The sequence below is a fragment of the Fundulus heteroclitus genome, chromosome 22, assembly GCF_011125445.2.
Source record: "Fundulus heteroclitus isolate FHET01 chromosome 22, MU-UCD_Fhet_4.1, whole genome shotgun sequence".
Taxonomy (NCBI): Eukaryota; Metazoa; Chordata; class Actinopteri; order Cyprinodontiformes; family Fundulidae; genus Fundulus; species Fundulus heteroclitus.
This window is the reverse complement of record NC_046382.1, coordinates 4714261-4785426: the sequence shown is the minus strand read 5'-3', so window position 1 is coordinate 4785426 and position 71166 is coordinate 4714261. Positions and strand designations below refer to the sequence as shown.

General features: G+C 45.3%; 2 protein-coding genes and 2 long non-coding RNA genes across 12 annotated transcripts; 1 reads left to right on the top strand and 3 right to left on the bottom strand.

Annotated features, from left to right (window-relative positions):
- Nucleotides 1–25847: 25847 nt before the first annotated feature.
- LOC105922570 (TBC1 domain family member 12) lies at nucleotides 25848–42806 on the bottom strand. 7 transcript variants are annotated; one of them, XR_004927731.1, is made up of 14 exons: nucleotides 41431–42806; nucleotides 37462–37597; nucleotides 32113–32231; nucleotides 31927–32009; nucleotides 31679–31796; nucleotides 31468–31574; nucleotides 31292–31375; nucleotides 31118–31212; nucleotides 30967–31038; nucleotides 28867–28995; nucleotides 28681–28790; nucleotides 26722–26980; nucleotides 26151–26651; nucleotides 25848–25894 (listed from the first exon to the last, which is right to left on the bottom strand). XR_004927731.1 is itself a non-coding variant. In XM_036126836.1 (13 exons), the coding sequence occupies exons 1-13, from the start codon at nucleotides 42480–42482 to the stop codon at nucleotides 26577–26579; spliced, it is 2439 nt and encodes an 812-aa protein (XP_035982729.1). In that variant the 5' UTR covers nucleotides 42483–42806; the 3' UTR covers nucleotides 25848–26576. The 7 variants fall into 7 exon arrangements, 2 of the variants coding, with proteins under 2 accessions (XP_035982729.1, XP_035982730.1); XR_004927729.1 differs by having other exon boundaries at nucleotides 25848–26182; nucleotides 26215–26651; XR_004927730.1 differs by having other exon boundaries at nucleotides 25848–26182; nucleotides 26231–26651.
- LOC118557240 lies at nucleotides 29002–30635 on the top strand. Of its 2 annotated transcripts, none has more exons than XR_004927735.1 (3): nucleotides 29002–29447; nucleotides 29613–29785; nucleotides 29859–30635. It is a non-coding gene; the product is annotated as an uncharacterized LOC118557240 (long non-coding RNA). The 2 variants fall into 2 exon arrangements; XR_004927736.1 differs by having other exon boundaries at nucleotides 29613–30299; nucleotides 30365–30635.
- A 946-nt stretch (nucleotides 42807–43752) lies between the features above and the next one.
- On the bottom strand, nucleotides 43753–44806 carry LOC105922569. The gene has a single exon (XM_012858463.3). It carries the CDS (start codon nucleotides 44760–44762, stop codon nucleotides 44133–44135), a length of 630 nt encoding a protein of 209 aa, XP_012713917.2. The 5' UTR covers nucleotides 44763–44806; the 3' UTR covers nucleotides 43753–44132.
- A 19103-nt stretch (nucleotides 44807–63909) lies between these two features.
- On the bottom strand, nucleotides 63910–65110 carry LOC118557205. 2 transcript variants are annotated; one of them, XR_004927697.1, is made up of 3 exons: nucleotides 64668–65110; nucleotides 64092–64164; nucleotides 63910–63988 (listed from the first exon to the last, which is right to left on the bottom strand). It is a non-coding gene; the product is annotated as an uncharacterized LOC118557205 (long non-coding RNA). The 2 variants fall into 2 exon arrangements; XR_004927698.1 differs by having other exon boundaries at nucleotides 63914–63988; nucleotides 64080–64164.
- Nucleotides 65111–71166: the final 6056 nt, after the last annotated feature.

Below are 71166 nucleotides of genomic sequence, written 5' to 3'. Positions count from 1 at the left end.
AGTGTGAGGTCTTAGAGAGCAGCGAGGCTCTGAGTTTCATTAATGAACGCATGAAGTGTGTGAGAGGTCAAAGGTCATGCTGCGCTGCTGGAGAAGCAGAACCAGGCAGACTGTCGTTTGCGTCTCAGACCTCCTTCCTGCTCCTCTGGTCCGCACCAGTAGGCCTGGCTGGGATCCGCTGCTGGCTGTGTGTTCAGGGAAGGTTCACCTTCAAGCTTTATCTGGCAGAACTTATTAACAAGAAAAACACTGGGAGCTTTTTTTTCTGCAGATCCATCCTTCTTTCAGCGGGAATCAGCCTTTGCTCTGGTGTTAGGAGATAAAGTTTAATGATATGAAGGTTCTGCAGAAGCTGTTTGAACGTCAGAGCTAAATTCACTCCCTGCTTCCAATCTAACTTAATCCCAATTATATGTTTTAGCTCCAGTGTGTTTGATATTTGGGGAAAAATGTAAAAAGCACTTTTTATGTCAATTTCCCAACTAACAAGGCAGGAAAGCAACATCTGAAGGAAGGTGACATCTGAAGCCCACGTCTTCATCTTCTTCTTCACTGGAGGAAGCAGAGCTAAACTCTTCAGTTCCTGCTGACTTTCTGCTGGAAAGTGTAAATAAAATCTAATTAAAACGGACTGATTGTATTTGATATATTCCTGTTTCCACGACAAAACTAACTCAAAAACTGCTGGGAGAACATGGGTCTGGTTTAAGGAAAGGATGAAGCAAACATTTGTTTTAAATTTCAACGATTCCAACAAAGATTTCTAAAAGCTGCAGGAACAAATGAAGCTGTTTTGTGTCTTTGCTGCCTGTGGAAGCAGCGCTTCTCCAGGATGGTGTCTCCTCTCCTGCTGCTCTGCTCCGTCTGCAGGAACCCGTCTGCTCCTCCGTCTGCTCCTCCGTCTGCTCCTCCGTCTGCTCCTCCGCCTGCTCCTCCGCCTGCTCCTCCGTCTGCTCCTCCGTCTGCTCCTCCGTCTGCTCCTCCGTCTGCTCCTCCGTCTGCTCCTCTGTCTGCTCCTCCGTCTGCTCCTCCGTCTCGACCCGATGACAGCGACGAGGTGTTTGGTGCGTCTGCAGCCAGCGAGAGGAAGGCTCGGTGATGAGCTACAGCTTGTTTCCACAACAGCTCATCAGTGATCATCAGCAGCGTTTCACTTCCTGCTTTGACATCCAACAACTCAACGAGCTCAAGTGTCTCAGGCTCCAATCAGGGACGCGCTGAGTTAACAAGGATCACAACAGCAACAAACAGCAGCAGCTGCAGGAAGTCTCCGTGTCTGCAGTCAGACGTGAACCTTCTGGCAGGAAAGCCTCATCCTCAGCTTCTCAGGAGAAACTAGAACTTTCTCCTGCTGATACATCTGCAGATTAATCGCACAAATACTGCAAGAATTCATCTTTAAGGCGAGGTTAATAGTACCTTCTACTCGTTTACTGCTGCATTTCACTTTGTGTAATCTCTTTGTCTTCCACTATGAAACATAAAGTCTGTTTGTCTCTTTCCTGTAAACGGTCACTGATGGATCCAGCTGCCATGACCTTTCTGTACTGGTTATTCCAGTAGAAAGGACTCCTGGCCCAGGCATCCTTTCTGATTACCACTGAATCACCAGAGTCTCTTTCCTGTCATTAGTGGATCTCTCTGCTCATACTTCTAGATATTATGCTCATAATACTGTTTATTGTAACTAGGCTTTTTAAAATCCTGCTTTGTGAGCAACTTGAAACATATGAAAGGCAATATATTAATAAACTTTCTATTACTGTCCTGTTTTTTCTGCCCTTATGAACTATCTCTCACTCAGTCCTTCTCTTTAGTGAAGCCTTTTTCCAAAGCGGGGAACTTTGATGCTCATATGTATAGTTTATTTTCCTGTAGAGGGTAGACCTGGCTCAGTGCTTCTGTGTTTAGCTGTTTCTTTCCTGGATTTAGTCCTTAATTGGGATATTGCTAATTTTAATGTTGTGCACTGTCTTTAGTTTACTCAGTTCAATAGAAAGTACCCTGACTTAGTGTTTCTCTCTTTAGCAGTGCCTTTTTCTATTAAACATCCAGTGATGGATTCTTTAACTTCCACTGACTTTATTTATCGGATTTGTTTCGTTTACCCATTGAATGTTCTCCTCACCCAGTGCTTTTGTGTTTAGCGTTGTTTTTTTCTTGAATGGAGGCGTAAATAAAGGTCCTGCAAACCTCTAGCTTGTATATTCGATCATGTTAAAGTATCACTGCTTTTCTGTTTAACTGCATTGTTTTCCTGAAGGGGTCACTGATAGATGTCATAGAAAGTACTCCTGGCCTAGTGATCTGTGTTTAGCTGTGTTTGTTGCATCTGTGGACTGATCATTGATCAAGATATTACTTTCACTAACTTTTCATACTCTTTTCTCATAGAAGGTGCGCCTGGCTCAGTGTTTAGACTAACTTTCATTTACTGGCATATTGAGATGAACTAAATTTGACTGAATCATATTAAATGGATATAAAAAGGATGTGTTTGTTTTGATAAAAGCATTGAGATGATATTTGCTTTAATTTGATGCACCATAGATATTATGATAATTGCATTTTAATGGTAGCACCAGCGATATCTACCAAAGGTCCGGTATAAAGACACCGGTTTTAGAACAACTAAAGAACTTCTGCAGACGTTCCTTCGTTGTTTCCTCGTGCTTTGGTCCGTTGTGGAAGGAGTCTCTATAATTTTGACTCGTCAACACAAGCAGAAGGTTTGATGTCAAACCGTTTGTTCTAAATTCTTTAGTTTGGCTTGTTTCCTCTTTGGTCTTCAGCGATCATCCAGTCATCTGTCTGGGTTATGATGTCGGCCGATTGGATCTTCCTTCACGTCGGACCGAGACAGTTTGTGGTCAGACAACCTAACTTAAACAGATGAAATTGTCCCAGCTCGTCTTTGACGCTGGTCCTGAAGCTGGTTTATGCAGATCAGAGATTGATTTGGATCAACCAGGATGGGTTTAGGTGGCAGTTCTGAACTGGTCCTAAGTTGTTTCCCCTCCCAAAACTTTGTGCAGCTGTAATTCGCTTCAATGGGATAAAATGACCATGCAGATAGATGCATGTTCCATCTGAGTCTGCATAAGTTATTCTGGTCGTAGACATTAGATTTCAGTGGTTTTGGCTAAATTTTTACCATCTGAGCCTTTTTTAGCCCATTAAGGCTTTTTAAATAGAACCCCAGTTTGTTTTGGTGTGACAGACTTTATGAATCTCTTTATTCTCCTCACCAAACTGCAACATGTTGTTCTCATCAGCAGCTCCATTAACCGACCCGTTCATCCTTTCATTCTGAGGCTCAACGTGGACCAATCTGCCACCCAGTGCTGCTCCGTTCCCTCCCTCACCCTTCCCGTTCGTGCACAAGAAGAATACCCTTCCTCCTCCTCCTCCTCCTCCTCCTCCTCCTCGCTCTGTTTTTCTTTCCCATTCTGTTTCTGCTGCTGCAGGGTGAGCGGCAGGTCAGCCCTATTAGCCTTTTTTCACTGCCAAACAACACCGGCTTTTATGTCATTCACAGAGAAAGAACCTCACAAGCCCGGCGTGCACCGGCGCTTGTACACCAACTGGTTCTGTGGCCGGCTTTGATCCGCTGACATTTATCTGATGTTTCCATCTAGGTTGTAGGTGCTGGAGCCACCAAGGACCAGTCAAAGGAGGAGAACTCGTTAGATTTACCAGCAATTAGAACATCCAAGGAAGATCTGAGGAGGTGAACTTTAGTTCAGAAGGTCCTTCAGAGCCATATCTACACATCGTAGGTAGTTATAAAGATGTTTCACCACTTTGTCAAGGTCTAGAAGAACAATCAAGACTAAAGCCTGCCATGACTTTGACTCTTCCTGGACACCATCACTAATGTCCACAGAAGAGCCGCTACAGCTTCAACAGAAGGTACCTACCTTGAAAGCAGGTCCTACCCCCAAATGTTCCTGGGTTTCTTCTCCTTTACTTCTGCCCATTCTCCTCTGATGTCCTGCAGTGAGCAGACACACCTGGTCCTCTGATACCCTGCCTGGTACATTAGACTCAGTTCTCCTCAGTGTCTGATTGTCGTTCTGGTTGCAGTAATCCATCCTCTGAGATGTCTGACCTCTGCCTGGGTAATAATCTCTACAGGGGACGCAGAATCCATCAGTAACGCCACATTCTTCACCCTTAGCCATGGGTCAGACTGGGGGGGTAATGGCAAACGTCAGTACCATCATTTAGCCGGGCCTGGTACCACGGCTGACGTTCTCCATCCCTGTCTGACCATGTTCTGCTGGCTGCTTACAGCGGGATCATGTGCGGTGTCTCAAACTGGTCGTTGGACATTACTGTGTGTTCTCTGCAGTCTAATCATCTCCACAGTGTGTAGTCTACAGACCTCCATGGTCATAAGACCTCAGCCCAATGCCTTTGGGGTGAGAACAGGAGATTCTCACCATGGATGTTCAGGCGATGACTGCAGCTACCATGACACACACTGAGTTTGTTTTTTATTAAATCCTGGTTCCTGACTTTTATTTACATCAAAGTTACATTATGTCACTTCTATGAGGACAGAGAAAATAGCATTTACATTAAAATAACCTTTGACAGAGACTTGGTGATGAATATGTGATTATAGAGCTCATCCAGAGAGCTTACATAACTGAGAGCAGGACCGAGGTGCATTATGGGATGCTGCAGTTGAACGAGGACAGAGGGAGGTCAACTGGACGGGAATGTTATCAGAGTGTTCCTCTGGTTGGTTGGCTGAAGTCTGGAGGGTACATGAGCTGCTTTCTCACTGAAACGCTTCCAGGACCAGAAAAAAATGTTCAGAAAGCATCATCCACAACAGATCTGCATGAAGCTAGGTGTTATATCACCATTATAAAGTCATAAATCTGGGAAGTCTAACACCTATAGAGCAACTTTAGATAAAAAAAAATACTGGACAACCAGAAATATGAACCCCTCCCTGGGCTGCCACCTTACCGTGGTGGAGGGGTTTGAGTGTCCCAGTGATCCTAGGAGCTATGCTGTCAGGGGCTTTAAGCCCCTAGCAGGGTCACCCAAGGCAGACAGGTCCTAGGTGAGGGACCAGACAAAGCGCAGCCCAAAACTCCCCTTATGATGAGTACGATTGTTGGACCTCGTGTTCCCTCGCCCGGACGCGGGTCACCGGGGCCCCACTCTGGAGCCAGGCCTGGAGGTGGGGCACGTTGGCGAGCGTCTGGTGGCCGGGCTTTTGCCCATGGAGCCCGGCCGGGCTCAGCCCGAAGAGGCGACATGGGTCCCCCTTCCGATGGGCTCACCACCTGTCGGAGGGGCCAAAGGGGTCGGGTGCAATGTGTAACGGGTAGCAGTGGAGGGCGGGGACCTTGGCGTTCCGATCCTCGGCTGCAGAAGCTGGCTCTTGGGACGTGGAATGTCACCTCTCTGGTGGGGAAGGAGCCTGAGCTTGTGCGCGAGGTTGAGAGGTTCCGACTAGAGATAGTCGGACTCACCTCGACGCACCGCTCTGGCTCCGGAACCAGTCTCCTTGAGAGGGGCTGGACATTCTTCCACTCTGGAGTTGCCCATGGTGAGAGGCGCCGAGCTGGGGTTGGCATACTTGTTGCCCCCCATCTCGGTGCCTGCACGTTGGGGTTTTCCCCGGTGAACGAGAGGGTGGCCTCCCTCCGCATCCGTGTGGGGGGACGGGTTCTGACTGTTGTTTGCGCTTATGCGCCAAACAGCAGTTCAGATTACCCACCCTTTTTGGAGTCCTTGGAAGGGGTACTGGAGAGTGCCCCTCCTGGGGACTCCCTCGTTTTGCTGGGGGACTTCAACGCTCACGTGGGCAATGACAGTGGGACCTGGAGGGGCGTGGTTGGGAGGAATGGCCCACCTGATCTGAACTCGAGTGGTGTTTTGTTGTTGGACTTCTGTGCTCGTCATGGATTGTCCATCACAAACACCATGTTCAAGCATAAGGGTGTCCATATGTGCTCTTGGCACCAGGACACCCTAGGTCGCAGTTCAATGATCGACTTTGTTGTCGTTTCATCTGACCTGCGGCCGCATGTCTTGGACACTCGGGTGAAGAGAGGGGCGGAGCTCTCCACCGACCACTACCTGGTGGTGAGTTGGCTCCGATGGCGGGGGAGGAAGCCGGTCCGACCGGGCAGGCCCAAACGTACTGTGAGGGTTTGCTGGGAACGTCTGGCGGAGTCCCCTGTGAGGCGGAGCTTTAACTCCCACCTCCGGGAGAACTTTAAACACGTCCCGAGGGAGGCGGGGGACATTGAGTCTGAATGGACCATGTTCCACGCCTCTATTGCTGAGGCGGCTAGTCGGAGCTGTGGCCGCAAGGTTGTCGGTGCATGTCGTGGCGGCAACCCTCGAACCCGCTGGTGGACACCAGCGGTGAGGGAAGCCGTCAAGCTGAAGAAGGAGTCCTACCGGGCTTTTTTGGCCTGTGGGACTCCGGAAGCAGCTGATGTGTACCGGCAGTCGAAGCGGCAGGCGGCTCGGCTGGTCGCCGAGGCAAAAACTCGGGCGTGGGAAGAGTTCGGAGAGGCCATGGAGAAAGACTTCCGTACGGCTTCGAAGCGATTCTGGTCCACCATCCGGCGTCTCAGGAGGGGGAAGCAGTGCAGTACCAACACTGTTTACAGTGGGGGTGGTGTGCTGCTGACCTCGACTCGGGACGTCGTGCGTCGGTGGGCGGAATACTTCGAAGACCTCCTTAATCCCACCAACACGTCTTCCATTGAGGAAGCAGAGCCTGAGGACTCTGGGTCGGGTTCTCCCATCTCTGGTGCTGAGGTTGCCGAGGTTGTTAAAAAGCTCCTCGGTGGCAAGGCTCCGGGGGTGGATGAGATTCGCCCTGAGTACCTTAAGGCTCTGGATGTTGTGGGGCTGTGTTGGTTAACGCGGCTCTGCAACATTGCGTGGACATCGGGGGCAGTTCCCCTGGATTGGCAGACTGGGGTGGTGGTCCCCCTATTTAAAAAGGGGGACCGGAGGGTGTGTTCCAATTACAGAGGGATCACACTCTTAAGCCTCCCTGGTAAGGTCTATTCAGGGGTTCTGGAAAGGAGGGTCCGTCGGATAGTCGAATCTCGGATTCAGGAAGAGCAGTGTGGTTTTCGTCCTGGCCGTGGAACACTGGACCAGCTCTACACCCTCAGCAGGATTCTTGAGGGGGCATGGGAGTTTGCCCAACCAGTCTACATGTGCTTTGTGGATCTGGAGAAGGCATTCGACCGTGTCCCCCGGGGGATCCTGTGGGGGGTACTCCGGGAGTATGGAGTACCGGACCCTTTAATAAGGGCTGTCAGGTCTCTGTACGACCGGTGTCAGAGTCTGGTCCGCATTGCCGGCAGTAAGTCGGACTCGTTTCCGGTGAGAGTTGGACTCCGCCAAGGCTGCCCTTTGTCACCGATTCTGTTCATAACTTTTATGGACAGAATTTCTAGGCGCAGCCAAGGTGTTGAGGGGATCCGCTTTGGTGGCCTTAGGATTGCGTCTCTGCTATTCGCGGATGACGTGGTCCTATTGGCTTCATCAGGGCGTGATCTACAGCTCTCACTGGAGCGGTTCGCAGCCGAGTGCGAAGCGGCCGGGATGAAAATCAGTGCCTCCAAATCCGAGACCATGGTCTTGAACCGGAAAAGGGTAGAGTGCCTTCTCCGGGTTGGGGAGGATGTCCTGCCCCTAGTGGAGGAGTTCAAGTATCTTGGGGTCTTGTTCACGAATGAGGGGAAGATGGAGCGGGAGATCGACAGGCGGATTGGTGCAGCGTCTGCTGTGAAGCGGGCGCTGTACCGATCCGTTGTGGTGAAGAGAGAGCTGAGCCAAAAGGCGAAGCTCTCGATTTACCGGTCGATCTACGTTCCTACCCTCATCTATGGTCACGAGCTTTGGGTCGTGACCGAAAGAACGAGATCCCGGATACAAGCGGCTGAAATGAGTTTTCTCCGTAGTGTGTCTGGGCTCTCCCTTAGAGATAGGGTGAGGAGCTCAGTCATCCGGGGAGGACTCAGAGTAGAGCCGCTGCTCCTCCACGTCGAGAGGAGCCAGTTGAGGTGGCTCGGGCATCTGGTCAGGATGCCTCCTGGACGCCTCCCTGGTGAGGTGTTCCGGGCACGTCCCACCGGGAGGAGACCCAGGGGAAGACCCAGGACACGCTGGAAGGACTATGTCTCCCGGCTGGCCTGGGAACGCCTTGGGATTCCTCCTGAGGAGCTGGCCCAAGTGGCTGGGGAGAGGGACGTCTGGGCCTCCCTACTGAAGCTGCTACCCCCACGACCCGACCCCGGATAAGCGGAAGAAGACAGACGGACGGACGGACGGACAGAAATATGAACTTAGAGAGAAAACAGAGCCTAAAAGACTGAAGGAGGAACCATTGTGGATCAGGAAGCTAACGATGAAAATGATGAAGAGTGAACAGACATTTGGTCCTGATGGTATCCATGTCTCTGGGAGAGACAGCGGTACGGTTACCTGCTCAGAAAAAGTACAACAGAGCAGATGTTTGTTCTGAGGATGCTGATGGAAAAGTGCAGAGAGGGTCAGAGGCAGCAGCATTTATTGTAGATCTATGGAAACATGACATGGTGCTGAGGCAGGAGCTGTGACGCATGTACCAAGTCTGAAACAGCAGAGAAGTCTGCCAGAGTGGTGCGGGACATGTAGAGCTGTGAGACAGCGGTGAGGTGTGCTGCAGGTGTGACAGAGGAGGGAAAGGTGGAAGTGGGTCTGCATCAAGGATGGGCTCTGAGCTCCTACTGGTTAGCTGTAGTGATGGATGAGGTTAGACAGGAATCTCCATGAACTATGAGGATTGTAAGTACTGAGGGTCATCAGCCAGAAGACCTGAGTGGTCTGGAGGGTTGATGCCCTGATAACAAGTCTGTGATGGATTTAGGTGCTAATTCAGGGATTTATAGACTAACAGAAGGATTTTAAAGTCTATTCTCTGAGATCCAGGGAGCCATGGAAGGGCTTCAGAACCGGGTCCATGTTCTCTACGTTCTTAGTCTCAGTGAGGACTTCAGAACCGGGTCCATGTTCTCTACGTTCTTAGTCTCAGTGAGGACTTCAGAACCGGGTCCATGTTCTCTACGTTCTTAGTCTTAGTGGAAGGACTTCAGAACCGGGTCCATGTTCTCTACGTTCTTAGTCTTAGTGAGGACTTCAGAACCGGGTCCATGTTCTTTACGTTCTTAGTCTTAGTGAGGACTTCAGAACCGGGTCCATGTTCTCTACGTTCTTAGTCTTAGTGGAAGGCCTTCAGAACCGGGTCCATGTTCTCTACGTTCTTAGTCTTAGTGGAAGGCCTTCAGAACCGGGTCCATGTTTTCTACGTTCTTAGGAGGGATAATGAGGACATCAGGAGCGCCTGTAGCTGTCCTGGCTGGAGATGGGGGCGTCGATGTGGCTCAGCAGGCTGTCTAACTGGGCTGGAGGAGCATGAATAGCTGGAAGTGACTGTGGTCAGCTCCTGCTGTAGGCGGTGAAGCTCACCAAGCTCAAAACGCCTCTGAATCATCTGCTGAATTCAGACACAAATTCAGATTATATTCAGTAACTAAAGCAAAGCCTCTCCTGACTTCGTCCACAGAGGAACAGACCCGGGTAGCTCCTCCCATCATTAGCCACTGCATCAGAGCACTGTGGCTCCAGACTGGGGGGGGGGGGGGTGTCAAAACTTTTAGTCACGTGGGCCAAAATTTGCAAGTTAAAAGTTTTTGAGGGACAAGAAACATAAAACAAAAAAAAAAAACGTATAATTACCCCCAAATTTTGCATTTTTTTTACCTGCTCCACAAAATATGATCATGCAATATTTTAACTAAACAAATTATTCTGATTTTCTTTAGGACAGGTATTCATAAATCATTGTAGGTCCACATTTTGCACATTTGCCTTATTAAAAGCTGTTCATCCAGTTTATAAATAGTTTTGCTAACTGGATGAAAATCTCAGTCAGTATAAAAAATTATTATTTTTTGTCTATTCTCAGCAATAAAAATTTGGGTCACTCTTTCTTTGAAAACAGCCAATTACATTAAACGATTTAAAGCAGAGTTTATGCACCAACGCCTACATTTGAGTAAATGTTACTGAAAAGATGAGGTTCTATTTGTAATGAAATTAAACAGAATGCAAAAGGTGTGGTAAGTAAAACAGGAGTACCTAACATTTTCAATCGCATCGTTTTATTTTTACTCTTATGAAAAATAAAAATCATCAACCAACAAATCATTGTTGAATTGCAGTTGTGAGCCACACAACATCAGTCCAGGGTCCGCAAACGGCCCCAGGCCCACTGGACAGCCTTGTTCTGGACTTTCAGGTGCACAAGCGTCCAAGTGGAGGATCTAAAAAGCAACGTATTGTTCCCTGATCTAAAGGTAAATAAGCTAGAAGTCTGGAAAGGTTCACAGAGCCACTGGGAAGTCTGAGGGACTCCAGACAATAACAGGGAGGGCCATCATCCATAAATGGAGAAAACAGGAAACAGTGGAGAACATTCCAGGAAAAATTACCCCAAGAACTCATTGACAATTTTCCAGGAGCTCACAGAACATCATCTAACGGCCTGCAGAAACTGGAGTTTGTTAACTGGACCTGTGAGCTTCAGACGAGGCTGAGGTGGAGCTTTTTCAGCAACAAATAGTCAAAGCGGGTCTGCAGTAAAACAATGGATGAATATGTGGAGAAGTAGCTAATTCCCACTGTTCAGTGGAGGATTGTTGCTGCTGTGGGGCTGGTTCTCTTCCAAAGGTTCTGGGAACCTTATTGATCGGCTCTATAAGACCAGGACCTGGTCAGCTGTGGGGTTTCAGCAGAACAATAATCCACAGCATCTGGTTCCTGCTGATAGGTGTGGATGGTACTGTGCATGTTTTAAGGCTCTGCTCTGGTCAAATTACTGGAAAACCTCTAAAGAAAACCTTCCCCCCCCCCCCCCCCCCCCCCCCCCCCCCGCTGTGCTCACAGATTCCAGATGATGAGGGACAGCCCAGCTGTGCTCGGCGCCTCGTCCTCTGACCTGAGCCCCGCTAGCTGCTGCTGCTGCTCTCTGAACGTTCCCCTGCCTCTGGAGGCGTTGGGGAGGTGAAGTCAGCGCAGAGCGGGTCGGCGGGCCGGAGGTGGACTGAGCTCTGATTAGACCATGTCCCTCTGCTGTCATTAGGACGCGGTGAGGAGACCCGGCCTAATGGGGGAGACACATTGCCCCTAATTGCCTTAATTTGGGTTGAGCCTTGTGACAGCTTGCTGGTGAGGAAGGGCACAAACAAGGTCAATTGTCCTGCGCCTGAATGCTAAACTCATTTCTGATGTGTTTCTGATTGACCGAGTAGACACTAATGAACAAGGAAGGGTCATTATCGCCGAGTTCAGGGAGTACGGAAGCACATGGAGCCCGTTTTTCTGCTTGGCTTGGCCTCCGCACCGAAATCATATCATTCAGTCCTACGTCAGTCCAACGTCAGCCTGTGTCACGTGGAGAACGACGAGTGATTCCCAGGACCTCCAGGCCTGGGTCAGAACCCAAACAACGTCACGTAAAGGTACAGGATGGGCCAGCAGAACCGGACCTTCTCAAAGGCTTTGGTCCCAGCACAGAACTACCAGACACTTCAGGATTTATCAGTTTCTGCTGAGCCTAAAGCAGTGAACAGATCAGTCCCAGCAGTTTGAAGCAACAACTGGTTCTGATTTGCTGCTTTTCTAACTTCCAGCAGCAGAGAGCTGTGCTGCAGTTCTCACTGCAGGTGGCTTGTGAACTGGAAGAACAGAGGAGGTCTCTGATGCGTGCAGGATCCCGTAACGTGGGTTGGAGGTGGAACTAGTGGTGGAGTAATATTCAGCACGACAGTCAGAAAAGAAAAAAAAAAGAAAAAAAGAAAAAAAGAAAGAAAAAAAAAGAACAAAAAAAAGGAAAAAAAGGAAAAAAAAGAAAAAAAATGAAAAAGAAGAAAAATGAGAAAAAAAGAAAAAAAAGGAAAAAAAAGAAGAAGAAAAAAAGAAACTCCTCTTTAAACGTTTGGCTAAAACTGATCTGACGTCTGGTCAGGTCTGGTCAGGTCTGGTCAGGTCTGGTCAGGATGCCCCTGGCCGCCTCCCTTTGGAGGGTTTACTGCCCCCCTGTGAGGAGACCAGGGGAGGACCAGAACTATCTGCAGGAACTCCAGGTCCTGTCTGGTCTGGGAACCCTGTGGGGTCTCCTAGAATGAGGTGGATGGAGTCGCTGAGGAGAGGAGGTCTGGGTTTCTGTCCTGGACGTGTTGCCCCCATGACCTGGCCTCAGGATCCCAATCTGGATGAAAATTCAGGTTTTTAGCAGTTTTCCTGTTAGTTTGTTTTTAATTAATTCTCCCTAACAGAACAACTCAAAGTACTTATTTATACAGTAAATCTGTTTTTATTCTAATTATCAGGTTGGAAACTAAAGATTTTTTTCATAAATTTCCATGAGTATCAACATCATATAAAAGAAAATTCAGTATCATATTTTTTCTCCTTTATTTTAAAACCTATACATTGAAATAAAATGTTGGTACATTTATGTAGAGGTTTATCAAAAATCCTGTTGTTTTTTTTTTAAGGTCATGTAACTTTGGAGGCTTTAGATGAGTTTTATTTAACTAGACTGAACTTGTTGCAGAACCTGGTCCTAAAACATTATGATCAGCAGATGTAACAATATTTCTGGTGCCTGAACAGTAACGTTCATTTGATTCAATACAATAATTGTTCTTTAACCTTAATCTTCTTCTTTCTTTGTAATATTTTGCATACAAATCACATTAATAATAATTATTATTAAAACAATCAAAATCAGAAATACTTTAATAATCCCAGAGGGAAATAATTTTTGTTACACACTCCAGATATACATATATACAAACAACATATACTTACACACACACACACACACGTGTATATGTATATATGTGTATATATATAATTATAGATAATAATAATAATAATAATAATAATAATAATAATAATAATAATAATAATAATAATAATAATAATAAATGTTTTAGTACAAAATACTTGGAAATATGTGATAATTTTAGAACATCCATTTTAAGTATCTAGCTTTTAAACTAGCAGCTGCTGAGAGGACAAAGGCATGTTTAATTAGTCGTTAAAAAATATGTTCAATAATACAATATCGGAATGTTAAAATGTACTATGGTTTTATATGATATTTTCACATTATTATTACAATAATGTTATGGTGTTATGTTCTTAACATTTTATCTTTTTACCTTTACGCTCTATGTCTCCAGTTTATCCTCATTATTCCGATTTTTTTGTTTTAGTCCTGTATAGTCGACAGTTTTATTTCCTTGTTGTTTCATTACCAATTACTTGATTTGATGATTTTATCATTAAGAATTATTCCTGTTATTATAATTATTATTAAACATTTAAATTCTTTAAGGTAAGACATGACTCCCTGTTACTAATTTAGCTATAACACCTGAGAAGACGGAGACTGTAATTTACCGAGCGGATAACGCAGAGGCACGGTGCAGGAGCAGTGGGCTTGGCGGCGCTTTGTTGCTCGCTGCCCTTTTCCACTCTGGAACACCACTGGTGGCACAATCAACCGCTGAAGCTGCCAGCCAATCGCCTATCCTCGTCTGCCCTGTCACCCTGCATCATTGGGGTCAAAGGGCCCTGCGCCTCCCGGTTAATGAGCCAGCGGGCTCCCCAGGATCCCCCCGCATCACTAGACTCCCAGAATGCAGTGGGAGACGGGGGCCAAGCGGGAAGGGGAGAGAAGGTCACAGCTCCAGCGGGCCGGCGCTCGCAGGATGGAGGGTCCACCTTCAAACGCAGCGGAGTTTAGTTAGGGAAAAATGCGCGGCTGCTTTCTGCGACTTTCCCTCGGTGCTAACTGTTCACCCTTGTAATCAGATCATGCCTGCTGAAGGGTCAGGAACAAAGACATGCAAATTGTAATTAAATGTGCAGCGCTGGGCCGGAGCCCGTTTGATCGCTGGGGCCTTTCATGCCCCCTAATCGCTCCTGACAGCCCCTTCCAACAGATTCTGTGACAAACTTCTCGATTCAACTGAGGGGGATTTTTGAACTTTGCTTGTTCCTGCGGCCTTGGCTCCAGGTCTGTCAAACAATCCAAATCAATGACCCAATTGACCACTGGGCCCCTTGTTGATAACCTCAATAAGCTCTATGTTGCCATTCATTGTGTCGCAGGGCCAAATGCCCGCAGCATTTTATGGTAATTAAACACTCGTTGGGTCCTGAGCTCGAACACAAACACTGGAGGTCCAGAAATCACGGGGCGGCTCTGGGGGGGGGGGGGCGGGATGCAGGTGCAGGGAGAGGACAGAGAGATGCTGCGAGCGCGGCGCTTTCCCACCAACATGGCCCGGCGCCACCGGCACACTCATTAGGTCATTACAATAACGCAGGGGGCATTTTTTTGTTTTATTAAAAAACTCATTACTCCCACAACAAAAGGCACATACTGACCTCATTGGTGCCCCTGTTATCTGAATATGCCTTTATATAATGGGGCGTCTAATTGCAGCTCGGCGCCTCGCAGCTTTCCCTCCGTCCGACCCGCCGGTTTCCGCTGGACGAGGAGTGAAAGGGGAGCTAAAGAGGATCAGCCTCCGGGGGCCGCCACTGACCTAATGGGAACCCGGCTGGAGGTCCTGGTGCTGCAGGGAGCTGCTCTGCAGGTACAGACCCCCCCACAGGAGGAAGACCCAGTGAAAGCAGTGGCTGGTAGAGCAGCAGCAGTTTATTATCAGCACTGATTTAACGGTGTAGTGATCCCTGAGTCTGGTCTCTGCCTAGAGGTCAGGGACGGACCGGGGGTCTGGTTCCACCCGCTGACAGACCGGGGGTCTGGTTCCACCTGGTGACGGACCGGGGTCTGGTTCCACCCGGTGACGGACCGGGGGTCTGGTTCCACCCGCTGACGGACCGGGGGTCTGGTTCCACCCGGTGACGGACCGGGGGTCTGGTTCCACCCGGTGACGGACCGGGGGTCTGGTTCCACCCGCTGACGGACCGGATCGCCCAGCTCTCTGCTGCAGGTGTCATGTCTGTTGTTCTCATGTCTAACATTAATATTAATGTTAATATTGACGCTAAAGTACGTTTAGAAGAACCTGAATGTGTCGGTTTGGAGAAACTCAACCTAGACAGCTGGTTGTCCCGTCCACATGCCTTCTGGACCATCAGGTGTCGCTCTCAGCTCAACGTTTACTATGTTCTGGTGCTGCTGGGCTCCACCAGAATCTTTCCCACAGGACGGGAGGTCCAGTTCACAGGTGACGTGATGCTGTTGAGGTCTTCAAACCACAACCTCCAGGGTTTAAAGAACTGCAGCCAACTCTGTCTCCATTAAGTCTGAGGTCCTGGTTTTGGATCGGCCTCCAGATTCAGCATTGAAATAACAAGTCCAGGATTTCTTGGTGTTGCTCCGACCTGTTGCAGAAGAGGAAGCTAATTGAAGTTCTTAATTCTCTGGTCCATCTTTAACCCAACACTCTTCTTCTCAATCATGAGATCTGGATCTAGATCCTGGTGCCAGCAGCTGAACTGGGCCTGGCCTGCAGGGCGGTGGAGCAGAAGAGCGCCGTCATCTGGAGGGAGCTCAGCGTTAAGCTAACTCCTTCACACTGACAGCAGCTAGCTGGGGTGGTTCCTCCAAGGTTCCTCCCCTCAGAGGGTTCCCAGCTGCAGGGAGTGGATTTCCCTTCTGGTCCTGGACTCCTACCACGTCTCCACAAGGTTCTGGACAATGTCCCAGGTGAGAAGGGTTTCTGTTCTGTACCTTCAAGCTTTCAGAAAAGCCTTTGATTTACTGGTTTGTCTCAGTCTCAGCTTTCAGCTGAGATCATAACATCTGGATCATTGTTTAATACAAAGATTATGGATACAAGGGGCTGAAATGAGCTGCCTCCGCTCGTTGGGCTGTAGTGTCCTTCAGTCTAATCCAGCTGCAGACTTTACAGCAGAATAAAGTCCATGAACGTCTCTGGGAGGTTAAAACACAACTTTCCATGACAGAAACTCTCCAAACAGTGGTCAGTCTGCAGGATTCATCCCTCAGTGGCTCATCAAACACATGAAGTCTCATCAGTCTGAGGGAGAAAGAACGTCCAGAACGTCCAGGTTAGCCTTCAGGTGTGTCGGTACGATTGTGAGAAACTAGGGAAGCCAACACAAAGTTTACTAGACATGCAAACCCCTTCGGTTCATGATGAGAGCCTGAGATTATCTACCAGCAGAGCTTCAAAGGCACTGAGAGCTTATATGGAACAACAGGAAGCTGCTTCTCCCTTTGAATGTTTAAACGTTTAAATGTTAGATCTGATGAAAACCTGTCAAAGCAGGAACTTCTGCAGCTTTTCAGATTCAGGTGTTTAGCTTTGATCGTCTCTGCAGATGTCAGAGTTGCACCAAACATGAAGAATAAATGTTATTATGAATGAAAATGGCTCCTTTGTGACGTGTTCCTCCTCTGCTGCAGGATGTGGTGGACCACTCCCTCTTATCACTCCAGATGTTTTGGGTCAATCAATATACATCTTCTATTATTTATCCCAGCGGCAACATTTCGTTTGGTATAATCCTTCAGCTTCTGCATTTCATGCTGCGTTTGCTGTGTTTTATGGATTTTATTTTATGTGATGAACCAAGACAGAGTGGTGCAGAATTATCAAGTGGAAGGAAAATAATCCAGGATCTTCAACCTGTTTGATGCACAAAGATCTGACTAGTGTGGCATACATCTCCCCCTTACTCTGAGACCCTTAAATAAAACCCAGTGCAAGCATCTGACTCCAGAAGATACCCGATCAGTAACCAGAGACTAACCGCTCTGGTTCTGGCCTCAGATGTTCTTCAGAGAACATCCAGCATCATGGAGACCAAGGAACCCAGCAGGAAGTTCTGGTCTAGTTTACAGCAGGTCAGGTTCTACAGAACCTCCCAGAGTTCTGATCATCATGTGGACCTGGAGAGAGGATGGACCTCCTGCAGACCTACCAGGACATGGACGTCCACCTGGACTGACAGGCTGGACCAGGAGAGCATTGATCAGAGAAGCAGGAGGACCATGGTGGCTCTGGAGGAGCTGCAGAGACCCACAGCTCAGGTGGGAGGATCTGTCCAGGAAAACTTTTAGTTGTACACTTCACAAATCTGACCTCAAAGGCGGCGCATCCTGTTTGCAGTTTGCCACAGACAGAGAACGAGGCACAGCAGAAATGTGGAAGAAGATATTCCAAAAAAAGTAAAAAACAAAGCAACTGGACTTGTTTTCCGTAGTTGAAGACGTTTCGCTTCCTCTCCAGGAAGCTTTCTCAATTCAAAAAGTCAAAATCAAAACATTGTTCCTTTAAGCCAAGCCAATAACACTCTAACGACTCCTCGTTACAGAGGAGTGGACCAGTTTCGGTCCATTCTGCTGGCTTAATGGCTTTAATGACCGCTCATTACTAAGGGGGGGACCTGTTTCTGTTGAATCTGCATGTTATCTAAGCCATTATAAAGCTTGTTACTCCACATTACTCCAGACTTTTTGAATTGAGAAAGCTTCCTGGAGAGGAAGAGAAACGTCTTCAACTACGGAAAACAAGTCCAGTTGCTTTGTTTTTTACTTTTTTTGGAATGACCATGACCTGGATGACTGAGAATCTTCACCAGCATGTGGAAGAAGATTCTCTGGTCAGAGGATGAAACACTGAATCTTTGGCCTGTTGCCAAACAGGAAAACTCAGTAGATCTCACCAACCCCAGCGTGACACACGGTGGTGGCAGCGTCATGCTGTGGGATCCTGGACAGAGTAAATGAGAAGATGGGTGGAGCTGAATCCAGGACCATCCAGGAGGAAAACCTGCTGGAGGCTGCAGAAGACCTGAAGCTGGGGTGGAGGTTCAGCTTCCTGCAGGAGAACCACCTGAACATCCAGCCTGAGCTATTATGGGATGGTTTAGATCAAAGCCCAGGCCTTAGTCTTTGGGAGGACTTAAAAACTGATGCTCACAGACACCTCTGTCCAATCTGATGGAACTTGAGCTAATTTGAAAAGAAGACTGGACAGAACTGTCAGTAGATGGTAGAAACCAACCAAAGGGGAGGTGGTTCCACAAACCGCTGACTCAGGCTGAATTCAGATATTTATCTGAAGCATTTAGACAACCACAAACCTTCTTGGTTCCCCTTGATGACCATGCAGGCCTTTGTGTTGGTCCATCACCTCGTACTGCCATGAAATAAATGTTACACCATGTGGAAAGTTGCATCAAATTATTTTTCTATGCCTAAAATGCAGGAATGGATGGGAAGTTACAGAGAAAAGAGCAGATTAGAGGAAAACTGAAATGATCTTAGAATGAGGAGAAATACAAGAATGAGTCTGTGGGGAGAGAAGAGAGGAAGAGGAGGAGAGACTGAAATGAGAGAAGAAGAAAGCGTTTAGGGGGAGAGAGACGAGTGATCCAGACGTCCCAGAGGACAGGAAACCGTGTGTTGACCAACAGTCTGCACCTCCTCCTCTTCCTCCTCTTCCTCCACTTCCTCCTCTTCCTCCTCTGCCTCCTCCTCCTCCTCCTCTACCTCCTCCACTACCTCCTCCTCTTCCTCCTCTTCTGCCTCCTCCTCCTCTACCTCCTCATCTTCCTCCTCCTCTGCCTCCTCCTCTACCTCCTCTTCCTCCTCTTCCTCATCTTCCTCCTCCTCTGCCTCCTCCTCTACCTCCTCTGCCTCCTCCTGCTGCTCTCTGTTCATCAACGTGAGGAAATCTAAAACTCTCTCAGCACGTAAAGCGGTCCAGCAGTAGAAGCTGGCAGGTTTGTTCCTGCTGGAGCAGAAAAGTCACTCAGTATCAGACATTAAGGCTCAGAGATGAACTTCTGCAGCTCTGCTCGGTGTTCACGGAGCTTCTAGCAGCTTCTGGGAGGCGAGTTTCACAGGTCTATGCTTGGCTTTGGGGTTAAAGACTTTTGTTCACCTCCAAGAGATTAAACTGACCTCAGAGCAGAGACACCTGACTTGAACTTTCCCCTAAAGACCAGAGACTAGCAGGAAAACACCTGAGATCTCATTTAGACTTTCCTTTCATAGACTTCAGATTTTGTTTGAATTTGCTTCTCAAAGACGATAGAGGGGATTTGGATTTACCCTCTACTAACAGACTTGTTTGGACAAGAGGTTTTGGGACTCGAATCTGAAGTGGGGTTGAAGATTTGAGGCGTGAGTTGGACCTCCCTAGTCTAGTTGACTCTTAGACCTTGTGGCAAAAGGCTTTAGACCTAACTTGTACCTAAGTCCTGAATGACTTCAGACTTTTAGAGCAGGGGTCTGGGTTTGTCCCCCACAAAGACTTACAGACACTGGTCTGGTCGGTCCTGGAGGCACCATGAGAGCATGTGCAGAAATGCCCAGAGCCTTTTTGCTGAGATGCAGCAGAACCAACAAATGCTCCAAGCTGCTGTTCTGTGTAGAGAATAAAGAAGAACATGGAAGCAAAATGGAACGGTGCATAAATACAGATGTTAAAAATTAAGATTTAAGTTGTTATCGGGCTGCCAATGCATCAAAACGCTGCTCAGTGCTTGTTTGGTTCCATCTTTGGGTTTTAAGGCATCATCAAGTCCATCAGACAGGACAAAGAAATGTGCTGCAGCCCCTCAGCAGGAAAGTCTTGGGTTCAAATCCCACTCAGGCCTTTCTATTTAAAACTTTCACCACTTTGTGTTAGGAAGTCTAATCCTGCTCATCCGGCCAATGTCTAAACTTTCAATTCAGTTTCAATTCAGTGACAGGGACAAAATGCAAACTCCAGGCAGAAAGACCCCAGACCAGGATTTAAAACCCGGACCCTGTTGCTGCAGGGCATCAGTGCAGCTGCTGAAAGTTCAATTGTCAAAGAAATGTAACTTCCTGATGTTTTGTGGTGATGATGAAGACATAAAAGCCTGAGGGCCCTGAAAAGATTCATGACTAACCTCCACCTGTGCATGAGTCAATTAACCAGAGAGAAAAACTCCACCAGGTCTCCTCTGCTGGTTTTTCTGCTTTCAGACGCTCATCCGCTCCGTGCCACGCAGGGCTCATTTGCCCTGACCTCCCAGCCTCCTGCTGAGACATCTCAGAGGCCCCCAGGGGCCGCTGGGCTCCTTCTTCCCTTCTGGCCCCGCCTCCACAGGAAAGCCATCAGACTGCTGCCAAATACCTTCCTCTGGCTGAGCTGCAGCGAGGGGCCCCATGCCGGCCCCGCTCCTCGTCCACCGCAGGCCTCGGAAATACCTGGGGCCCCTGGGCGGAGTGACCTGCAGGCTCCACGGGGCCCTCACACCCTGTTAGGATCAGCGTGAAGATAGAAATCTCCAGACGAACCTGTGAACAGAAGTCAGCCAAGGTGACGGGTTTGTCTTAATTGGATCTGAAAAGCTTAAACTCAGACTTTTCCTCACAGAAACAATAAATAACTGCTGCATGAACCAGAAACAACGTTAATTATTCCACCAATGGAGCAAAGTGACAATGAAATCGTTTTATTCCTGTCCATGTGCTGAAAACAACTTTGTGAAAATAAAAGAAACTGGACTAAAAAGCAGAAAAACATCTTCCTGCTCTGAACTTATTTATTTATTAACTCAGTGAGTTTCACGGCGTTTTAAGAGGAAATCTGGATTTCAGCAGCAGCCTGTGTGAGAACTGACCTTCAGTCTGATGATGGAGGCCAGAGCAGCGAGGAAGAGGATGTAAACTGGTCCTCTGGCGCCGCCCTGTGGTCGCAGCTGCGCATTGCACCAGGGTGTCCTATCTGATCAGATGTCTGTGAAACTGGTCCTGGTCTGTAGTTCTCACCTCCATAAAGTCTTACTTTGGGAACAGAAAAGATAAATTAATAAGTTTGATGTTACATATTTAGTCCTGAATGTCCACAGTCACACCAAAGGTAATCAGTGTCCATGCCTGCGTCAGAGAGGCCGATAAAGACAAGAGCAACACATCTGGAATAGGATTATCAGAGGTTTGTCATACAAAGAGCTAAACAACTTCAGAGGAAACATTACTAACCAGAAATTAATAATAATAAAAGAACCAAAGGAGAGACGAACTTCCTTCAAGTGGAAACAGGAAGTAAAACAGAAACTTTGAGAAGAAACAGTTTCTACTCTATCAGAACGAGACCGTTTATCATCAACAACACACATGTGATGTTCTAGTTGATTGTCCAACATTTACGACTGGGAAGATGGGTCCCAGACTGTCTACAGGTAACATGTTGATCTGAACCCAACTGGTTTGTCAGGTATGACACGTGGGACCCATACAGGAAGCATTAAATAATAACTTAGGAGAAGATTGGAAAATGTGGTATCATTTAGTTTTATCTATGGTTCAGAAACCCTAAAGTCAGGATCATGGCGTCCACCAGAGGAAGACACCTGGAGTCCTGCAGAACAGAGGCAACAGTCTGTGGGTGTTTATCACAAACAGTACGAGCCTTTGCTAATTAAATAATTTGGCTGAATAACACTGAAGAATTACTGCAAAAGAAATTTATTTAAGCTTAAAAGACGACTTTGGTGTGAAAGTTTCCCTGTATTTTCCTGAATATGTCTAATTAACATGGAAATACTACGGTACGATGAAAGTCACTGATGTTTCTTTGTTCAATTAATACGTAAGAAGCAGAACTTCCCAGGAGTCGATCGACATGATCGACTCCTGGGAAGTCGTTTCTTTTACGTTTAAAGAGAACAAATAAATAAATAAAGGATCTGATGGAACGTCTTATCAGGCAGACATGTTATATGTGATCCATCTTCTTATCTGGAAGCTGTTTCCCAGATAGAGTACGGATGAAATACTATTTCTGAGACTCAAACTTATTTTAAGTTAAATAAAACATCCCAGCGTCTGCCTCGGTGCTCTGGGGGTCTTTGGCTCCTCACATCCACTACTGAGCATCCAGGTACTACAGACTCACTTCTATCCATAAAACCTCTGTTATCATCTCTGGCTGCCACTTTCTACATGTCGTATTAATTAATCCTGTTATTATCTTCAGCTGTCGCTTTCTACACATCGTATTAATTAATCCTGTATATTCTTCAGTCATGGTATCAAGGTGTTGGTTGTTTGTACCTATAATTCTTTACCAGCTGGTTCTGCTGTTCTTTATATCTCTCTGCAGGTGTAGAAGCAGACTCTGAGGATGTTAAATCACTCTCTCCCTTTTCTCTCCTCTGTTTGTCCCTTTTAGCATTTTGTCTCATGTTTCTCTTCTTTTTCCTCTTCTAACTTTGTGTCAATTTAACGTGAAATGGTCCCAGAATAACGGTTAATGAAGCTTCTTGCATATATAAATGAAGCGGATCACTATGGCTGTCACCACCAGGTAATCTGGTGTTGACAGATTAAAGATTAATTCAGATTAAAGAGGAAATTCAGCCGCTGGGGAGCGATGCTGCTGTTTCTGCTTTCTCTAAAGGAAACACCAACGTCTGTTGGAAAAATAAGAAGTTTGAGCTCAGTTTGACGTTTCTGTCAGAAAATCATTTTGATTCTATTACCAAACTTTGTTGGGTCTTTATTTATTTTACGTTACAGGAAGTTTTAACGTTGAAATGATGGAACAATGAAAGAAGCGCTACTTAAACAGATAATATGTAGCATCCGATTAAAGGACTAGTCCACAGTTTTCAGGGACTCAAATATTTTCTCATAATTCATGATGTTCGATCTATGTTGAATTAAATTGAAATATTGAACAGAAAAAAGTTTTTTGTGACTTAATTAATGAAATTGTTTGTTCAATCACATAAAATACGCAGCAAAGACAGGAGAAATGAGTGAATGTGGTAAATGGTATAAACTCCCAGCCCTGGTAACAGATCAGCTGACTTTATCTCACATTTAGCTCTAGTTGAGTCTCTGCAGCCAATCAGCTGTGGGCCGGCGGCTGTTCTCCACCTGTTCCTGGAGAACCCACCCCAGGTTCTCAGTGAGGTTCCACAGCTTCCAGATGGAACGTTGTGAAACATTTTGCGCTCCAACATGTCAGAAATTGACCAGTTTTCCCAGCCTGTGGGAGGAAGCTGTTCCTGGAGGATGCTTTGTTGAGCAGAACCGGAGGGAAGCCGAGGTTTGGACCCTCAGGAACCTCTCAGGACTCGGGGCCGCTCTGACCTTTGATCCACATCAGGAACGGTTTGATTTTGGTTCAATACATTTACAGATCGGCATTTTAAGGCTGATAAGTTCCCAATTAATTACAGATGCGTCCTGTACTGAATTATTTAAGGAACATCAGCGCTGATGAATCATTTAGTGTCCATCTGAGCCTAAACCACCAGAGAACACCAACGTGCTGTTTGCTGATTTTAGTTCAGCTTTCAGCAGCAGACTGGTCCTCAGCACCGTCTCATGGATCATGGACGGACCCGTCTGTGTGCTGTCTGGTTTTAAATCTTTAAATTTTAAATGTTGTGCCTTCAGCTGCTATCTGAGCCATTTGTGGTGAAACTTTGGTTCCTGTTGGTACCAGTGGTTCAGGTTCTGAACGACAAAGTAAAGCTTCATCTCCTGAGCTCCTTTTCTGTTGGGTTCCATCAACACTCCTGTAACAGTCACAGGAAACGTCACCAGACCTTCAGGTTCCTGGACTGAGGAGCTTATTTCCTACACCTGAGGAAACAACCTCAGAGTCCGGCTCAGCGTCAGCCATCTGAACCAACAGACTCCTGGACCGGTTTACAACTGGACCGGTGTCGAAAGGTTTCCAGAAAAACTGAAGGTCCGGTTGCCTCTGATTTAAACCTGCTGATGCGTTCAAGGATTCAAGCATTTGACACGTTGATCATCACTGAGGTCCGGTCCTGGGGAAACGGTTCTGGTCACTAGCTCAGATGGAGGACCCGTCCGGTACTGATGTCAATCTGGAACAGAACCAGCACCTTTGCTGCCCTTCTTCTCCAAACGTTTCCTGTGAGGACACCTGCTGCCAGTTTTCAGCAAGCTCTGCGCTGGCGGCAGATGCTCCTGGACCTTCCTGAAACCTTCTTCGCTGCAAAGTTTGGTGGTGGTCATAATGTTATGCCTGATAGGAGTGTGTAAATAAGGAAGAGTCCAGACTGACGTTGCTTAGATGTTTATTTACACGTTAAACTAGTGGTTGTCATATGAAAAAGAAGATTTTTACAGATTATTTACACGGGCAGTAAGGCATTATGGGAAAAAAGCCAAACACTGACGTTAAACAGAAGCTAAATAAAATAAAAGAGCTATAGGTTTAAATAATAAAACATGTTTCTGGAATAGTTTGAAGCCGACGTGGAGACGCTTAGAACATCCTGTAAGCAGAGACCAGAACCGGACTGGACCCGGTTCTCCTGGCGGGACACAGACTCATCTGGGACCGGTTCCTCTCTAATCGGTAGAAAATCTTTGATCTCATCCAAAAAAACGCCACTCAGCAAGTTTTATTTCATGTGAATAATTTAAAACAATAATTTAACACTTTGCAGACCGGACCCAGTCTTTAACACTTTAAAGCATCAAACGTAGGAGTGTTGGTGGCGCCTGGCGCTGCCTGGTACCGTCTGGTACCATCTGGTACCGTCTGGTACCGGCTGGCTCACTTAGTGTCTTTGTTAAAGAGCAGGGACCCAGAAACCAGTGAGAACCGGGCCCGTCCAGAACCTCATCGTAAAACATTCACTGTGAAGCGCCTGATCAAGACTTTGGTCGAGTTTGAAGGAGACGTCTGCGTCCTCCAGCTGCAGCGGAGAACACGAGGTTCTGGTAGAGCAGAATCAGAACCGTTAGCCGCTCCTATACACACCCAGAGGTTCTGGAAGTACTGGACCTTTAACGTTCCCCTGGTGCTGGTCGGGTCAGATAAAGACCAGAGATGTTCTAAGAAGATCAGACCAGAACAGGAACCCACTGGCCTAAATGTTGATACATAAACCCAAAAGAACCAAAGTCCTGTCCACTCAGACTCAAAGGTTCCTGGTTCCAGCTCACGGTGGATCCGGTGGTTCTGTCAGCCAGGGTCCGGTCCCCTACAGAGGACGCCCCGTTCAGCTTCTTCTACTCTAGATCTTTAGGTCCGGATCTACGTTCTGGACCCTAAGAACCCAGACAGACCCGTGAAGCAAAGATCCACCATCTGAGGACTGAGACCCGGACTCTGCGGCGCTGCTCTCTGGACCCGACTAGAAACAACGGCGTAGCAGCTCCACAGGAAGTAGTTTAGTTTGATGGAAACTCCGCGAGTCGGAACCTGCTGATCTGGGGTCAGCTCAGGGAACGGACCTTGTGGGTCTGGGACATTATTTGGATAAGATGCATTATTAGGCGCTGAAACCAACACTGAACCCGTTTATTCTGCGGTTTCAGCCTCAGCTGCTGCATCAGGACCGGTTCCTGGAGGCTGCAGGTGAATCCCTGCAGACGGACCGGCTGCTGCAGCTTCTAGTGTTTAACCACGACAGGAAGCAGCTCCGGCCGTCAGGGACCAGCAGCTGGACCAGTTTCAGCTGATACAAAAAAACTAAAAACTAACCCGACTCTGCAGCCTGGTCATTTGGCTGAACAGAACCGGAGCGACCCGTCAGGAGGCTCCTCTCTGTCAGGCTCCAGAGCTGCAGGGATAAAGTGCTCTGAGGGGGAACCTGCACCCAACAAGCCCCGCCGGCTGAACGAGTTCATGTCTCTGAATCCTTCATCTCACCAGCAGCCGCGACTACAACCCCCGACTGACTGGAAGAAATACTTTTAGGCTTTAAACTTCTGAGCAGCAGATCCAGGAATCTATAGATGTGGGAATCTTTAAATCCAGGAATCTCAGAACCTATAAATCCAGGGACCTATACACCCAAAGACCTATAGATCCAGGAACCTATATATCCATGAACATATGGATCCAGGGACCTATAGATCCAGGAACTTATGGATCCAGGGACCTATAGATTCAGGTATCTATAGATCCAGAAACCTTTAAATCCAGGAACCTATAGATCCGGGGACCTATGTATTCAGGAATCTATAGATCCAGGGACCTATAGATCCAGGAATCTATAGATCCAGGGACCTATAGAGCCAGGAATTTATAGATTCGGGAACCTATAGATCCAGGAACCTATAGAGCCAGGAATTTATAGATCCAGGAACCTATAGATCCAGGGACCTATAGATCCAGGGACCTATAGATCCAGGGACCTATAGATCCAGGAATCTATAGATCCAGGGACCTATAGATCCAGGGACCTATAGATCCAGGAACCAATACACCCAGAGACCTATAGAGCCAGGAATTTATAGATTCGGGAACCTATAGATCCAGGAACCTATGGAGCCAGGAATTTATAGATCCAGCAACCTATAGATCCAGGGACCTATACACCCAGGGACCTATACACCCAGGAACCTATAGATCCAGGAACCTATAGATTCCTCTGCAGGAAAACTGTGGGTGGGTTCCAATGACCCGGGTTCTGGCGGGTCGTTTCCCCCACAGAAGGGTCTCTGGCTTCAGCGTCCAGCTTCACGGCGTTGGAACGCAGCGTTAGCTCCTCAGGGCCGGGCTGCCGGCTTTCTCCGCCTCTTTCCCGTTTCCATCCTTCATCACGGCAGAGAACACCTGGAACAGGAAACGGCCTTTTAACACCAGGAAGCAGATCCAGCGCCACGGGACCGGCGCCGGTGCTCACCTGAGCCCAGCGGCGGTTCCGGCTGATCATGTGCGTGTTGGCCATGGCCGTAAAGAGCGTCTGCGGCTGCAGGTCGTCGGGCAGGCGCGTCAGGAACTGAGCGATGTGGATGAAGTCCATCTGCATGAGGACGTCCTCGAACAGCCGCAGGATGCCCAGCCCGGTCCGGAACAGGCTCTCCTCGCCGTCTCTGCAGAACACGTCCCACACCCGGCACGCCACGTCCAGAGGCAGCGACTTGCTGTACAGCGTGAAGATCCTGGACCAAGAGATCAGTCTGTTACAGCGGAACCAGGAAACCCCCTCATCCTCGCCGCGACCGCCGTCCAGCGGGACGGTTTAACGGGCTGGGAGGCAACCTGCAGCCTTTAGCTCTAGAGTTTAAATTTTAAATATTATTATATCGTAATCTGAATTCCTGAACATAAAACAAAATGTTAGACACTTTCATCTGAACCAATCAGGTTCTACTGACTATAACAAAACTGAGATTTTAGCCCAGAAATGGATCTAATTCCCCAGATGGCACTGCAAACAGTTCTGTGGGTCAGAAGCAGATAAATAACCTCAGACTGCAGAAAGGGAACCACAGGTAAATTAAACCATTTTGAAATTAGAGTCTGTCCTCTGAGCAGCAAGTTCAAACAATCTGCCACTGGAATCACATTTATGCAGTTAAAACAGGAACAACTCGTCTCCATCGTTCAATTTCAGTAGCAGAATATCTACTTATCTTATTTTAGGGTCAAACACTGATTCTTCTTTAGCTGCTCACATTTGGGACAAATACACTAATTTCAGGGAGATTTGACTCACTTTTAGCTCCCTTTCTGCAGAGCAACCTCCTTAGCAGGACTACCTGCTATCATGGCAGCACGGTGCGATCTTTCAGACAGTTTCTTAAATTAACTTCTTGATTCAACGGCCAAGTTGGCCGCTAGATGTAAGGATCAACCGGCCAAGAGTATTTTTTACCGGGCAAATTATTAATCCTGACCAACTCCTGCTAAATATCTCCACGTAATCCCGCTACGTAATTAGCCTGAGCTAAGCGCTAGCTGTTAACAGACGGACATGACGTAGCTGCTGTAGTCACATCACGTTTGTGTACGTGTGCGTTTGTTGTCACACGAGCTGACAACAGAGGAACACAGAGAAGCCTCCACCCAACTGACGACTGAAAAACACAATTTATTTGGTGCTAACGTTTACTCCCCATGTGGCAGCTAGCTTGCTAGCTCTGATATTTACTCGCCATGTGGCAGCTAGCTAGCTCTGACATTTACTCGCCATGTGGCAGCTAGCTAGCTAGCTCTGACATTTACTCGCCATGTGGCAGCTAGCTAGCTCTGACATTTACTCGCCATGTGACAGCTAGCTAGCTAGCTCTGACATTTACTCGCCATGTGGCTGCTAGCTAGCTCTGACATTTACTCGCCATGTGGCAGCTAGCTAGCTAGCTCTGACATTTACTCGCCATGTGGCTGCTAGCTAGCTCTGACATTTACTCGCCATGTGGCTGCTAGCTAGCTAGCTCTGACATTTACTCGCCATGTGGCTGCTAGCTAGCTAGCTCTGACATTTACTCGCCATGTGGCATCTAGCTAGCTCTGACATTTACTCGCCATGTGGCAGCTAGCTTGCTAGCTCTGACATTTACTTGCCAAACGGAACATTGCCAACCGGTGGCGAAAGCTGGAGCGAACAGCAGCACGGCTGCTTCAGAGCAGAGGGCTTTCAGTATCTGATCTAACGGTTCCACCGGGCTGTAAAAACGATTCGACCCAAACGGAACCAGAACTCAAGCATCAGAGCCTGGGGGAGTGTGACCCGGGCCCATTGACAGCTTAAGGTGCGTCTGGCAGCGCCGCTACAGTGGCTAGCTACAGCTAAACAAAGCAGCTTCAGATGGTCAGAACCAGAGAAGCCCGGTTCTGAGGCTGGTGCTGACCCACTCACCAGTCGATCAGGTAGAGGTCAGGGGTCAGGCTGTTGGTCTGGAAGTGGCTGAAGAGCTGCGGCAGGTTCTCCTCGAAGAAGATCTCAAAGGCTGTGAAGTACTTCAGCATCTGGACAGAGAAGCAGAGGTGAGCGAGGCTGAAGGTTCTGGTGGACCTGAGGGTGGAGGAACGGGCGGCTCGGTACCAGATCGTGGTCCACTCTGAAGAAGGCCATCTGGCAGGGTTTGTTCAGCAGGTTGGCGAAGGTGATGAAGGCTTCGGCCTCCTCCAGGTTCAGGATCAGAACCGCAGCAATGAACGACATCCCCTGGACCTGAAACACACGCAGCCTGAGTCCATGGGCGGGTCCGGTCCGTTCAGAACCGATCAGTTCAGAACTTGGTCCGTTCAGAACCCGGTCCGTTCAGAACCGGTCAGTTCAGAACCCGGTCCGTTCAGAACCCGGTCCGTTCAGAACCTGGTCCGTTCAGAACCAACAGGCCCGTTCAGAACCGGTCAGTTCAGAACTTGGTCCGTTCAGAACCCAGTCCATTTAGGACCCAGTTTGTTTAAGTCCTGTCGGTCCATTAAGAACCCGTTCCATTCAGAACCCGGGCCGTTCAGAACCCGGTCCGTTCAGAACCGGTCCATTTAGGACCCGGTCTGTTCATGAACTTGGTCCGTTTAGAACCAACAGGCCCGTTTAGAACTTGGGCCGTTCAGAACCCGCAGGTCCGTTTTGAACCCGTTCCATTTAGAACCAGCAGGTCCGTTTAGAACCAGCAGGTCCGTTTAGAACCAGCAGGTCCGTTTAGAACCTTAGAACTAGCAGGCCCGTGTAGAACCTTAGAACCAGCAGGCCCGTGTAGAACTTTAGAACAAGCAGGCCCGTTTAGAACCAACAGGCCCGTGTAGAACCAGCAGGCCTGTTTAGAACCTTAGAACCAGTAGGCCCGTTTAGAACCTTAGAACTAGCAGGCCCGTGTAGAACCTTAGAACCAGCAGGCCCGTGAAGAACTTTAGAACCAGCAGGCCCGTTTAGAACCAACAGGCCCGTGTAGAACCAGCAGGCCTGTTTAGAACCTTAGAACCAGTAGGCCCGTTTAGAACCTTAGAACCAGCAGGTCCGTTTAGAACCAGCAGGTCCGTTTAGAACCTTAGAACTAGCAGGCCCGTGTAGAACCTTAGAACCAGCAGGCCCGTGTAGAACTTTAGAACAAGCAGGCCCGTTTAGAACCAACAGGCCCGTGTAGAACCAGCAGGCCTGTTTAGAACCTTAGAACCAGTAGGCCCGTTTAGAACCAACAGGCCCGTTTAGAACCTTAGAACTAGCAGGCCCGTGTAGAACCTTAGAACCAGCAGGCCCGTGTAGAACTTTAGAACAAGCAGGCCCGTTTAGAACCAACAGGCCCGTGTAGAACCAGCAGGCCCGTGTAGAACTTTAGAACCAGCAGGCCCGTTTAGAACCAACAGGCCCGTGTAGAACCAGCAGGCCTGTTTAGAACCTTAGAACCAGTAGGCCCGTTTAGAACCAACAGGCCCGTTTAGAACCTTAGAACTAGCAGGCCCGTGTAGAACCTTAGAACCAGCAGGCCCGTGTAGAACTTTAGAACAAGCAGGCCCGTTTAGAACCAACAGGTCCGTGTAGAACCAGCAGGCCTGTTTAGAACCTTAGAACCAGGAGGCCCGTTTAGAACCAACAGGCCCGTGTAGAACCAGCAGGCCCGTGTAGAACTTTAGAACCCGCAGGTCTGTGTAGAACCAACAGGCCCATGTAGAACCTTGGAACCAGCAGGCCCGTGTAGAACCAACAGGTCCGTGTAGAACCTTAGAACCAACAGGTCCGTGTAGAACCAACAGGTCCGTTTAGAACCAGCAGGCCCGTTTAGAACCAACAGGGCCGTTTAGAACCAGGTCCGTGTAGAACCAACAGGTCCGTTAAGAACCAGGCCCGTGTAGAACCAACGGGCCAGTTTAGAACCAACAGGCCCGTGTAGAACCAACAGGACCGTGTAGAACCAGCAGGCCCGTTTAGAACCAACAGGTCCGTTTAGAACCAGCAGGTCCGTTTAGAACCAGCAGGCCCGTGTAGAACCAACAGGTCCGTGTAGAACCAACAGGTCCGTTTAGAACCAACAGGTCCGTGTAGAACCAGCAGGCCCGTGTAGAACCAACAGGACCGTGTAGAACCAGCAGGTCCGTTTAGAACCAACAGGTCCGTGTAGAACCAACAGGCCCGTTTAGAACCAACAGGTCCGTGTAGAACCAACAGGTCCGTTTAGAACCCTGGGCGGGCCGGACTCACGTAGCCGATGTCGGGTCGGTAGCAGGTGTACGCTCCCAGCACGCTGTGCAGCAGGTCGTGGTACGGACCGCCCTGCAGAGACAACACAGAACCGTCAGAACCTCCAGAACCTCCTCCTGCTGACCCGTCGGACCTGCTGCAGAACCGTCACCTTCTGGAAGATGAAGAGAGACGGGAAGGTTCTGGAGATGTCCAGCTTGATGAGGTCCAGACTGGACTCCCTGTCGGCCAGCGAAGCTCCTCCGTCTACCAGAGAAACACAGCAGAACCGTTACGGCCCGGAAGAACCCGTCAGCGGAGGACGGTTCTGGTCCGACTGCGGTACCGCTCTCGTTGTCGTTGACGGAGCTGGTCTCGCTGTAGCTCCTCCACTTCTCCTTGGCTCTGGACAGGAAGATTTCATACAGCTCTGCGGGGGGGGAGACAAACAGAACCGTGACGACCCGACTCCTCCGGCGCCTGGAACAGAACCTGGAACAGAACCTGGAACAGAACCGGTACCTGGCGTGATGTTGAGCTCGTTCCCGATGGCCAGGCTCCACACCCGGCCTCGCACCCCGGGGGGAAGTCCCTGCCACCACAGCTCCCTGACCCGCCTCGTCCCCTTCCTGGATGACACAGAGACACCGTGAGCCGACCAGAACCGACCAGAACCGACCAGAACCGACCAGAACCGACCCGCTCCGGGCGGCGCCGCACCGTCACCACCTACATGGAGTCCCAGTGCGGCAGGATCTCGCTGTTCCAGGTCACCATGGCGCTGGAGATGCTGTCCTCCTGCCGGTGTCTCTCCTTCATCTGACGCTTCTTCTTCTGGGCTTCCTTCATCTCTGAGGGACACAGCGGACATTTCTGTTCAGAACCAGCGGCTGGGCCCGCAGAACCCATCAGAACCCATCAGAACCGCCTCTTGGACTAAACCGGCCTGAAGGGGACCAGCCGGGGGGACAGCAGACCCACCTCTCCTCTTGGCTCCTGCCACCATCTCCTCGTACTCCTGCTTGTGCCGCTGCGTCTCCTCCTCAGACTTGGCCGGCAGGTTCCTGAGGGACAGAAGAAGAAGAAGAAGAAGAAGAAGAAGAAGAAGAAGGTCAGCGGGTCGCCGTCTGCTGCTGGGCGGCTGCAGCGGGTCGCAGAGAGACTCACGACGGCCGGTCCTCCAGGATCAGGGCTGTGGTGGACAGAGGCTCAAACTCCAGGTTCTTCCTCCTCGCTGCCGCCACCGGGGGGCGCTGTGGACACGAGTCCTTCTGCTCGTCCTCCTGCTGGGGACAAAAGAGGAGGAAGGGGTTTAACCATAGACATAATATAAGAGTAGACCACTGAGCTATATAATACACTGGAGTGCTGATTTTGCCGAAAAACTGAAGTCACTGGCCGCCATCTTGCTCCTCCCTACTCTCACAGAATCCCATAGGATTTAGTTGCAACAACAAGCAGTTTTCTGGCTGAGTGAAAACGTTTCACAGGTAATTCTACAGTCAGTGGATGTACTAACACTGTCAACTACTAGGAAATTAGGGGCAGAAATCCTTTACATGTTATTCATATTAAATATATATATATGTATATATAAGTATGTGTATATGTATATATATATATATATATATATATATATATATATATATATATATATATATATATATATATATATATATATATATATGTACACATATATGTAAATATATGTTTTTGCATATTGTTATTTATATATTTATAAATGTTATATATATATATAGATATTTCAATAAATAAAATGCAAAATATTTCAGCACATTACCTTTTCAGTACTTGATAGTTTTAGAACATAACATAAAAGTATATGACATTTGACATTTTAAAAGTCTTAAGCCCCCCTGAACATGAGAAAATCCTCGTTATTCGATGCTGTAGCGCACATATTCCCTAGTTACTGGGGGGAAATAGGGAGTACCAATATGGCGGCTGGTGGCTTCAAAGCGACTCGTTCAAACAGACGGTGATTAGCACTCCAGTGTATAATATAGCTCAGTGGAGTAGACGCGTCATTGGGCGGGTTCTGCCTGTGCTGCGATGCGTCAGAGCGTCCGCCATCTTTAATGTGGCAAATCTGCAGTTACTCAGCCACTTAAACAGTATCAGAGGGACTTTAATCTCTGAATATACTTTATATTCGTAGTATTTTTGTTTTTGTAATATTACAAGTTTATTTTCGTACCCCTTTAGCTTCATTCTCCCGAATTTATTCTCCTAAAGAATAAAAATATTTAAAATAATCTAACTTGGCCCTATTACTCCAGGAGTGAAATAATTCTGCAAACTGATTATTCTGGAAACAGTGTTTCCCGCAGGAATTTGATTAGGCGAGGCGTAAGTTTGGGGGGGGGGGGGGGGGGGGGGGGGGGACGACACGCTTTCCGCGGACCGACTCGCGGAGCGGGGGGTATCCATGTGTTTTTTCCCTGCCATTCACGCACGCGCGTGTTAACGTCACACTTTTTTTTTTTTTTTTTTGAACGTTGGCGTGGCGGGGGCGTGAGTTTGGCGAGGCGGCCGCCACGCCAAGATAGCGCTGCGGGAAACCCTGGGAAATGTTCCCCCTTAATTCTCATAATATGATGTTTTTATCATAACATGTTTGTTTATTTTTACTTTATTGACCTAGGACTTTTTTTTCTCATTTTATTAATTTTACCTCTTTAATACTCACCCAAAAAGTCTGTTCCTAAAGGTTCACATGTGACACGGTTTTATGAAATAATGAAGACCACAATGTTTAGATTTAACAAATTGATCCTTATATTCATAACACATATACACACAAATATATATATATATATATATATATATATATATATATATATATATATATATATATATATATATATATATATATATATGTGTGTGTGTATTTATTGCAGCACAGGAATGAGGCATCTTCTCTGATCCACATTCACAATAACAGAACTCAACTTTTTTCTGCCACATACAATATGGCGGTGACGAACCTGCGCTCTATGACGCGTCTACGTATATATGTCTGTGGTTGAGACCCAGAGCTCAGCTCGGTTCAGCTCAAACCCAGCCAATCAGCTGGGTTCTGCGTGGTTCTAACAGTTCCTAAACTCCTCCAGGTTTTCATCCTCAGGCAGCAGGAAGGGTTTAATCAGAGTAACGTGGAGGACAGCAGCCAGATGTTAGTTAAAACGGATTAACCGTGACATTAAACCGGTCCCTGCGGTACCGTCAGGTCCGGATCATCAGCCGGGCCCACTCAGAACCGCTCCGTGACTGCAGGGTGCATGTTAACGAGCACACGGCCCCTCATGAAAGGCCCTGTCTGTGGTGAAGGGTGTGGGCGGCACAATGAACAGAGGAGCAGCTGCAGCTCCAACACTGGAGCCTTTATGCCTGCAGTGCTGACCCCGGCCAGCAGGGGGAGCCTCAGCTGCTCCCATCAGGAGATACAACCGGGAGATACAACCGGGAGATACAACCGGGAGATACAACCAGGAGATACAACCAGGAGATACAACCAGGAGATACAACCAGGAGATACAACCAGGAGATACAACCAGGAGATACAACCAGGAGATACAACCAGGAGATACAACCAGGAGATACAACCAGGAGATACAACCAGGAGACACAACCAGGAGACACAACCAGGAGATACAACCAGGAGATACAACCAGGAGATACAACCAGGAGACACAACCAGGAGATACAACCGGGAGACACAACCAGGAGATACAACCGGGAGATACAACCAGGAGATACAACCGGGAGATACAACCAGACACCACGATGGTTAAACATTGAGATCTTCAATGTTTCATTAAACCGTGTCACATTTTTTCTCATACTAATATGAGAAAAAAAGTCCTAGGACAATAAAGTAACAAAAACAGACAAAAGAGGTAATATTATGAGAATTAAGGGGGAACATTTCCAGAATAGTCACAGTTTGCAGAATTATTTCACTCCTGGAGTAATAGGGCCAGGTTAGATTATTTTAATTATTTTTATTCTTTACGAGTATAAAGTCAGGAAAATAAAGCCAAAGCAATACGAAAATAAACGTAATAAAAATATTACGAATATAAAGTATGTTCTGAGATTAAAGTCCCTCTGATAATGTTTAAGTGACTGAGTAACTGCAGATTTGCCACATCCAACATGGCGGACGCTCCGACTCATCACAGCAGAGGCAGAACCCGCTTAACCAGGAATCTACATAGATTATGTCTATGGTCTGCAGGAGGTACCGGGTCCAATGGCTGCTGTCCAGATTTAGGCGTCTTCATCAGACGCCCGAACAATTCAGGCATCTGATGAAGACGCCTAAATCTGCTGAGCTGCCAGGACCAGGGCAACAAGCCCCGTTAACCAGCAACCGTCACGACCCGAGATGCAGAATCCCACTGATCCGGTTCTACCTGAAGCCTCAGAACCAGAACCATCAGCAGCTCCTAGAACCGCAGGGATCAACGGACCCGTCTGCAGGGTCAGACAGGCGTCTCCACAGGAACCCACCCGTCACAGAGCGGTACCGTGGACAGACGGGTCCGTGTTCTGGACCGTGAAGACGGAACCACAGGAAGTGATAAAGCGGCCAGACTCCAGCGGTTCTGACCGATGTTCCTGAAGCAGGATTGGTCCGTATTCTGGACAGGACTGAGGACGAGGTCAGACGGTCCGGTCCACATGGGTCTCTGGATCAGAACCAACCTCCACTGACCCGGCTCAGACAGACTCTCCCTGCTCCCCCAAACAGAACCTGCTCTACAGCTCGGGTTCCAGCGGGTCAGAACCAGAACCGGACCCAACCCTAAACCTGCAGAAAAGCTGGAAGATAAAAACCTGGTGTGTTTGGAGTCCAAAAGAACCGACCTCCTAGGTTTATGGACCGTTAAGGTCAGAACTCGTGATCAGAATTCCATCTGGACCGGCACCGCGGTTCTGATCCTCCACGGGTCGGCCGCTCTGAGCCGAGCCACATGTGGATCATGTGAGCCGAGAAACGCCCGCGGCTGTCAGCGGCCGGGGAGAGCCACGGCGGCCATTCTGTGTCTGAGGAGGAGGAGGAGGAAGAGGAGGAGGAGGAAGAGGAGGAGGAGGAGGAGGAAGAGGAGGAGGAGGAGGAAGAGGAGGATGTCCTCGTCTCTGCCTCGTCAACAGCAGGACGTTGCTTAGCAACCACACACACTAAATCCACTTTCCAGCCCGTCCAGCAAAAACAGATGCAGGATGACATCAATGTGAGGAAAGAAACCCAATGAGGACCAGCAGCTGTTCTCCAGATGAAGCTTCAGAACCAGCAGCAGAACCAGCAGCAGAACCAGCAGCAGAACCAGCAGCAGACTGAGGATCACATGACGTTCTGGATTTACTGCAGCGTCTTCGGTTCTGCTCAGACTTCCAGACGGGTCGTCCTGGACCCAGAGCCAGAACCAGAGCCAGAGACCTACAGCTGCTACTGGTCATTAAATACCATAACGATGACGTTCTAACGTTCTTCTGCGTTGGTTCTGTAGGGGGAGTGTGGATCAGTGCCTTGCTCAAGGTCCATTTCCTCTGCTCTGGTGGCTGCAGCCACACACAAACATCCAGAGAGTTTAAAACTAATTCACAGAGACAACAGAAAACCTAAACTGGAGAAAAACTAAAGAAACCATGAGAGGAGTTTATTAAAGGTTTTAAAATCAGCGCAGACGTCCGCTAAACGATAATTTAATAACATTTATCCATCGATGTGGAGCGATAGGAAAAAAAAGTCAGTTTTCCTTCTAGCCTATCATGTAGGTTAATATTACATCGTTACATCCTCCCAGCCAATCAGAGCACAGACCCAGGGACCAAGCTCCGCCTCCTCAGAGGTCAGAGAGCACGCGTTATTTTTCTTTTTACTAAAATTTCCAGTTTCAGTATAAAGTTGGTTGAATATAGGGCTGAGTTTGAATTCAGTGTTTGTTCTTTATCTATAAACTGGTCGCTAAGCAACAGCATAAAATGGTCAGGGCTGCACTTAAAAATATGTGTTTTTCTTTGATAATTATTGCCAGCGATCAATATGATTTCCACCTTATTGATGAGCTTTCTTCAAACATCGTCCCCTGTTGTTCACGTTAAAAGAACTTGTTTAGAGAAAACTGTTCTAAAGGCTGGATGTAGAACCTGCTGAGTCTGTGCGTCTCTAAATGAGCGGCTCAGAACCGTGAGGACGACACATTTTCCCCTCAGCATTCTTTTTAATAGATCCTGCATGGAAGGTGGTGTAGGAATGCTTCATTTGCTGCGTACGCCAGCTTTATAAACCACCCCAGCAGGGAATTAGAGGAAAGCAAAGCGGGCCGAGGACCCGGCCCCTGTGGGACGCCTCACATAACCAGGTAGCAGAAGAACCTCTGCAGAACGTTTCAGATCCTCCTGGGAGACGAACTTCCTCTGACGGAGTTTCTCTCAGCCTCTCAGGGACAGAGACGTGGTTAGAAGGTCAGGATGTGAACCACCAACCTGCTGAGGAGCCGTTGAGCACGCTGCCTCTGGTCTGGCATCCTCCTCTCTGGCGTCTGTCCTGGTAAAGAGGCGCCACCCCGTTGCATTGTGGGACGCTGCCTTGGACTCTTTGGGTTTCCTAGCAAACAGGCTCCTGAAAGAGACGGAAAACATTTAAATAATGTGATTTAATGACGATAAAGAGTACGGCTGAACAATTAATCGCATTTTTAATATTTAAAAATACACAATTTCCAAATCGCAGAGTCTGCAATTTTTGGCTATGTAACAATCAGGGAATTAGACACGTCCATTAGGTGTTGGTAAAATGTTTAAAGTGGGTTTGCCTCCACATGGAAGGGAAGACAGTTGCAGCAGTGAGATAATCTAATTTTATTACTTGTTTTAGAGTTTTTATAATCATACATAGCATTAAGTACAGGTCAATCAGTTTAATACATAGACTTGCTTGTTGGTTGCACTTTATGTTCAACAAAGATTGATGTCCAAATCAACTAAAAGCTGTTCTCTTGAATAATATTCTGATTAATAGAAACATTAAAAGTTCTTGTTTTAAATAGTCCTTGTTTACAAATGTCTTTATTTAGAGGCCATTTTTGTTGCTTGTGGTTAATGCAGAGAAAAGTCAAAATTGTAGGCAGAACACAATCATTTCTGCTCTGAGTTTAGATGCAACTAATCTGCACAGCAGGGAAACAAATTGATTTGTTGTTTGTATATGTTTAAAAAAAACATGATAAATTAAACTGTAAAAAAAAAAAAACAATCGCATTAAATCGCAATTTTAAGAAAAAAAAAATCGCAATTAGATTATTTTCCAAAATCGTTCAGCCCTAATAAAGAGCAGAAGAAACATTTGTGGATCCAAAAGGACAATAAAGTTTGTCTAAATCTAAATCTGCTCGGATCAGACAGAATTTGATAAACATCAGCAGAACCCAGTCCGTCTCCAGAAACTCTTCCTCCTCCTGGCAGCTCGTCTTCATCGTCCTCCCAGTTAATTATGTCTCCAGTGATTAGATCCCTGAAGCAGATCCTCCCCACAGGAAATGGAGAAATGATGGTTAACCGGATCAGGAAGCTGCAGAACCCACAGAGGTTCTGGTGAGTCCGTTTGGGTCTGGAACCACGGCTACAACGAGCCGTCCCTCATTTTAACAGAACATACTATTACTATTATATTACTATTACTATTATATTACTATTACTATTATATTACTATTACTATTATATTACTATTACTATTATATTACTATTACTATATGTCCCATTTTACCATGACAGGAACAACAGCTCACTACAAAGGTTCTGGTTCTGATGGTACCAGACGTTTAGAAGACTGTATTAAGTTTTACAGTCAGAGAACCTTTAATCAGAAACAGTTAAAATGTTTAACTCTAGAACCAGAACCAGAACCAGAGCTGGTGTCACTTCCTGTCTGTTTTCTGCCAACGTTTCATTTCAGGACTGATGTCAGAGTAACAGCTGCAGAGATTTCACTTCCTTAAAGGAGGAGGTTGAGCAACAGCTGCGGTCCAGAACCTGCTGCCTCAGGACCAGAACCTGCTGCCTCAGGTCCAGAACCTGCTGCCTCAGGACCAGAACCTGCTGCCTCAGGTTCTGGACCTGCTGCCTCAGGTTCTGGCCCAAACGCTGACGGGTCGACACTTTTACCGTCCGACTCAGCAGGACGATTTCCCCTGAAGGACGACCCGACAGCGACACCCTTCTCTGAGCCCAGATCGGACCAGAGAGGTTCTGCTGGACCCAGATCCGGGGCCCGCGGGGCCATGAAGGGCCGCGGACCCTGTGGAGAACCGCAGAGACCCGTTAACCCAAATCATGGCCGTGGAAGAGGCTCAGAACCAAACCCAGCCACGCTTTGATTAATGAAACGTGTTCAGGTCAGAGGCGGTTCTGTTGGACTCCTGGCCCGTTTAGAGCAGGAGCGGCGCCAGCTGAGGTTCTGCTGGTTTGAAGCGGGTTCTGTTTGTCTCTCCTGTGGTTGTGATGCAAGAGGAGAAGCAGAACCGGATCAGAAACAGGGAAGTTGAACCCGCTGAGTCAGCTGTTTGCCCCTCAGCCTGGACCCAATCAGAACCAGAACCAGGAGGCTGAAACACATCGTGCTGCTTTGTGTCAGATCAGATAAATTAAAGTTTTTCTACGTTTTTATTTCTCCTCCAGGAGCAGAACTTTGGCCTCCTAACGATCAGAACCGCTTAAAGTTCTGATTTAATGGTTATAGTAACATCTTATTTCACTTGGTGTGGATTTTACCGACTATTTACGTTACTATTTATGTTCAGAACCTGAGAGGCTGATGATTACTGCAGCCCAGAGCCTTCGGTCCAAACGGTTCTGAGAGAAGCAGCAGATGTTTCAGGTCAACAATCGGCTAACCGGGCCGGTGCCGATGTTACAGCAGAACACCAAATCTAATCAGCAGACAGAACCCGGCACAGAGGACGTCTATGCCCGCCTCCGTCTGCAGGACCGTCGGGTTAAGTCTGGTTCTGGAAACGTCTCTAACGGGCCTGAAGACCAGCGGACCGGGTCTGCTGGTCCGTTCAGCCTGGAGGGAACAGAACCAGGCCGGTTCCTGATGGAGAACATGGAGGAACATTCATCCAAGCAGGAACCAACCAGACCTGCAGCATTCACTCCTCCTGAAAGAGGACTTTGCAGCAATCCCTCATACTGAGCATGCATGAGGAGACAGTGGGGAGGAAAACTCCAGCAGCCTAAGCCTATAGCAGCATAACTACAGAGGTAGCTCAGGGTAACATGAGCCACTCTGACTAGAAGCTTTGTCAAAAAGGAAAGTTTTAAGATTAGTCTTAAAAGTAGACGGGGTGTCTGCCTCCCATTCTACTTTTATGGGTCATAGTTGGGTGCTAGAGAGACAATGGGAAGTCCAGTTTGATTTGTAGTAAAATGCTGTAAGCAAGGGTTTGGGGAACCTTCAGTTTTCAATATAATTTTATTTCTATAGCACCAATTAACATCTTATCATCTTAATAATAAAGACGCAGACTGGACCCAGAACAGGTCCAGAGAACCAGAACATCACCAGGAGGCTGAGGAGGTAGAACCTCCAGTAATTTCTGTTCTTCGTTTATTTCTGTCGGGTCTGACGGTTCTGGCTCACAGCTCAGAACTAAAGCCCGGGACTTTAGTCCAGAGCTGTGGACCTGCAGAACAACGGGTCACCGGTTCTGGACCGGACCAGCACTCAGGAGCTGGTGGTCCACCTCAGGTTCTGCTGAGGCGTTCAGGAAGCTTTAACAGTGTGTGCTGGTTCTGGTTCTCCATGCAGCTCATCCTGCTGGATGGCTGCTCTGACTCTGGACCTCAGAAAACCCAGTGGACCAGAACCACACCGCCGCTGAAACCTCACTGTGGACCTGCAGCAACATGGACTCTGGGCCTCTTCTCCAGGAGCTGGTGTCTCTGGTTCAGGAGGGAATATGGAGGCCGGGTTCTGGTTCTGTGGGCCGGTTCCTAAAGCCCGACTCTGAGTGCTTGTGCACCGTTTTCTGCCACATTTCTTCCTTCCACTGAACTTTCCACTGAAAACAGCCTGCTGCACGACCCATCAGCAGGTCGTCGTGACAGCAGACGGTCGTCGTGACAACCATGGCAGCACTACTACAGGACGCTTCTGCGGATGTTCAGCTATGACCCAGAGGAGTGAAAGGAACAGTTGAAGGAACAGAACCGGGTTGAACAGAACCTCAGAATCAGCTTAGTTAACGGTTCTGATGCCATAAATCAGCTTAAAGATGTTCTGCCTCACTCCTTTTGGACCTTTGTGGATCTAACCGGGCCCGGCTGTGTTCTGGAGTTCTCTGAGGTGTGATGGGAACCACGGCCATCAGGGAGGGTTCTGGACCTGCTCGGTTCAGAGTGAACCGGACCCTGTGTGTGTGGTGAAGGATCCAGGTTCTGAAAAGCGGACCTTACCTGGTGAAGAACTCAGCGATGCCGAACCTCTTGGGCATGACGTGGAGCTCCGGGCCCCCGGGCTCCTGGCCCAGTTTATCCGGGGCGCTCTGCCTGCGGCCGGCCTCCAGAACCGCCGCCGGGGGCTCCAGGTAAAAGCCCCCGTCCTCTGCAGGGGACAGCGGGGTGGCGTCACAGCTGAGGGACACGGCGCCGCTGGGCTGGGTCCGGAGGCTCTGCGGCCTGCCGGGCCCCCAGGGGTCACCGGGCCCCCAGGGGTCACCGGGCCCCCAGGGGTCACCGGGGGCCTCCTGGTCCTCCTGCCGGGCGCTGGGCTCCCACAGCGGACTGGAGGGGCAGGGAGACGGGGGACCGGACCTCGGTTCTGGGCTGGGGGAGTCCCGGATGGGGTCAGCCGTGCTGGGAGGCCGGTTCCGCCCGGAGCCCGGATCAGTGTCTCTGTTAGCAGGGAAGTAATCGGAACCGGGCCACTCAGAACCGGAACCCAACATGTGGACCCCGCCGTTGGCCACTTTCCCCCCCTGTCCGTCCAGGTCCCACCGGTCCAGTCTCTGGTCCAGAACCGGCAGGTCCGCCCCGCCGTTGGGCATGTTTACCCCCGGGCGGCCCGCCTGCAGCCTCCCCGGACATGGGGGCTGTTCGCGGGGAGGAGAAGTCACGGAGCGGTCCTGGAGCTCTCCTTCCTCCGCAGACACCAGAACCTGGAGCCCGGCCGGTTCTCCTCCTCCTCCTCCCGCCTCTCCTGCGTCCAGCGGCGGCTCGGGAAATCCGTTCAGACCGCCGTAAAGCTCCGGCACCGGCGGTCCGGAGGGGTACCCGTCCTCCGCAGCCAGCAGCATGATCTCCGGGTCCCTGGCGGCATTCCTCCCGTTCAGGTCCAGCGGATCCCGGGTCCTGCGGGCCGCCTGACCCCCGCTGGCGCCGGCCGGCGGCGTCCCGCTGCGCTCCTTCTGGGTCCTGCGCCCCGCTTTCTCCGCCGAACCCGCCGGCCCGTCTTCGTTTTCGTTCAGGTCCACAGAAACCGAGCCTCCGTCCTCCTTCGGCGTTTCCATGGGCCCTCAGTCCGCCGCAGGCGCCCCGGCCCCGGCCCTGAGGTCCTCCGGCTCGGTGGGCCGAACTCCGCAGCAGCTTCTGTTGTTCTCCGGGGATCCGGCTACCATCTTAACCGGGGAGACGCCGCAGGGTTACCGGGGTCTGGGCGGGCCTACCGGGCTCATGCCGGCGCTCAGAACCGCAGGTGTTGACTCCGTGGAGGGGAGCGGAGCTCGGTGCCGGTCGGAAGATTAATTAAATCCCTTCAGCTTGTTGCTGCGGCAACATTCCTCTGACCGCCCAGCGCCATCTTTAACATTCCCCAACAATGACGTCATTCTGACCCACATACGCTCACAGCGACACCCGCCGGCCGCTCCGCGCAACTGCAACAACAGACCTGAGTGACCCTGTTAACGAACAGCTGAAAGAAGCATTTAGTCTGAATATTAGACTGTGCTTTGTAATAACAATAATAATAATAATTTTATATATATATATATATATATATATATATATATATATATATATATATATATATATATATATATATATATATAGAAATATTAAATGTTAACCATATAAATTATGAGTAGCCAACATTATTCATAGAATAACTTTAATGACTGGGCTATGCCTTGCTAAAGCATTTATACAATTTAGAATTCCCCTTTTTGTCAGATTAGTTTAGTGTATTAAAGTGGAAATTTTATGTGATAGGCTACAAGTGGTGCTTAATTAGGAGGTATTAGAAATAAATATTCATGTTTTCATATAATAGACTTTAAAAGGGGTTTTGGATACGTTGTTAGACTCCTTTACTTTGATAAACTGATTATCTGCAAACGTCAATCTGTATGGAAATGCAGCTGTTTTGTTTCTACCCTCAGAGATCTTGATTATCATCAGTCAACAAATCGCAGCATAAAAACTGAGGAACACAGCAAAACGTTTAATCTGTAGATGTGCAAAGCTGGTTAAGACATAAAGCAGAAGACGTGCAGCTGGACCTGCATGATGTTCTACAATGTGCTGACTCAGGGGATTGAATATTACACAACTGTATGCAACTCTATTCAGATTCAGACTGACCATGAATCATTTTCATAACTATGTGCAGCTTTGTGTTAAATCAACCACATATGTGCATTAAGCCAGTGCAGTGTCAAATACTTTCCTTATCTGAAACAGACCATGAGGGTTACACCCTGGGCAGGTTTCCAGTTCATTGAGGACCAACAGTCACTTTAAATTTGCAAAACAAAAATTAGGAAGAAAAGAAAACACAACCAGGAGTTTCCTGTTTTTATTGATGCTCAGCAAAAACATGGGAATAAAACAATGTTTAGAAATCAGAAGTATAGAAAATGCTGCAGAGGCATTTCTCCAGCAGACAAGCTTCATGCGTTCATTTCTCCTTTTCAAAACAAAGCTTTTATTTTCTGAGTTACATAAAGGCTCCCCGCCTCTCAGGGAGAACTGAATAAAACAGATAAATGGAAGGAATCACACAGCTGATGCAGAAGGAAATTAACAGATTCCTGAAAGGAAAGCTAAGCTTCATAATTCTCTCTGTCTCTGCTCCGACACCCTGCAGAAGGTGTTTTGGTTCTGCCAAAAGAACCCAACAGCAGGAGTCAGTAGAACCAGGAGAACCACAGATTTCAACGCTAAGGATCCCTGGTGAACGGGTTCTTCGCCGGGTTGCTCTCCTTCTCACTGACGGGGTTCTTCGCTTTGCAGCTGAAGCTCTTAAAGCACAGGATTTCCTCGGTGTTGTGAATGGTGATCGTCTTTTCGTTCTCTTCCCACGGTCCAGTGTCTCCTTTCTTCCAGAAGTACTGGACGGGTCCGGCATCGCTGAAGTCGCCTCCACATTCCAGCGTGCAGTTGAGAGAGGCCCAGGTGCACTCTGCAGGGGTCATAACTTCAACCATGACTGTTTGCAGATTCTTCACCCCCACCACTCTGAAACTCCCCGGGAGTTCTCGGCCGTTGATCTCCATATTGAAGGTCCCCTCATCTGCCTTCAACATGTTGGAGATGGTCAGAACCCCGGTGGTCAGGTCCACCTCTGATAGACCCTTAAAGTCGCCCAGATATTCCAGCGGAACCTTATCTTTGATCCATTCAGCCACGATGTTCCCGTTGTGCTTCCAGGTGAGGCTGGTGATCGGACCTGACACCTTGGGGTCTACAACCAGCGACCCGCCGATCTCAAAGTATTTAATCTCCTCCTGAGCTCCGACCTGCAGCACCAGCAGGAAGAGCAGCAGAGGACCATCAGACGGGATCTCCATGTTCTCAGTTCTGTGAAGCAATGACAGAGACAGGCTGAAAAACCCTAAAGAGCTCACAACCACACCCTCTCCATGCTTCCTGTTCTGCCTACTGACAGCAGATGTTCCCTTTAAGGCAAGGCAAGGCAAGGCAAGGCAAATTTATTTATATAGCACAATTCAGTACAAGGACAATGCAAAGTGCTTTACATGATTAAAATATAGCAAAATAAAACAGAATAAAAGCAAGTAGGAATAAAATGTAGATAGAAAATAGAACAAAAAGGTAGTGATTCAGTTAACTAGGACAGTTGAAGGCAATCCTAAACAAATGTGTTTTTAATCTTGATTTAAAGGAACTCAGGCTTTCAGCAATTTTACAGTTTTCTGGGAGTTTGTTCCAGATAAGTGGAGCATAGGAACTAAATGTTGCTTCTCCATGTCTGGTTCTGGTTCTGGTTCTGGTTCTGCAGAGCAGGCTGGAGCCAGAAGACCTGAGTGGTCTGGACGGTTGATGCCCTGATAACAAGTCTGTGATGTATTTAGGTGCTAATTCAGAACCGGGTCCATGTTCTCTACGTTCTTAGTCTTAGTGAGGACTTCAGAACCGGGTCCATGTTCTCTACGTTCTTAGTCTTAGTGAGGACTTCAGAACCGGGTCCATGTTCTCTACGTTCTTAGTCTTAGTGAGGACTTCAGAACCGCGTTCATGTTCTCTACGTTCTTAGTCTTGGTAGAAGGACTTCAGAACCGGGTCCATGTTCTCTACGTTCTTAGTCTTAGTGGAAGGACTTCAGAACCGGGTCCATGTTCTCTACGTTCTTAGTCTTAGTGAGGACTTCAGAACCGGGTCCATGTTCTCTACGTTCTTAGTCTTAGTGGAAGGACTTCAGAACCGGGTCCATGTTCTCTACATTCTTAGTCTTAGTGGAAGGACTTCAGAACCGGGTCCATGTTCTCTACGTTCTTAGTCTTAGTGAGGACTTCAGAACCGGGTCCATGTTCTCTACGTTCTTAGTCTTAGTGAGGACTTCAGAACCGGGTCCATGTTCTCTACGTTCTTAGTCTTAGTGAGGACTTCAGAACTGGGTCCATGTTCTCTACGTTCTTAGTCTTAGTGGAAGGACTTCAGAACCGGGTCCATGTTCTCTACGTTCTTAGTCTTAGTGAGGACTTCAGAATCGGGTCCATGTTCTCTACGTTCTTAGTCTTAGTGGAAGGACTTCAGAACCGGGTCCATGTTCTCTACATTCTTAGTCTTAGTGGAAGGACTTCAGAACCGGGTCCATGTTCTCTACGTTCTTAGTCTTAGTGAGGACTTCAGAACCGGGTCCATGTTCTCTACGTTCTTAGTCTTAGTGGAAGGACTTCAGAACCGGGTCCATGTTCTCTACGTTCTTAGTCTTAGTGGAAGGACCTCAGAACCGGGTCCATGTTCTCTACGTTCTTCCGCGCAACTGCAACAACAGACCGGAGCGACCCTGTTAACGAGCAGCTGAAAGAAGCATTTAGTCTGAATTTTAGACTCTGCTTTGTAATAATAATAACAATAATAATATAAAAAAGTTAACCATATGAATTATAAAATAACATGAATGACTGGGCTATGTTGCATGCTTGAGAGATAAAACTCCATGTCTAGACTTAGACTTAGACAACTTTATTTGTCATTCGGTATGCACAAAGTGCATACAGAACGAAATTTCGTTTCGTACAGCTTTTGTAGATCGCAGTAGAAGTTAAATTACAGTTTTAGGTGCAGCAGAGATTTAGAAGTAAACTGTAGATTTTAAATATACAGTATACAAACAATTGAAATCTAACAAAAAAGAGACATTATTTATGTACGGATTGGATTGTGCAAGGGCATTTGTGCATGAATGCATTTGTTTGTGCAATTTTAAGACCAGGAGTCCAATAGCATTTTTAATGCTATATGAGCTGCAATGATGCAAAAATGTGTAAAAAATGCAAATGTGTGAATATATGAGCTACAAAGATGCTAAAATGTGCAAAAAAATACAAATGTTGTGCAGAGTTTGGCAGTTCAACAGCAGTTTAACAGTCTGATGGCAGCAGGGAAAAAGCTTTTGCAGAACCTGGTGGACCTGCAGCGGATGCTGCGGAACCTCTTCCCAGAAGGCAGCAGGGAGAACAGTCCATTGTGGGGGTGTGAGGGGTCCCTGATGATGTTACGGGCTCGGGACACACAGCGCTGTGATGAGATCTCCTTAATGAAGGGGAGAGGAGCCCCGATGATCCCTTCTGCTGTCCTCACCACTCTCCTCACGTTCTTCCAGTCGGAGGCACTGCAGCCTCCACACCACACAGAGAGACAGCTGGTCAGAATGCTCTCTATGGTGCTTCTGTAGAAGGTCGTGAGGATGGGCGGGGGCAGGCGGGCTCTCCTCACCCTCCGCAGGAAGTACAGTCGCTTCTGTGCCCTCTTCACCAGTGACGTGGTATTCACAGACCAGCTGAGGTTCTCCGTTAATGGGCACCCCCAGGAACTTGGTCCTGCTGACCACCTCCACAGCTGAGTTGTTGATGAGCAGTGGAGCGTGGTGAGGCCGGTTCTTCCTGAAGTCGACGATGATCTCCTTCGTCTTCTCCACATTCAAGATCAGGCTGTTTTCTCTGCACCAGCCCACCAGCTGCTCCACCTCCTCTCTGTAGTCCTGGTCATTGTCATCTCTGATCAGGCCCACCACCGTTGTGTCGTCTGCAAACTTCACGATGTGATTGGTGGTGAACCTGGGGACGCAGTCATGAGTCATCAGAGTGAACATAATAGTCCAGTTAAATTACTTTATGTTTTATGAACATTATTGGTATTTTATATAATTCTAAAATCCCAGCTGCATGGAAAGGAGGATCAAAGAGACTTCTTACCTGATTAACTGAAAAGCAACGCCCCTATGGACAAATTCAAAGCAGGTGTGTCAAAAATATGTTTATCATAGAAATATTTGCATGTCTTACATAAACTATAAATGAACAATGCTGAGAACAAACTCTCCAAATCTCCACTGGAGCTGTACAGAGCGCTTTAACATTTAAAAATTCAACTTTTAAGGTAAAAATATCGAATTTATTTCTATACATGCAATTTATTTGCTTTAGAAATTACTAAGAATTATTTATTTCCATTACTTGCAGTTATTTAACATGTTTTGATTATAAAAACTATTTACAAGAGCATTTGGATATACTTGGTGTAATTAATCGTAGTCTGGGAACCTGATATTCAACTAAACATGGTGTGGTTAGTTTAAAAGGTTTATTGAAGAGTGTAATGATTGATAAGACAGACAGGGGAAGGTAGGACCAGCTGGTGATGGCAGGCAATGGCTGATCAGATGATGACAGAGACAGGCTGACCAGGTGATGATGACAGAGACAGATCTTAACCAGAGCAGAAGCTGGTGAGATTTCCAGAGGAGCACTGTATCCAAAAAGCAACAGACCAAAGCAGGAAGTTACCACAACTATCAGAATGATGAGCAGGGAGAGCACAGGAACACTGGATCAACAGGGGATAGAGAGCAGATTCAGGGAAACACATGCAGACAGTGAGTGAAGACGTTCTGGCCGGGAGTTCTAGAAGGAGACAGGTATAAGTAGGCAGAGTCACAAGTGGAATGACTTGGTGTTAATTAGTGGCAGCAGGTGACACTGTTATGGAGAGAGGAAATGGGAAGGATCAGTCAATCCAGAAACAAACAAGATCCCACATCATGACAACTTGGTGTATCACCATCTGTCATAACAAACTGTAAAGTAAACCCTAAAAAGTTTTTGGCATTTAGTTAGCTGACTTGATTGCATTGTTGGATCAAATTAAACTTAAAGTCTCTGTCTGTATTCTAAATGGAAAATAAAACAATCCAGAATTCCTTAAAAAAAACTGAAATATACTGTTAAACAACATTATTCATGTTTTTTTCCTGGATTAGCATTTATTTCTGTCAATAAATTCTTATATTTGAAGAGAAGTTTCAGAGTTTGCTGTTACAAAAATGTCAGTGCTTGAATCTTTCACCTTTTGTCCAAATATCAAAGCCAATTGAGCTGATATTTAGACAATACCTGACAGACCGTGAGTTATTCAATCAAATATTAAATAACTTAAAGTATGTAATTCAGTCCGCATCCTCATCATCATCATCCTTGTTATGCAATTTTGCCTATTTCATCATTAAAATTATTACAAATTATATTTGGATATTAGAAATAATAATATATTATTCTAATTAAAGGAAAAAATAACAAAACAAAAATCTAATGGTTGTGATCATGGGCTACTAGCCTTCAATGAATATAACAATTTGAATTATTAATCACTAATCATTAACCACAAGAACAGGAAATTCCCTCTATATATATTCATGTTCTTAACTCAGAAAGAGATGATATAGCAAATATTAGATACAAGTCGATCCCTGATATAAAAATAACCACAGACAACCACACTTTATGTAGTTCAAATTTATCAAACAATAATTCCTTCTTACAGCAATTATTCTGTTTGATGATACTACTTGGACACATTAAAACTACTAAAATAAACACAACACAAAGGAAAAATTAGCAAAATGGATTAATCGTGTAATTTTCAGTCTTATTCAAGCCTTAATTAAACATGATGTATGATGTAAACAGTATTTAAATGGATTTGAACTAAACAAAAAGTAGTTTAGAAACTACATTCGGACTCTGTAATTTTCTTTGGACTCCGTAATTTTCTCTGGTCCCCTGCCTGATCTGACCAGTGATGACATGTTTAGCCGCATGTCGTCATTCAACCGCTGGTTGTCTAGGTGGTGTCCAGAAAACGATGTGGGCTACATTGATAACTGGGAAATTTTCTGGGGCAAACCTGGTCTGATCAGGAGAGACGGTATTCATCCCACTTTGGATGGTGCAGCTCGTCTTTCTAGGAATCTGGCCGGATTTATTAGTCCTCCTAAATGCTGACAACCCAGGGTCCAGACCAGGAAGCAGAGCCGTAGTTTAACACACCTCTCTGCAGCTTCTGTACTGTTACCCACCCATTATCCTATTGAGACGGTGTCTTTCCCACGGCCAAAACTTAACAGATCAAAAACTGATCTAAAAGGAACAAATCATAAAAATCTAATACATATCCATACGGATCACTTTGAACCAAAAAATAAAATATTTAAATATGGTCTATTAAATATAAGGTCTCTCCCTCCAAAGACGTTGTTAGTTAATGAATTGATTTCTGATAATCCGATTGACTTTTTTTGTCTAACAGAAACCTGGCTACAAGAGAACTACGTTAGTATAAATGAGTCAACTCCCTCCAGTTATTCAAATTTCCACATTCCCAGATCTGTGGGAAGAGGGGAGGAGTAGCAACCATCTTTCAGTCTGATTTATTAATTAGTCCCAGGACAATTAATAATTACAGTTCTTTTAAACATTTAACCCTCAGTTTCCCTCATCCTCTCCCTCTGCATTCCCAGCATAAAACCTCTTCTGTTTATTGTTTTGTATCGTCCACCAGGCCCTTACACTCAGTTTTAGGATCAGTTGTCAGATTTCTTATCTGATTTGGTGTTAAATACTGACAAGGTTATTATAGTGGGTGATTTTAACATCCATGTTGACACCGAATGTGATAACCTTAGTGTAGCCTTTAAAACTATCCTAGATTCAATTGGTTTTATTCAAAATGTGCATAAACCGACGCACTCTTGGCTCCATACTTTAGACCTTGTGCTGACATATGGCATTGATTGTGAAGAATTAACAGTATTCTCTCACAACCCTGTTCTATCTGATCATTTTTAATAACATTTGAGTTTAATCTAACTGAGTTCTCCACCCCCAAAAGAGGGTTCCATTATAGTAGATCTTTATCGGATAATGCTGTATCAAAACTTAAAGAGTCTGTCCCCCTTTTAATATCCTCAGTATTGCAGAAATGCCCTGCAGATAGCAGCAATGTTGTTTCTTCCAATTCACAAATAGATGTCTTTGTTAATGGGATGACTTTGTCTTTGCGTTCTGCATTAGACAATGTAGCTCCCTTGAAAAAGAAGGTGATTATTCACAGGAAGCTGGCTCCCTGGTTTAATTCAGAGCTGCGTTCCTTGAAGCACAATGTTAGGAAATTGGAGAGAAAATGGCGCTCTACACACCAAGAGGAATCCTACCTAATCTAGAGGGACAGTCTATTGTTGTATAAAAAGACCCTTAGCAGAGTTAGAGCAGCATATTTTTCATCATTAATTGAGGAGAATAAGAATAATCCTAGATTTCTCTTTAGTACAGTTGCCAAACTTACACAGAGTCACAGCTCTGTTGATCCATCCATTCCCTTAGCTCTTAGTAGTTATGATTTTATGGGATTCTTCATAAATAAAATTGATGCCATTAAAAATAAAATAATTGGTATCCTCCCAAACATGATTACCTCATCCTCAGTAAGTGAGGCAGCGTTGGAGGAATCTTTAGAACCTGCGCAGTGTTTGAACTGTTTAGAAGCAGTAGAGCTTTCTGAGCTATCTAAAATTTTAGCTTCATCTAAACCTTCTACCTGTATGTTAGACCCAATCCCAACCAAGTTGTTTAAGGAGGTATCCCTTTGATCAGGGGTCCTATTTTAAACATGATTAATCTATCCTTAGTAAATGGATATGTACCACAGGCTTTTAAAGTAGCTGTTATTAAACCTTTACTTAAGAAACCTTCTCTTAATCAAGATGAGTTAGTAAATTACAGACCTATATCTAATCATCTTTTCTTATCTAAAATTCTTGAGAAAGTAGTTGCTAATCAACTATGTGAACATTTACAAAGTAATGACCTACTTGATGAGTTTCAGTCAGGCTTCAGAGCTCATCATAGCACTGAAACAGCTCTGGTGAAGGTCACTAATGATATTCTCATGGCCTCAGATAATGGACATGTGTCTATACTTGTCCTGTTAGATCTCAGTGCTGCATTTGATACAGTTGATCACAATATTCTCCTACAAAGACTTGAGCATACTGTAGGGATTAAGGGAAAAGCATTAGGCTGGTTTAAATCTTATCTGTCGGACAGATTCCAGTTTGTTCATGTTAATAATAAATCTTCCTCAAACTCTTGGGTCACTTGTGGAGTACCACAGGGTTCAGTCCTTGGACCAATTCTATTTACTATATATATGCTTCCGATTGGCAAAATTATCAGACAGCATGGGATTAATTTCCACTGTTATGCTGATGATACTCAGCTATATTTATCCATAAATCCTGATGAATCCAATCAGTTACTTCGACTGCAGTCATGTCTTGATGACATCAAAAGCTGGATGACTTTAAATTTCCTGCATTTAAATTCTGACAAGACAGAAGTTGTAATCTTTGGGCCAGAGTCCTCAAAAAATAAAGTTCTTAATCAATCACTTAATCCGGATGGCATTAACTTGGCCTCTGGTAATAAAGTTAAAAATCTTGGTTTTATTTTAGACCAAGACATGTCATTTAAATCCCATATTAAACAGGTTTCCAGAGTTTCCTTTTTCACCTCAGGAATATCGCCAAAATTAGAAACATTCTGTCCAGGCGTGATGCTGAAAAACTAGTCCATGCATTTGTTACTTCAAGGCTGGACTATTGTAATTCTTTACTATCAGGAAGTCCACAAAATGCAGTTCGAAGTCTTCACCTGATCCAAAATGCTGCAGCAAGAGTTCTGATGAAAATCAACAAGCGGGATCATATTTCTCCAATTTTAGCTTCCCTTCATTGGCTTCCTGTTAAATCAAGAATAGAATTTAAAATTCTTCTTCTAATGTATAAAGCCCTTAATAATCAAGCTCCATCATATATCAGAGCTCTGATTACCCCGTATGTTCCTAACAGAGCACTTCGCTCTCAGACTGCAGGTCTGCTGGTGGTTCCTAGAGTCTCTAAAAGTAGAATGGGAGGCAGATCCTTCAGCTATCAGGCTCCTCTCCTGTGGAACCAACTCCCAGTTTTGGTCCGTGAGGCAGACACCCTATCTATTTTTAAGACTAATGTTAAAACTTTCCTTTTTGACAAAGCTTATAGTTAGAGTGGCTCATTATACCCTGAGCTACCTCTATAGTTATGCTGCTATAGGCTTAGGCTACTGGAGGACATCAGGGTCTATTTTTCTCACTCTACTGATTTCTACTGTTCTCCAGTCTACTGTTCTCCAGTTTTGCATTGTATTACATTGAAATGACTGTCGTCATTTCAGCTTTTAACTTTTTGTTCTCTCTTTGTCTTCATAGTAGGCACACCTGGTCTGACGTTCTGTTAACTGTGACATCATCCAAGGAAGACCGATTACCCGCTATTATCATCTAATGTAGAACAGATTACTAGATCAATGTGTGCTTCTGTGCTTTTCTGTTTCTCTTGTTGTGTCTCTGCTCTGTCTTCTGTAACCCCAGTCGGTCGAGGCAGATGACCGTTCATACTGAGCCCGGTTCTGCTGGAGGTTTTTCCTTCCCGCTAATGGGTGGTTTTTCTTTCCACTGTCGCTTTATGCTTGCTCAGTATGAGGGATTGCAGCAAAGCCATGTACAATGCAGACGACTCTCCCTGTAGCTCTACGGTTCTCCAGGAGTGAATGCTGCTTGTCGGGACTTTGAAGCAATCAACTGGTTCCCTTATATAGGAAATTTTTGACCAATCTGTATAATATGATTGACTTTGATTTTGTAAAGTGCCTTGAGATCACATGTTTCATGAATTAGAGCTATATAAATAAAATTGAATTGAATTGAATGATTAACACAACCATCACCACTCATGTTTTCAGGTGCCACTGTCTTCAAAGTTCTGGTTCAACTCTGAAGGATGGAAGAGATGAACAACAACACGACGTCTTTGGAAAGCATGTTCAGTTCCTGCTACAACTTCACAGACCATAACAACTCAGTTCTAAACTGCCTACATTTCCCTGGTTATTTCCCTGAGTTTGATTCATTTTACCAAAACATAAAAATGATGGACTGGATCACTATGGGCATTGGACTTCCTTTGACTGTAATAGTGATAGTTGCAGTTTTTCTACAGGTGAGACAAAAAAATGTAAATGTAATCTGTTCAGTCTTTTCCTGTGATTCTGTGTCTCTGCTGACTGCTTACATCACACTCTGCTCCTGGTGCTGCTCTAACAATCATCTCCTGATGTCCTCCACCTGGGACTGCTCTAATTTTTAGCGCTGCCACACCTGGTGGTTGATCTATATGTAATGTTCTGTTGTGGTTTAGGTTATTTTCAGTTAGTCAACTTTTCTGTTTTAGGATTTATTTCTGTGTTGTGTTGTTTTTGATTTGTGCTTAGTCTGTTTGTAGTCACCTGGTCTTAGTTATTATTCATGTCAGCTCGTGTGCATTAGTCTTGGTCTTACTTTCTTTATTAGTCTGTATGTTCCTTCTATTGCTTTCACCTGTTTTGGTTAATTGGTCCCGCCCTGCTCACCTGTTCCATCCTCCTATTTAAGCCTGCCTTAGTTGTTTGTTTGTTGCCGGAACGTCTTGTGTTTATCCCTCTCGCCAGCCTGCGGTAAGCTCTTCCCAGCCTTTGATTATTTTTGTGTTCTACCTGCCCGTCTGCCAGTCTGTGCCTGTTCTGTTCATTGCCTTTCAGTTTTTTGAGTCAGCCTTTTTGACACCTGGACTTTGTTAATAAACCCCTTTTTTAAAATACAGCTCCGTGTCCTGCTCACATTTGGGTTCAACATTAGCAAATTCATTACACTATAGGGCATTTCTCAAACAATTCAGATTAGCTCCACCACCTTTTTGTTGCTAGATAGACCTGCACAAATGGATCATATAAAACATCCCTTGTGGTCAAATAAACCCTGAATAAAGTTACCTCTGAACTGTAAAGTCCTCCCACTTAAACACTCTTATCCAGCGATGACATTTCTCTGTATTCTTTCAGGGTTTAGTAAAGGGAATGAAATAAACTCCTGTCATATGGTCACCATGGTAACATGGAGAGTCACTCCAGCAGACACTGAAGCAGCAGAGTTTCATTGTTACATTTATATTTGATGATGCAATATTCAGGACAGAGCTGTCTGCTTCACCTCTACACAGCTTGTCCAACAGTGACACAGGCAGAATCAGAATCAGAAATACTTTAATAATCCCAGAGGGAAATTACTGTTTTAGGACAACCGCCATCACATCCATCACAAACATTTTAGGGTGAGACGATTTACTGAGGCTGCCAAGGACAAAGGGCGCTGCCATTACTCTGTGGAAAGATAGAGGCCACAATAGGAAAAATGAGGAAAAAACACGTTTCAAACTTTATCCTAATAACAGGATACAGTTTGAGATACCAAAAACCTCTGGCACGAGAAGCACAAATATGACGAGACACGTAAAAGCAGAAAGGTTAACATTGGAGACTAGTCACCTGTACGTTCTTCTGTTTTTGTGAGCATCAGTTATGTGTGTCTGTTTGGGTGAAGTGATTATATTTCCGTGAACACTCTCCCGAGGCCATTGTCCTTGATGTTATCAGCCGGCCAACAGTTCAGAAAGCATCCGCAGATGTCAGCGGGGGGAGGAGGGAGCAGGGGAGAGTTCTGAGCATTCTCAGCCATTACAAACCAGGAGTGACTAGATAGGGAAGGCACACTGCCTGTTCTAAATTTAGCAATTTGACGTCATTTGAGGAATGCCCCATTTATACCTGTCTCCTCCAGAGTCCAGGTGCCAGATTATTGATTACCTTGTGTGAGTAGACCTTCCATCGTTCCTAGACTGCCTTCCTGTCAGTGACTCTGGTCGTTTGTGGATTCCTGCCTGTTTCCTTGTCACTGTCAGACTCTCCTGTTGGTTCTCAGTTTCTGGACATCGACCTGTAGACGTTTCCTGACTCTGCCTCTCTTCCAAGCCCTCTTGTACATCTCCCTCTGTGTTGCCCTGTGGGTCAAGACCTTCAACTGGACATTGTACCAAGTCTGTTGGATTCCCCTCTGATACCTTTGCCTGCCTCTGAATTCCTGTGTATAACCCTGGACTGTCACCAGACCTCTTTCCCAGCAACAAGTCTTGTTTGGGACTCAAGGTCTGTGTGTATAGGGACAAACAAAGATCCTCCTGGGACCACTGCTTGGATTCTGTGCCACTCTCTGGATTCAAGGAAGAAAGTGGCTTTCGTACAGTGCTCCACTGTTTAAATTACAGCCATCAACATGTCCCTCTACCATCCAGTGGTTCCTGAGCCCATTCCAGAAGTTTCCCACTCCAGCTACACCTGTTGTTTAATAAATCTTTTAAATCTGCTCTTTGTGTCTGGTTGAATTATCAGGTCCAACACACAATAACAATGTTCAGCAACAATGAATGAGCTTGTTGACTTTGTGTTTGCTCTTTAAATAATGGTTCTCTCTCATTTCAGGTGTAAGTTTACCTTTTCTTACCTCTAGAAATGACTGAAATATTTGAAACAGGAAACATTTTACGCGTTAATAATATTCTGGTGTCATTAGTTACTTTTTTCTCTGTTGTCTTTGTTGCAGGTGAAAAAGGATCAGGGTGTCCCAGTCTACGTCATCAACCTTCTCTTCACTGATCTCGTTCAGTTCTGTGGCAGAATTATAGATTTATTCATGCCTCTTATCGGCTATGTCATCATGTCTTTTGGTTTATTAGCCAGTGTTGGATTCATGGTCTGTATCTCCTTAGAAAGGTAACTATGTGTTTCCCTTTAAGCTTCTCTATTGTCTTATATAATCCCGTTAGTCAGTACCTTTAGTCTCCATGGACTAAACAGCTCCATGTGTTATTACAGGTATTTGATCATCGCCAAACCACTGTGGTACAGATTCAGGAGAAACATCAAGACCTACGTGGTGGTCTGTGTTGTGGTCTGGACTCTTCCTCTTCCAGCTCTGCTAACTGTGAATCTGACTATTGATGTTACTCAAATTGTTCAAATTATCCTACCTAGTTTGCTCCTCCTGCCCTTTCCCTTCTTCATCTTCTTCTTGGTTGGGACTATTAAAGCTCTGTCTGGAGCCCTCAGTGTCCCAGCAGAAGAAAAAAGACGAATCATAGCCATTCAGGTTGTGGTGCTGCTAATTTACACTCTGCTTTTCCTGCCCATGATTCTCTCTTTCCTGTTTTTTGAAATCATTTCACTTCCTCTTATGCTGGTTCCAGTTTGTACGTTTTTTAGTCCCCTTGTAGACCCAACTCTGTATTTCTTGAGTCGGAAAAGCTTCCTGGATAAGTTTCTGGCTTCACTCTGTTCTTGTAAAGCATCAGACAATCAGGAGATGAGCAGCAAGGATACTGAAAGCACGACTGCTCCACATACTGAGACTGTTTAGGGTTTAATATCTGGAGCCTCCACAACAATCTACTGTAGCTACTTTTTTGGAGGCCTAGCAACATAGATTTATAAGACTTCTGTTTTTAAAAGTTTCATTGAAATAATTTTTTGAGAAAACATCTACTAAAAATCAAATGTGAGCAACCAGCTGCTGAAAAACAATTTGCTTCATTCACTGACCATTTATTTCATTTTTCTGCAGTGATTCACATTCATTCTGGTGGTGGTTTTCTAATATATTTATGTGGTTTGTTTCTTCTGTGTGTAAATAGTTCCATAGATTCTTGTTATCTTAATAGCCTTAGTTAAGTTTAACTAGCCTAGTAGAGAGGATTTGTTGATTGAAATATAGTCTTAATTCAGATAAACAGCATTCTATAGTGATGTTCTCTAGAATTTAATTTTTATTTCTGTTAATAAATTCTTAAACTTGAAGAGAAGTTGTCACTCCTTTATTCTACATGTGTGCAGAGTTTGCTGATAAAATTGCCAGTACTTGATTCATTCCTTTCAAGTATTCTCCTGATATCAGCTGTTTGGACTGATTTTCACCAGACAATACCTAACAGAGAATTATTTATTAAACATTAAATATATAATTTCAATTATAATTTAAATTATAATTTAAAACTGTTAGGATGACCCTGTATATAAAATGTGCACATTTGCTGTTTGTTTTACACTATGTTCATTAATACAAAAAACATTTTCTTCGCTTTTGCAGAACTTCTGCTAGCAAAACCACCTTTTTATCTTTATTTTAAATAATAATTAGTATTATCTCTAAGCAAAAGTTTAATAGTATCTGTCCATCCATTTTCCAACACATCTATCCCTTGTGGGGTCCTGAGGGGTTGCTGGTGCCAATCTCCAGCTGTGAGTGGGTGAGAGGGTTCACCCTGGACAGGTCACCAGTCTATCACAGGTTCAATAACATAGGTTCTCTATTTACTACAGACCCTTTTGTGGATCCTGGGTGTCAGGAGAGATTATGTGAAGGATGTGATCTTCTTTCTTTGAGGGCGGACCAAATCTGTTTAGCTTGTCTTGTCCACAGGGGACCCAATCATTGAAGATCAGCCTCAACACATCTTGATGCTTTTATTCACCAGTGAGAAGCGATCCGTGCAAGGAGATGGCATCACACAAGCAAATTAGATGACCATTTAGGCTACTGACATCATGTTCAATACTTTCTTACCTATATATATATTCTTTGCAAATGTCTCCACTTTTATTCATGATTACTGTCATCCTGTCATTTATTTATCCTTAATAAAATTACATTAGGAGAGCCACGCCATTAACCCACCGGGGTGTGATAGCTAATTAATTTCCCTCTATGGTGATGATCAAGTTTATTTTATCTACACACTATAATTATACAATTGTTATAGAAATTTATGAGCTCATTTCCTCCACTATTCAGGAAGTGGATCAGCCAATCAGCTTTCTCTGTTCAGGGATTAACCAATCAGATCTCTCTGTTTCCACCATCTTCCTGTTTAGGAAACTGAGCCTTGCTAAAAGTCCCCCTCTTTACTCCTAACCTTTTTCTTACTTTAGGAGCTCTCTGAATTTCTCAGATGCTTTATTTTTCACGAGGTAGAATTAGAAGAAAAATCTTAAAATTCGGAAAATTCTAAGATTTTTGTAAAATGACTGTTAAGGAGGTTCAAAGGTAATAGACTGGCTTCTCTGATCTGTAATCACGAGGTGTGCGTCTGTCCCCAGCTACAGTATGCAGCCTTTAAAACAGCCACCCCCAAATTTGTCCTAGCAAATTTGTCGTATTTCTAACATTTTCTAAACAGTTTTGTTACATTAACACTATTTCTATGGGCATCGATGGAGCCACTTGTCCTCTAAACACATCTCCATTGCACATAGATTCTAACATGTTAATCTCCATCACCAGACAATCTATAACACCAGTCAGAATCTACATTATTATTATTTTTCTTTTTTTTCTTTGGTTTTTAGTGTTTATTTTATCAAAGACGGATCAGAAGGGAACCTGAATCCAAGCGTGGCCGTTAGTTGACTCAAGCAAGTAGATCTGAAAACACTGAAAGGCCATATTTGGCCTTTTCAGGTTGAAAATGTATTACAGATTGGACCAAGTTAAATAAAACTTCTCGTAAAGTACGATGAACAATATGTAAACCCTTATGACGCACAAAATCACTGACTTTAACCAATACATTTTTAAGATATGAAATTCCTTAAATGTCCTGAGGAGGTTCAATTCAATCCAATTTTATTTATATAGCGCCAATTCATGAAACATGTCATCTCAAGGCACTTTACAAAGTCAAATTCAATCAGTTTATACAGATTGGTCAAAATATTTCCTATATAAGGAAACCAGTTGATTGCATCAAAGTCCCGACAAGCAGCATTCACTCCTGGGGAACCGTAGAGCCACAGGGAGAGTCGTCTGCATTGTCCATGGCTTTGCAGCAATCCCTCATACTGAGCAAGCATGAAGCGACAGTGGAAAGAAAAACCACCCATTAGCGGGAAGGAAAAACCTCCAGCAGAACCGGGCTCAGTATGAACGGTCATCTGCCTCGACCGACTGGGGTTACAGAAGACAGAGCAGAGACACAACAAGAGAGACAAAAAAGCACAGAAGCACACATTGATCTAGTAATCTGTTCTACATTAGATGGTAGTAGCGGGTGAGCCGTCTTCTCTGGATGATGTCACAGTTAACAGAACGCCAGATCAGGTGTACCTACTATGAAGAAAAAGAGAGAGAACAGAAAGTTAAAGCAGAAATGATGACAAGCAATGCATAATAGAAGAACAGTAGAACTCTATAGAGTGAGAAAAATAGGCCCTGATGTCCTCCAGTAGCCTAAGCCTATAGCAGCATAACTATAGAGGTAGCTCAGGGTAACATGAGCCACTCTAACTAGAAGCTTTGTCAAAAAGGAAAGTTTTAAGATTAGTCTTAAAAGTAGACGGGGTGTCTGCCTCACAGACCAAAACTGGGAGTTGGTTCCACAGGAGAGGAGCCTGATAGCTAAAGGATCTTCCTCCCATTCTACTTTTAGAGACTCTAGGAACCACCAGCAGACCTGCAGTCTGAGAGTGAAGTGCTCTGTTAGGAACATACGGGGTAATCAGAGCTCTGATATATGATGGAGCTTGATTATTAAGGGCTTTATACGTTAGAAGGAGAATTTTAAATTCTATTCTTGATTTAACAGGAAGCCAATGAAGGGAAGCTAAAAAATCAGAGCTCTGATCTGTTTTCCAATTACGCACTGTTTAAAGTTATGTAATGTTTCATAAATAACCCTCTGTCTGTTAAGTATTGTCTGGTGATGATCAGCTCTTAAGCTGATATCAAGACAACGGTTGAAAGGGATGAATTCGAGCACTAGCGATCTTTTAACAGCAAACCCTGCACACACATAGAATAAAGGAGTGACAACTTCTTTCAAGTTAAAGAATTTAATAACAGAAATAAAATGAACATCCAGAGAACATCTCTATGTAATGCTGTTTATCTGAATTAACACAATATTTCGATTAACAAATCCTCTCTACTAGGCTAATGAAACTTAACTAAACTACAAAGCAAAATGAAGATAAAAAGAAGCTAAGCTAAGGAACTATTTACATGCAAAGCAAACAAAAGACAAAACAAAAGTGGTTGATCATAATCAGAATGTCATACTCTGTGGTCTAGGTGCAGGCCTGTTTTCCCTTCTCTTTCTCCTCTGCAGGGCTGGACGGGCAGGTGTGATACATCAGAGCTGATTACCACCCTTTATAAGGAGCTGGAACCAGGAGGAGGGCGTCAGTTTGTTTGCGCTCCTGCGTGGTAACAGACCAAACCCTTGTGATATCTCATTATTTCCTGAAAACCTTAACTAACCTTGTTCCTGTTACCTCTTTGCTCCAGAAACCCGTTCATCCGTTCTCAGCCTGGAAACCTTGTTCATGTTATCGGGAGCCAGTCTGGACCAGTTCACAAGACCCAAGCTGAACCTTCGGGACCCAGTTAGCCCTCCTGCCTGCGCTCACCTGCCTGTCCACCCTCCAGTCAGTAACAACACCGAGAAGGGACCAGGAATTGCACCGACAACCCGAACGTCTGTACAGCACCTCCCCTCTGGACAAAACACAAGCCACCGCCTCAGTTATTTCTCATCTTCACTCCAAACCAAGCTCTGGTTGTTCACCACGCTCTCCATCTTTCCGGCAGAACCCGCAAGACCTTCAACCAGCAGGAAGAACCATCTATTCCCAACCATTCAATAAACCTTTCAAAATCTACTTTGCTTCAGTCATTGCGTTCCTCAGAGTCACATTTAAATAAATATGACACAGAATACTTCAGTGAATCCTGGTTCACTGCAGATCTGATTCCAAAAGCATGGAATGAAGTTAAAAACATTTGGCATGTGTTTCAATCCATTCACAATGCAAAGCCTAACTTAAACAGAACATTAAGATAAGATAATCTTTATTGATCTCACAATGGAGAAATTCACTTGTCCCATCGGCTCAATAGTCAAAAGTCAGAAGAAGGAGTTAAACACAGTTATACAGCTATTTACAATTCTATACAATCCTATGTATAAATAAGTTATTGCACATATGTTATTATACACTTTATACATGGTTATTGCACAGGCATATTGCACAGGTTATAGCACCTTGTATAAATAGCTTATTGCACATAAATTATTACGGTTATTGTTGCAGCTATGGTGCATGGTTGCAGTAATTGCTATAATGGTTACAATTATAAAGCAGCGAAGTATGATCAGGAAGCAGCAGGAATGAATGGCCTTTATGTTGCCAATAGCACATTATTGCACATAGTTACTGCATAACACTTATTACACTCTAAAAAATAATGTAATGGGTTTACTTAAAAAGGTATGTTTACTTTTTGCATAGATCTTTTTAAGTTGTCCCAACTTCATTGTTTATTGAGTAATCGCTACTAGTCCAGCATAACAACACCAACTTAAATGGCCACATAAATACAAAGCTATCTCAAGTTGAATCTACTTGTTTTTTTGTATACATTACTGAACTGTCACATTGATTGTATGTGATTTATGTTCATGGCACAACAAAAAATTAAGTACAATGACCATGTGTTTTTTAATCAATATTCCTTAAAATTTTGTTATCTCATCATTCTTTTTTATGTTGTTGTAAATGTATACGTAAACATTTTTTACTCAAAAATGTCCATGCAAAAAGTAAACATATTAATTATAGTATATGCAACTAATTTTGCTCAAGTTGGGGGAAATAATAAACAAGAACCATATTTCACAATTAAAACAGTTTATTTTATGAACATTTTGTACAAATTAAGTGCAAATATCTTAATAACAGCACCTTCAAAAACCTGCCATTGATAATTCTCTCATTTCGGAGCTTTTTAACATTCATTTCCATTTTTTAATGATCTTTCTGTTGCAATTTTGGTCAATATTTTATGTGTTGGTGTGTATTTCTTTGCTGTATGTGTAGTGTGTATGTAGTGTGTCACAGTAAGCAGTGTGTGCAGTATGTACAGTATGTTATGTGTGTATTTAGGGTTATTATGTGTTTACAGTGTAGTGTTAGCAGCTCTAAACAAGTTGAGTCAGTGACTTTAATCAACTGTCACTCTTACAAAACTGATGAACTATGCCCTTAATTTGGATGGATAACCATAAAGGCAAATTAACTTTCTGGATCAGCTGAAAACAATATTCCAGCTCTCAGACATGACTTGAATAACATGAACAGCAATCAGATGTGGGTTGAAAGACATTACACTGCATAAACTTGGAACAGCAACTTGAACAGCAAGTCCATCATAGCACAAATGAGGTAATCATTTTTGATTTTCAGCTAAGGGGCTCAAAGGGGTTTCCTTGCAGCTTTTGCCTTAGAGATGTGACTTTTGGGCTGCATTTGTGACTATGTAATCTAAGGAACATCTTCTGAAATACCTCAAAAGTGTACTTCAGCTCTTGTGGGTAGCTTAGATTGAGGGCATAGATGAGGCCCGTCAGCAAAGCACAGGCCCTTGGCACATCTAACCCTTGCAGGACTTCTGTGCCCTCTAAGAAGATGGTTGTGCTTGCTGGATCAGATGCTGTAGTACCTTTGGTGACGAGGATCTTCATCACCCGACTATTAAGATCTCTAGTTTGGCTCTCAGGATCCTGAAAGCAAGAATATCAGAAACAAATATCAGTATCAGGATATCATTGAGCTGGCATACTCAATTCTCTACATAATTATTAACATAAAATGTCCTGTGATGTCCTGTTATCTATTGACTGCCAGTCAGAATTTCTGCGATGTAACCTATATGTACAAACAATGTCCTGTTGATGGTGCCCACCACCACAGCCGTGAATAACAGATTCTGGTTTTGCACTTGTTCCTTGTTTTAACATGGTGAAAGGCAAATGTATGGAAGAGTATTAGGGCCACTGGAAGACAAAATTCTGACATTTTTCTGTAATTAATTAAAACATGGAAGTACTCTCAATTTTTATATTTCTAGTGGCTGTAATACTTTTCTGTACAAATGTTGCAAAAGTTCCCTGGAAACATGAATAATTTTTATTAAGGACGTGCAAAGAAAAGTTAGGTACTAAAAGTTACTTTATCCCTTTTGATCACTAATGCTGAACAAGCAGCAGCAAAAAGAAACAAGGACAGGATAGGTAGAGACAGATACTGGTGAGAGATTCACAAAGACAGTATGAAAGGAAAGTTCCATTTCGCTTTAACTTCAAGGTGTTGAAGGGGGATTCACTTTCACCTACCACATATTCAAAAAGACTGTCCTCATTTTCCCCAAGGCAGAGCACTAAGCAGCGAATGGCAACCTCTCTGCGAGTTTCAACTGTGTTGATCTGATGGAGAATTCAAAGAAAAAAGGTCAAGCAGGTGCTTTTTAAATATTTTTTACAAGAGTTAGTTTTTATTATATCCTATTGTAAATACCATATCAAGCACCTTCAGAAGTTCCATGATTTTCTGGATCTTATATTTGGCAGCCCCTCCTCTTGACATCACCAATGGCATCAATCTGGGTATACAATGGTCCAGAGGCGAAAGTACCATAAATGTTCGTTTTGAAATTGCAATTTTCAAAAACACAGATGATAGTTTCATGTTTTTTTTAAATGACGGCCAATATGCTTAAAGTACTCCCTCTCTGTGGTGATGGAGCTTAGGGTACAACATGGACATTTAAAAGACAAGACATCATTCACATTTGCTGTTTGATAAGATGCATGACTTCTTGTCATGTGTGATTTAAGGCTGGCCCATGTTTTGAAAGAACAATAGCATTCCCAATAGAGACAAGGCAGAAATTGCCCACAATGCACATGTCGTAGTTTTAGTGTTTTAATAGCTCAGTCTTTCTGGGAGTTTCATATTTACACATTTTACAGCTCCAGTTCATTGTGAACAGGAATCGGTGAAAACGTTCTAAATACTGCTAAACAATAAACCAGTAAAAATAAATCAATCTACAATCAATAGCAGTAGCTAGCGAGCTACTGAAATGGCTACCGGAAGGCTTACCCGGGCAACCACGTAGTCGGTTAATGGTCCTCCAGCAATAATTCTGATCCCGACAGAGAACTTGTCAGATGTTCCAAAGCACAAAAGATGAAATTCCAAAGCAGATAGTAGCTCTGTGCAAAGAAGACATGAGTGCGTCGACTTTCCAAACAGGCTGCACGTGGAGTCTCGTCTGCTGCTTGAGTGGCCTCACCCAGGTTTAAAAATATTATTTGAGCTGAAACAACTTAAAATTTGAGACAAGTTGAGCTGTTGCATTGTCATGCATTCAAATTACACAGGAAAATGAGTATGGCTATTTTCATATTTTTCAAGTTGGTTTACCTAGATTAATCAAGCTGGTTACTTAGTTTAACAAATAAATGCTGCAAACTTAAATGTTTATATTAAAATTGTGTATTTATTTAAGCTGAATTTACTACCCCCATGCTTGATTTTTTAGAGTGTACAATAATTGTCACAGTTATACAGTTATACGTATAATCCAGAGATTGAATTCACATGAGTTGCATATTATTGTATGTTAGTTATTGCACGTGACTTATTACAGTTATGGTTACAGTTACAATGCAGCATTGTATAATCTGGCAGCAGCAGGAATGAATGACCTGCAGTAGCGCTCCTTTTTACAGACAGGATGTCTAAGTCTTGCACTAAAGGAGCTGCTCAGCTCCTCTACAGTCTGGTGCAGGGGGTGGAAGGTGTTGTCCATGATGGATGTGAACTTGGACAACACCCTCCTCTCAGCCACTTCCTCCACAGAGTCCAGAGAGCAGCCTAGGACAGAAGTGGCCTTCCTCACCAGCTTATTCAGCATCTTTCTGTCCCGCTCTGTGCTGCCAGGAGCCCAGCAGACGACAGCATAGAAGAGAGCTGAGGCCACCACAGAGTCATAGAAGGTCTTAAGCAGAGGCCGGCTCACTCCAAAGGACCTCAGCCTCCTCAGGAGGTGGAGCCGGCTCTGGCCCTTCTTATACAGAGCGTCGGTGTTATGAGTCCAGTCCAGTTTATTGTTGACGTGAACACCCAGGTATTTGAAACTCTCCACAGTTTCTATGTCCTGCCCCTGGATGTTCACAGGTGAGTGTGGTGGGGGTCTTCTCCTGAAGTCGATCACCATCTCCTTGGTCTTACTGGTGTTTAAGCACAGATGGTTCTTCTCACACCAGTCCACAAAGTCCATGATGACTGACCGGTACTCCAGCTCGTTCCCCTCAGACACACAGCCCACAATGGCCGAGTCATCAGAGAACTTCTGAAGGTGGCAGCTGTCCGTGTTGTAGGTGAAGTCCGAGGTGTAAAGGGTGAAGAGAAACGGAGACAGAACGGTGCCCTGGGGGGCCCCGGTGCTGCAGAGTGCCACCTCTGACTGACAGCCGTGCAGCCGCACGTACTGAGGGCGGTCAGTGAGGTAGTCCATGGTCCAGTCAGCTAGATGTTTGTCCACCCCAGCGTCCTCCAGCTTCTCCCTCAGCAGCACCGGTCTGATGGTGTTGAAAGCGCTGGAGAAGTCAAAGAACATGACTCTCACAGCGCTCCCGGTGGTCTCCAGGTGGGTGAGCGCCCACTGCAGCAGGTAGATGATGGCGTCCTCTACTCCGATGTTGGGCTGGTAGGCAAACTGCAGCGGGTCCAGGGTGGGGCTCACCACAGTGCGCAGGTGAGCTAGGATGAGGCGCTCCATGGTCTTCATCAGAGGATGAGGCGCTCCATGGTCTTCATCAGGTGGGAGGTCAGGGAGACTGGTCTGAAGTGGGCCGGTTCCCTGGCGTGCGGTGTTTTGGGAACCGGTACCACACAGGAGGTCTTCCACAGGGTGGGCACCACCCCCAGGCTGAGGCTCAGGTTGTAGATGTAGCTGAGGACCTCACAGAGCTCATCTGCACAGGCCCTCAGCAGCCTGGGGGGGATGCCGTCCGGTCCTGAGGCTTTCCTTTGTTTCAGCCTCGTCAGCTGTCCTCTCACCTGCATTGGTGTGACTGTGAGGGGGGAGGAAGGTAGGGCTGAGGGTGCAGAAGGCTCTGGTGTTGGTGAGGGTGACAGCAGGGGGGGGGGGGGGGGGGTGGGGGGGGGGGTAGGTCTCTGGATGGCTGGTCGTTGGAGTCATGTGGAGAGTTTAGGGCAGGGGTCCGGCGTTAGGGGACTCAAAATGGGTGCAGAACCTGTTTAGCTCATCTGCAGTCTTGGTGTCTCCGTCTGCAGCCCTGCTGGTCCTCTGCCCAAAGCCAGACATGTTCTTCAGACCTCTCCACACATCTCTGACATTGTTCTTCGCCAGCTGCTCCTCCATCTTCTTCCCATAATCCTTCTTTGCTGCCCTGATCTTCCACTGGAGCTCCAGCTGGACTCTACGCTGTTCATCTCTGTCCCCTGAGTAGAAAGCCCTCTTCTATTATTTTGAGTAAATAATATTCTAAAGACTGATTTGCTCAGTAAAATCGTTCAAACCCTATGGCCGATCTTTATGCCCTTAAACCGACATTAAAGTTCAAATAGAAAGGAGTGCGTCCAGAGCAGTTTTATCGTGTATGATGGTAGATTATCGTTTTTGTCTCTATGTGGCTGGTCGAAATTGCGCTAAAAATGCTCCAAGTAATAAAAATCGAGAGAATTTTACAGTATTCTGGGCGCCTGCAGCGATCCCCGAGTCCAGGGAGAGCAGTCATGTGACGAAAACAGCTGTGACGTCACACTGGTCAACCATCCTCGAGCGGCTGTCAAGAACAACTACTTCACGCATTGTTAAGTACTCTGAAAGTATCGGTAAAAAGTCATTACAATGGTCTATTGTACTGCTGCCAATTGTAGGAGTGGCTCTGGATCGGGAAAAGGAATGTTTAATTATCTGAAGAACCCGGTTTTGCGTCAAATTTGAATCCGGAAAGTAAATAGATTAGACAAACATCAACCGGACAATCTGTGGCATCCAAGCCGATACAGCAAACTGTGTGCTGATCACTTCACGGCAGATTCTTTTGTCATCAATCCTGCTCTCGCAGCATCAGTCGGATTCAATTTACCAAAGTTACAGCTTAAGTCAGGTGCCATCCCTACCCTGAAAATGGGGCACCTCGAGCCCACGGACACGGTGAAAAAACGTTGAACGTCGGCCAATGAAAAACGTCAACGAGCTGAGGTAAACATTAAAATATATAAATTTTAAAATTTAAAATATATAAAAATTAAATATATTAACATTAATGTAGCTACCAAACATGAATTTGTTGAAGCTTTACCTTTCAATCAAGTCTCTACACCTGCTTTTCCATGCTAGAGAGAAAGAGGGGGTTGCTAGCAGGTTGCTAGTTCATCCCAGTGACAATTGCACACAAACACAATTAAGATTCCGTTTATTTGGACTATGGGAAGAATCAGGAGTAGCTGATTTATTTTTATTCTTTTTATTTTTTTGTTCTCCAGTTCTCCAGTTTTCTTTAATGTGACATTGCTGGTCAAGGACTCTAGGGCCTTCTTCAGGGGCTCGAGGTCCACAGACAGTTTCTACAGAAACAGAGGGATTAGATGTCAATTCATGTTGGCACTGCTAAATAAAGACAAACTTTTAAAACCAAATCCTTTGCAAAAGTAAACCAATTCAATCCGCATTTTAGAAGTGAGGACATTTATAATAAGACATCAAAGACATTTTTAATTCAATATCTGCTTATATAGCTGCCCCCATGCATTTGTCCTTATTTTTGTACACAAATAATTGTATATTCTTTACAAATATCAAGCCTTTGACTTGAAAATTTTAAGATAAAAATTGACTGAATTGATAAAAAATTAAATAGCTAAACAGCCCCTGCCTACAACTTTGCCTTATTAATTGTATGAAGTTTAGTCTACATGCCCATGTAGGATTTATTATAGTATAGGCCTAGATATGTAGGTGAGGTAGGCCTTCAAGGACAGTGCTCTGTTAGGAACATACGGGGTAATCAGAGCTCTGATATATGATGGAGCTTGATTATTAAGGGCTTTATACGTTAGAAGGAGAATTTTAAATTCTATTCTTGATTTAACAGGAAGCCAATGAAGGGAAGCTAAAATTGGAGAAATATGATCCCTCTGGTTGATTTTCATCAGAACTCTTGCTGCAGCATTTTATAAGTAGGCTACTGTTGGACATACATTAAATACGTTGAACTGTTTACATGCATGAAATGCTCAGGCATAAATTACAATACAGTGGACAAGAATATCTGGTTGATGATGAATTCTTGCAGTAAAGACAGCATCAATCGTGATAAAGACATTAATTGCATTCTGCTGTGTGTTGTGCTGGTCCATCTAGACAGGGTGACTTATTGGACTGTGAACAGTGAACTGCGCCATGAACCTCCTGGACATCACCAAACGCCCCATGAAGTCAACTTCTCTGAGCCATGAAACATCATCGAAACCAAAGAGACTGAAAGAGGAAATACGAGGACTGTGATTAATTACTCTGGTTGTGCTATTATTACACACCGTTTAAAGTTATCTAATGTTTAATAAATAACTCTGTCTGTCGGGTATTGTTGGGTGAATATCAGCCCAAACAGCTGATATCAGGACAATGGTTGAAAGGATTGATTCGAGCACTGGCGTGTCACAGTTATGGTTCTGTTTTAGTTTGGTTTTGGACTTATGATGACCTTTTCTGTTTACCCTGTCACTATTCAGCCACCAGCAGTTAACCAATCAGTTCACCTCTTGTCATCGCCTTCCTTAGATCAGCTCCCCATGTTACCAGTGATTAGTGTTCATCTCCAGTCACCTGTTTAGCCAGCTATTTATACCAGCCTTAGTTTACTCACGGTTGCCAGAACGTCTCACTTCTTCCTGCTCCTCACCACTCGTCTCAAGCAGGAACATCTTGTGTGATGTACCTCTTCTCTACTAGATCATGTGAGCTCTACCAGCTGGACTCTGCTGCCAAGAGGATCACCTATTCTGCTGCTGCAGTTCTACCAGTTTCTCCCCGTGAGTTCCTGCCGTTTGCTCTGCCTGTTCTGGTGGTTCTCCATCCTACATCGTTCGATCCGGTCTCTCCTTACCTGCCTCCTCTGGTCTTCGGCTCATCTCTGCCTGCCTGCACCATCTAAGATCTAAGACTGTCATCGCTAGCCGGCCTCACCTTCCACAATTCAACACTCTCAATAAACATTTTAATTGTAACTCAATGTCTTGTTGAATATTGGGTTCACCTGCAGTAGTCGTTACACTGGCAATCTTTTAACAGCCAACTCTGCACACACATAGAATAAAGGAGTGACAACTTTTCTTCAAGTTCAAGAATTTAATAACAGAAATTAAATTAACATCCAGAGAATCACTATGTAATGCTGTTTACCTGAATTAACACAATATTTCAGTCAATAAATGATCTCTACTAGGCTAGTGAAACTTAACTAAAACTACTAAACAAAATTAGGATAAAAATAAGCTGAGTACACACAGGAGAAACAAAAGACAAAATAAAGCGGTTGGTCATCAGAGTAATTGACCAAAGAAAGAAAGAACCAAAGAATGTCAATTGAGGTTAAATTAGCTTAACTAATTCAGAACAATATTTGGTATGTGTTTCAACTCATTCACAATGCAAATCCTGATTTAAAAGAAAACATTATTTGATGAAAAAACATTCTAAAGAATGATTTGCTCGGTAAAAATTCGTAACTTTAGAACGCTTGATTTTATCAATGAGATTTTTCCTCTGTAATGATAGGGGTCGCTGTAGGGATCAGTCCCTAAAAGAGTTAATCCTAAAGTTATACAAACCACCATTAAATAGACAATCTTCCATATTATTACGGTGACAACGCGCATAGCACTATTAACGATGGTGGAACAAAACAAAAATAAACTTTACGTTTAAAACAAACTGTATTTGCATGGTAGCACCAATGTTATCCGGGAAGGTAATAGCATTATGCTAACCGACATTTGGCGATAGCTTTATAAGGCCTTAAGCTTTATTTTGGTTGTAATGAGTGGACTGGAAAACACAAACATCATTATCCAATCAATGTATAAAACCCTCATAGAAATTATGTGCTGTATGTCATTTCCAGCTTTGGTTGATGATAAGATTAAAAACATTTCTGTGGCATTAGTGGCCATTAATGAAGTAGGCTGACAGGAACCGGGTCTGAGTGTGAGAGGAAGGACATGTGTCAAAGGTCAGAGGTGAACCCAGGAGGGCTGCATCAAGGACTAAGGCCTCCATACATGGATTATGTGCTCTACCACTGCGTCACCAGTGCACTCAGTCTCTTGATTGTTCTTTTGTATCTTTATGCACTTTCGTTTTTACATTTATTTGTGTGCCTTTCCCTAAAAATACGTGGGAAAAGCTCTAATCTGTTTTAGAGAAATTACATTTCCTCTTCTTTACCTACAGACTGTTTTTTGTTTCTACTGAAACAATTTGCATAAGAGTTATGACATTTATTCTAATGGCTAGACTAAGACTTTTTCAGAAATTTAATTTGAATATTATTTAAACCCAAAA

Excerpts from the sequence above, each read along its gene's own strand:
- LOC105922569 (XM_012858463.3), bottom strand. The coding sequence starts at position 44,762 with ATGGAGATCCCGTCTGATGGTCCTCTGCTGCTCTTCCTGCTGGTGCTG.
- LOC105922570 (XM_036126836.1), bottom strand. The coding sequence starts at position 42,482 with ATGGAAACGCCGAAGGAGGACGGAGGCTCGGTTTCTGTGGACCTGAAC. Across the intron at positions 37,598-41,430 it reads ATCGCTGAGTTCTTCACCAG|GAGCCTGTTTGCTAGGAAAC; the intron begins GTAAGGTCCGCT and ends CGTCTCTTTCAG. Across the intron at positions 28,791-28,866 it reads TCAGAGTGGACCACGATCTG|ATGCTGAAGTACTTCACAGC; the intron begins GTACCGAGCCGC and ends TTCTCTGTCCAG.